The following is a 71,029-nucleotide window of genomic DNA, read 5'->3' as shown; positions in this document are numbered from 1 at the left end:
TTACATGAAATGTCCAGAATAGACAAATCCATCAAAACAGAAAGCTGATTAGTGGTTGCCAGAGACAAAGGGGAGAGAAGATTTTGGAGTGACTTCTTTTGGGGGTGATAAACTGTTCTGGAATTAGATACTGGTAATGGTTGCACAACACTGTGAATATACTAAACGCCACTGAACAGTATGCTTTAAAACGGTTAAAATGAACTTTATGTTATGTGAATCCCATATCAAGTTTTAAAAAAAGGAATATAGGATGCTTAAGTACAATCATGCATTTTGAACTTTCAGGACCAAGTCTTTCAAAGCAAGTGCCCAATAAAATCTTAAGGCACGGGCCTCCTCCAACCAGCCTCTAAGACATTCTCCTCTTGTCATTGGTCAGAGGCATTCGCGTCTGCTCTGCAACCCTCTCCTGTTGGCTAGATCCTCGATGCCGAGGCTCTGAGTAGGAACCAGGGTTCCCTAGGCCCCGCAGCAGGGCCAAGAGGAACCAGGGAATAATAGCAAACCTTCCTTTCGGGGCCTGGGTCCCCACAAGCTGGCTGAGCCTGCTCAAGTATTTCTCTCTAGTGAGAAACCTTTGACTGGTGGGAAAATGTCAGCATTTGGCCGTTAAGAGGGTCGGAATTGCAGCCCCGCCCCTAATTCTTAAGAGGTCTCAGACCAAGTGCCTTCTGGATGGCGCTTTCCTCTGAGGTAAAATGTAAGCGAGGACTCCAGGATCACAGGTATCCTGTGAGTCGATGGCCTGGTAAACATACAAGTTAGGGGCATTACTCTCAGAGGCCAGGCCGTGGCTGACCTGCCTTCCGCATGGCCAGGCTCACATCCCATCCACCACCTTCCCCAGCAGGCAGTGCTCCACCCATCAAAGGCCACCCAACCTCCCGGACTCCAAGCAGCCCCTCCCCCCACTCCTGCAGGGACAGGCTGGTGCAGGACCCATCAGAAGCTGTGGAACTTTCTGGAAAGCCCAGGGCCCCTTCCCTCCCCACAAAGCCAGGGGGGGCAGAGGGAGGAACTAGCCTCTGATTGGAGGAGGCCTGTTGGGAGGGCGGGGGTGATGGGCGGGGCCAACGGCAGGAGGTGAAGCCGTTGGCGGGCAGTTAATTTTCGCTGGTGCTTGGCTCATTTTCTCGTGTTCTCGGAGACGAAGGTTCTTAGGTGGCCTCTTAGTGGACAGAGGGGTTATGGAGAGCCCCCGCCCCAAGATCAGACCTGCCATGAAGATGCAGGAAAACCCCTGGGCCCAGGCTGCGGAGAGCGGGCCACCCTCTCCCTTATCTCAGGTCGGGGGTGCGGGCCGCGCCAGGCCTCCTCCCCGCGGGGGGCGCGCGTCCCGCCGGCCAGGGGCGGTCCTGGGCCGCTCGAGGCCCCCGCTGAGCCCTCCCCCCGTCCGGGCCTCACCCCTCGGCTACCGTCTCCAGGGCCGCCTCCAGCGGAACCGCGCCGCCCGCCGGCCACCCCACGCGCTGCCCTCCCGGGCCGGGCTCAGCGGGACATATGCTGGCCCAGTGGCTCCCCAGGGCGGGGGGCTGGCCAGGGGCCTCCTCCGGGGACCCCGTTCCACTGCCCTTAGAGCCCCCCTAGGCAGGGGGTGGGCGGCGGCAGAAGCCCCCTCGCCCTTCCTGCGCCTCACCCTCGCGTGTCTCCCCTCTTCTCCTGGAAAAAGGATTCCACCCCAGTCCCATGGAGGAGAGTGACCTGAGTGCCGCGCGGGAGCGGGGACCCCAGGCCCAGCGCTGCCGGCGGAGCCGCCCCCGGACGCCCCTCCCCGGTGGGCCTCCCTGCGGTGAGCGGCGTTTTCCCCCTCGGGTTCCTTGTCGGTGCCGTTTCCATCTGCCTCTCACTGTGATGGGTGAAGGGCTGGGGCGGACAGAAGCCCAGACCTGAGTCAGAACTCTCTCTTCTGAGTCGCGCGCGGCTCTGCCACCCAACCTCTGGGTGGTCGTGGGACATACACTGACCCTTTGTGAGCATGTCCTGTCATCTGAAAGGTGACACGATAGTAATGCCTGATACAGAATATTTGTGAGGCCGGGGCGGTGATGGGAATGTCCTCTGAAGGCAGATGGGCCTCAAATACTGTGATTTTAACTTGCTCTGCTGCTTCCGCCCACCCCTGCCTTTCTAAGTGTCAGGTTTCTTCCGATTTCCTTTTACTGCCACAGGCGTGGTCCCTGCCCATGACCATCAGTCAAGCCGTAACGAAGAGCATGGGGGCAGCCCGTTTGTCCACACCGCCATCTTCTAGGAACCAGAAAGCCATCCTTCAGGAGTCCCCACCCCAGCGGGGCCTCCCCAGACTGCTTCCTTCCCAGCCTTTGGCGAGGCATTAGCCCTCTGGAAAGGATCTGCGGGCAGGACCTGGGACTTCTGTTCTCTGCACCGTCCGCGCCCCTTCTCTCCCCTCAAGAGGTCCAGTACTCTCCCTGCAGGGAGGAGAGTTGAGCTTCAGGCGCAGGACAGCCCAGGCCTCACAGGTCAGGTTCCCTCAAAGGTTGAGGTTCACGTGGCTCCTCGGTGGGAGGGCTGGGCTGTGAGCTGGGCTCCCACTGTAGGCTCCCGGATCGCAGACAGCGTGGGTCCCTTCCCTTCATCTCTCTTCTCTTGCCTTTGTGTCCCAGCGCTCAGTTCTGACCCAAAGGCTTTTCCGTTTACCATCAACATGGAAACTTGGCTCTTTGCATGGGTATATTTTCCCTCTTTTGTGGATTATCTTGTTCCTCAAAACTGTGCTTTCATGAAGGAGGCCTGTGGGGCTCCAGGGGCCTGGTCAGTTACCCAGGCCCCAATAAAGCCTAATAAAGCTCAAGTGGAAAAGCTTAATAAAGGCTGCGTGTCCTTCTTGACTGCTGGCACTTGTGATTGGTGCACTGATTCAGGAGTAAAAACTTGGATGGCACCTTCTTTTTCCTCTGCCCACCCAAACCAGATGGTAGTGTTTGTGCCACGGGGAAATGGGCAATGAGGGGAGGGTGGGGGACTGTTACAAGAGGTGCCCCTGGCCCTCCCACCTCCCCCTTTGAATACTGCTCATCACTGTCTCAGGTGGGGACCTGACACCAGTTGGTTTATTGACATCTGGCAGAATTTTCCCTCAGCATTTACATTGTAATAGAGCAAGAACTAAAGGAACAAATTTATCCACAGGAATGGCAGGTCATTAGGGAAGGATGTGGGAGGCAGGAATGGTGATTCATATTGAGATCCTGGAATTTTATTAGTTACTATTTTTATCACTTTGTTCTTCTAGTTCTTGAATGAGGATAGAGGGAGAATTGTTAAAGAACAAATTGCTGGTGGGAGGGCGTCGTTGTCTTCCTTAGAGTGTGAATCAGAAGTACGAATTCCCGTCATTGGCCTGCGGTGTGCACCTGGGCGGTGGTGGGCAACTTTTCTGGTTTTCACAATTAGTAGTGAAAGTTCTGGCAGAACACAAAACATCCGCTTACTGGGGCCTCTGGGGTTGAGGTTGCCAGTGCCTCTGCCCCGTCCTCTTCTAGTTTTCCATGTGTGCCATGGAGCAGAGCTGATTTGGAAAGAGAACAGGCTCCTAAGACTCCCCAGCTGGGGCCCTGGCTCTGGTTTTCTACCCCAGTGGTGGCCACAGCATATCCTGGGAGTTGTCTTCTGTAGCGGCTCTGGGCTCTTCTAAGGAGCAAGAATGGTGGAGTCTGTACTCACCCGGAGCCACAAGCCCGGAGCACCAAGCTCCTTGGAGCCAGGGCATAAATTCTTCATGTGTCCTCTTCCATGGAGGACTTAGGAATGAAAAGAATGGAATCATTTGTAATGAGAATAATACCACTTGGCAGGGATATTGATGAGCAGAGGAGGGCTTATTTGGAGACCTCTGATCTTTCCCGCCCTGAGACTCTGGGCCTAACAAGCATAATCATTAATGTCCTGTAATTTATAGCAGCATTGTCATTGATCTGTGTCATTAATCATCATAAATTGGTAACTTCTTAACTCCTATGGGTTATTTGTAGCTGTCTAGAGCTCTGTAATTTACAAACAATAATCCTTGGAGGTAGATGATACCATGGCCATTTTACAGATGAAGATACCTAAACAGGGAAAAGACTCAACTCCCCTGAAGGAAGGGTGTGCAGGGCATTGGGCCTGCTGTCTTACTCCTCCCCTCCCTCTAATCGCCACACTTTAGAAAGCAAAACCAGAAAAGCAAACAGGGACCTTGGAATGATTTAGTGCTCAGTTTGTCAGCACAACGTTCAAGGACCTTAGGAGCAGTCTCTTATTTCTCACCATGAGGCACTGCGAGAGGCACAGTGAGGTCGTTATTTGCTCAGTGTATTTCTCCATGTCTTCCACGTTTTAATGTTTCATTCACTGATTGAACCCTCATTGCTCACATATTATGATTTCTCCCAGGAAATTCACTGAAATTCTAATGTCCTTTGCTGTTTCTTAGGTGACTTTGGGGCAACTCCAGTACCCAGCCCTCCTACCAACTAGTTACGTGACCTGCAGCAAGTTATTTAACCTCTCTGTGTCTCGCTTTTCTCAGTGGTAAATGGATGGTCTAACTCTGAGGTCACAGGGATGAGTGAGAATTATGAGGAATGACATATGAAGTATATGAGATGCTTACCATACTGTTTGGTAAATAACACCAGTTCGCTCCTCCCTGGTTGGTCCGTCCTTTGTATTCTGTGAAGAGCTTTCCTATGCATGGTGCCTCACAGCCAAAAGGGGAGTCCTGAGTCCCTCCTTCCCTAGCTGGTTTGAGGCCAATTCAGACTCCATAAAACTCTCTGAAAGGCTTCCACCCTGCTGTGCAAGAGCCCTCCTCCCGAAGAGACTGTATATGGCAGGTGAATGCACCCTGGAACAATGTGCAAGGCCTGGAGAGCTCATCACCTTCAACTAGTTCCCACTCATTTAGTCTGCAGCCATCCCCTCATGGAGACTTGGAAGAGACAAGTGGGTTTGATGGCGGGACTGTGCCCTGAAGCCTCCAATATTCATGGAGAAACCAGCCCTCTCTTCCTTCACTGGACCTTGAAATGCAGGGTAGACACAGCCATGATTTTCCAACATGCCTCTCTTCCTACATGGAGTCAGGGGTCTTCGCCTTCCCATAGGGAAGAACTAAAGCCTCAAAGCTTATAGGACAAACACTCGAATCCTGAAGATGACCTCAGCTCCTGGGTGGGCCCTGCTTACTCCTGGCTTCACGAGGTAGAGGGCCCACAAGGACACTCCAGGTGGAGCCATACCCCTGGTCTCTGCTCCCTTCCCCTCTTCTAGATGTGGATGGTGGGTGGGCTGAACCCACATAGCCGTGTCCTCCCAACTGCTCTTCTGATTCTGCCTTCACCCCTTCCCTGCTGGTCCTTGCCTAGACTCCTGTCACTGCCCTTGTTTTTTGCTTAGCCCACAGTGCACAATGGTCTCTGACCCCTGTCCCAGCAGGCCTGGCACTGGAGGGCTGAGAGAGCCTCATGTACCCAGAGAATTCCTGGCACAACTGCCCTTCTCAGCCGCATCTCTCAACTCTCCAGGGTCTTATACCCTTTTTCACCTCTCCCAGGCTGGACTCTCCTCCTCTTTGTGTGGATATTTTCTTTCCTACCTCTGGCTGCCTCCTCAGCCTTGCTTCTTGCCTTCTTTCCTGATGTGGCAGCCAGCCAGCACTGTAATGGCTGAGTCCTGGGGGTGTGGTGGGAAGGGAACTCCAGTTCTGGGGTCAGAAGATCTAAGGTTTAAGACACACTTCTGCTCCATAAGCTCTATAAGAACTTAGAAAAAACAAATAACTTTCATTCTCAGCTTGGAAAATCTGTAAAATGGGGAAAGCAGTAATGCATAAATTGCAGTTTTTAGGTAAGGAATGGAAGGAATGATCATCTGTGTGAAAGAATTTATTTGGAACAGCGAGATGCTGTACAATCTCCCTAAGTCTGCTGCTGACTTTGTATATCTCAAATGTCTGCAGCTAAGGTTCTTCCCTACCATTGTGTAGACAAGGCTGGATGTAGGAAAGGAACCCAAGCTGGAATGAGATATTCTTGCCTGAGCCCCCTCCATTTTGTTTCCTACCCCAAACCAAGGATGGAGGGAGCTCGGGCAAGAGTATCTTGTTTTCTCGTGCCTGGTACAGACCCCCATTTTCCATAAACGTCAGGAGGATAAAAAGCCTTTGTGCTCAAGAGAAAAGTCCCAGCCTCTTCTCCCCTAAGGTCAAGCCTGAATTAACCTCAAGCTATTTGTAGGATTCCTCAGAGGGTGGAATCTCATCAGAACTCTTCAAAGTGTGAAGGTCAAGGAAGAACTAGGCCACTTTCCTTGATCGCTGTTGTGGTCCTCCCCACCTCCTCCCAGACCTCTGGGGTGACCCACAGTCGTCTCCATTTACCTTTAATGTGAAAGCCAAGCTCTTCATGTGCATGGGTCACCCTATCCCCAGCAACATGTCCTGTCACACCCCAGCTGTGGGGGTGAAGCCACTGTGAAATGTCAGCTCTGCTCAGGAGCCTGTCCAGCCATGCCTGCTGCAGTCAACCCCCTCTCACCGCCAGATGGGGTGAAATGTTTCTGTGATATTCTCTCTTCATTCGAGCTTGGACTAACGTGGCAATTCAGAAGTTAAGACCAAACTGGGAGCCAATTTTAATCTTCCCAAATCAAGCAGGTGGATGGTGTTTGGACTTGAGGGGACCTGGATATTAAGGAGAGGTAGAGAGGGCTGCTCAATGGGCTGCCCAGGGCCGTCCCACCACCCCTTGGGAAGTTCTCACCTCCCAATTCAAGTGGAGACCCTCTGGCTCACTGTTAGCCCTCTGAACAGAGCCAGCTTCTTGCTGGGTGATTCACCTGGCACCTGGCAGAGTCTTCCTGTGAGTATTTACATCCTAGAAGGGAAAAAGTCTGTTAACCCAAAGAAATAAAGGAAAACCTGTAAGAGGTTTTTGGTGGCAGCATTTCTGTCATTTCAGAGTCCTGGTGGTGAGACTTTGGCCATTATGCCAGACCTGGAACAAGGGTGAAGGGTGAGCAGGGATTGGGGAACCAATGAGTAAGGAAACCCAGAGATGAGGTCTGGAATTTTCCAGGTCCTTCTAGCTGCTACTGGGACTGTGGATCTCAGAACATAAAGGAGCATCAGGGGCTGCAGAGGCTAACGTGTGCTTTCTCCCCCTTTCCTGCCTCCTTCCTTCTCTCAATGTCCTGGAGACCAGGGCTAATTCAGCAAGGGAGCAACACCGCCCCTCCCCCACCCCGAGATGTTCCCAGCCTGGGCCTTGGCTCTGCACCTAGTTTCCTACTGCTATTTTGGCCACAGCAGTCTCGGAGAGCTGCTTGCTATCTGGGCTCTGGGTTTCTTGTGAAGGCAGAAATGATGACTCTGCAAGGGCCCACCAGGTTACAGGGCCATAACCATCAGGCCTTGGTCTGGTTGGAGTACAGGGAGCCACTCCCCACTTGGGGTGAATTCTGAACTTCATCATGCACGATCTTGCTTGTAATAAGATTAATAACAGTTTTCATGGCTATTGAACAGGGGATCCTAACACCCGTCGAGGGAGCCTAGAGTGGATGATCTCTGATGGTTTTGCCGGCCCTGAGATTCTATGAGACTGAGATACCTAATATTATCACTTAATATGCTACAATTTATCATAATGTTTTCAATGATGCATATCATTAATGATAATGACTATTATCACTCTGCCTTTTCCAATCTGATGTGCCATCTATATAACTACATGGGCCTCCTCAGGTGTACTTACCAAAGTCAATACTTACCATCAACACTTTACTGGAAAGGGCACTGAGGCCAGGAAACAGGCTCTGAATCCAGCTCCTCCTCCTGGACGGCACCTCACCCCCAGGAGCAACATCGCCTGCCTTGGGTTGCTCAGGACCTCCCAGTTCTCTACCACTGCCCCTCCCCCAGGCCTGCTTTGTTCTCTCCATCCCACCTGCCACCCCACCTCAAAAGCTCCTGGGACAGCTAGAGTTGCCTGCTTCCATCCCTGCTAGTCCAAGTGCAGGATTCCAGTTCTGAGTGGACCCTGTTTAACCCAAAGCCAGTCACTTGGCCACTCCAGGTCCCTTTGGAACCTAAAATCTAGTGAATTCTTCCAGCCAGAGGTGCCACCTTGGCCTTGAAGCCCTGGCCAATCCATCCATTCATCTCCTCCTGGACTATCCATTATCTTGAAATGAGTGAAAACAGACTGATCTTTGTAAAACCAGAGATCTAGAACCAGCTTATGTCTTTGCCCCTCAGGGGGATGTATAAGGCCCTCAAGGGCATGCACAGTGTCCTTCACTTTTATTTTGATTTCCCTCAGTGCAGGGCACAGTGTGGGACACACAGTAGGTCAGCAAATGCATGCTGAATGCACATAGCACTGATTTTTCCACCTCTTTTGCTTTTTCTGCTGGACTTGGTCTTCTAAAATTCAAAGTTCCCATACCAGGATTCAGGCCTTTGACATGAAACCCAAAAAACTCTGTGTTTCTAATCGTCTCTGCAGCTCCGTAGGTAACTTCAGGACAATTAACTTATTGTTTACCCAACTCTGCCACTCACTAGCTGTGTGACCTTGGGCAAGTTATTTAACCTCTCTCTACCTTAGCTTCCCCATTGGGGATGATAATAGTAATACCTACTTCACTGTGTCGTTTTGATGACAAATTGAGATAATCTGTGTAAAGCTTTTAGAACAGTGCACAGCACGTAGGGAACTCTCAATGAATGTCAGCTACTATTATCAATTTAATTCTGCAGTTCAATATCCACTTGGAGAATGCCAACCTTGTGTCAACCTAATGAAGGGACAAGAACTTTCCCATGTTTAGTCTGAGTAGGTAAGGCAACCAGCCCATCTTTGGTAGACAGGCAAAATTGTATCTTTGAGAGATCCCAAGGAATGGGTAGAAAGAGTGTGACAGGGAACCCAGGAGGAGACCATTCCAGATGACTGGGTGTAACTGAGGACTTAAATCCCTTCTTCTTAGCAATAGTCCTTCTCAAATGGTAAACAAGATACTTGCTTGTTCCCAAGACATCCTGCGTTGGTGATGGAGGTGACAGTGTGGGCCCCTGAGGTGTTTCTTCATGAGAGAGTAGGAACAGTGTCAGGAAGCTGACAGAGGTATTCACAGTTTGGGGAATGGAGGACATCTTGGATATAGCATAGGGGAGTCAAGGGAAAGAAAACTCACTCTTGCAAAGTATATAAATGCTAGAGTCGCTGCCAGGTGTGCCAGGGAGTATCACTGAGCACATGTTACAGAGGAGGTAGCAAAAGAAAAGGGGGCGTGCTCATCATCACCAACCAGATGGGCAGCTGGATGGAGGGGCCCAGGGTTGTGGGAGGCTGGTCAGTGGGCTGACTGGATATGGACCACATGGGTTTTGGAATCCCATGGAGATGGGTGAAATTCCAGATTCACCCCCTCATCCATAGGGACCCAAGCGGGTAACTGCAGGATGCATTGACATCTCAGAAAGGGACTAGATAATGAGATCTTCCTTGCCGCAGCTCCAGAGAGACTCCAACACAAGATGGTGGAGGAGAATCCTGGCTCTGATTGGCCAGGAGCACATTCAGCTATTTGGCCAAAGGGACAAGAAGATCAGTTATCCCAAGAAGAACAGAAAAATAACCAGGCAAGAGCCTGCAGTCTGGGCCTGTTTCCCCAGAGTCAGTGAGCAGAAGAAATATGCCAAGCATCCCAAATGAGGACATGGGCCAACATTGCTACACCAGTCAGAGGAGGCTGAACGGCAGTGATGGGCTCCCAGGGTAGCTTGAGGGGGAGAGGCGGGCTCCCCTCTTTGGTCGGTTGGGAAGCATTTCAGTTTCCCTCTGTGAGAGGCTGCAGGGAGGGGAAACTCACAGCGTTGTTGTGAACATCGGCTGGCTGCCAGGGGGGACACTTAAACGAGATCATGGAAGCTGAGAAAGTAAGATCTTTAGTTTACAGGCTGAAAGCACAAATAGACGTTTTTAAACTGTGAGCAGGGCAATGTTCCTTTTAGATGTTGGGAGAGCAACCTGGATGGATCTGGTTCTGTCGTGCAAAGGCAGGAACCCCAGGTATTTACCTGTGAGAAGCCTTATGGTCGCAACAAATTCTTCCTGCTGGCAACTGCATCACATAGAACGTTGCTGGGTTTGGGAATCTGGGTGTGATGTTTAAAACGGTGTGTTCAGGTTTTGACTGCTCCCTGACAACAGTCTTTTTTTAAAATAAGCGTATCTATTTTACCAGCAGCAGTTTGCAGAAACTCCAACGGCTGCAAGTACAAAGGAAGCCCCATGTGGCTTGCTGAAGCTCTGAGACCTTCCCCGTAGACACTTTGAGAACAGAAGACAGCAGACAGAGGCACTCAGGCTGTACTTATGGAAAATCAATACCCACAGACTCTGGGAGAAAAGTTACTGCTCAGTTTGGAAGGCAGACATCTGAGACAGTGACTTTTCTCTTACCTGGCTGGAAATTACATCCCTTAAAAAAAAGTGTATCTAAGTTCTTTTGGACTTTCAACACTGTAATGATGGCAAAATGAAAAACATCTCCTTCGAAGGGAACCTGAGGGATGTGTCGTTATCAAGAACTTGGGAGAAGGAGGTTGAACTCTTTGCTAGTTAATAATTCAACTGGGCTCAGAGTGCATCAGCTACCTCTACTCTGCACAAGATGAGAGAGCTGAAGCCTTCTCTCCTGTGAGGAAAGAGGATCTGGGTGGGCAGAGCCTCTCCTCCTGTTTTCCAACAGGAAGCGGGGGAAGATGAGTTCACTCATTGGAGTGAGCTGGTATGAGACTTTATGTCTTAAAAAGGAAGAAGTCACAGGCTTTCAGGGCACAGGGGACCGGACGAGGCTGGAGGTGGAGGTTGTTATACAAGAGACCTCCTAGAAGGCCCCAGGCCTTGAGAAGGGGTGATCACAAGGGCAGGCTGGGCCGGACTGTCTGAAGCCTGGGGGAATCTTCCTGGCCAGGGGAGGAAATGTGTTACAAGCCAAGAAGAGCCAGAAAGGCCAGCGTGAGGTCAGAAGAACCCACTTAAACAAGGGACCCTTGCCGGCAGTCAACATTGAGAATTTGACCAGACCTTGAGGGCAAACCAAGGGCTTCCAGATGAGGCTATAAATTTGAGTACCTCAGTCAGTGTAAAATGTAATCTATAGCAGGTTGAAGAGAGGAAGAAAGGATAGGAAAAGCAGTGTGACGTTATGGAAAGGGCTAAGGCTTTGCAGACAGACTTATTGTGGGACCATGGGCAAGTTACTTAACCCCTCTGAGCCTAGTCCCTTCATCTGTAAAATCGGCATAAGAATATCCACCTTGAGAGGCTGCAGTGAGGAGTCAGTGGGGAATGCACGAGAAGCACCCATACAGTACCTGGGAACTGTAGGTGCTCAATAATTGTCAGTGCTTCCCCTGCCAAAAGCGACGCTTGCATGATCATTGTACGTCTGGAGCTGCACCATCCAATACAGTGGCCAGTACTGGCCACATATGGCTCTTAGCATTCTAAAGATGTGCTAAGATGTGAAAAATGATTGCCATGAGTGTAGAACACACACCAGATTTCCAAAACTTTGTACAAAACAATTTAAATGTCCTATTAATAACTTTATAATGATTGCCTGTTGGAATAATATTTTGGATATATTAGGTTAGATTTAAAATGACAGCAGGGCTCACACTTTATTCCTATTGAACAGTGCTGATCTAAACATCAGATGAAGATAGGGTTGGGAAGCGTGTTCCAGAAGCTCATTTGTTTCTACACTTTGGGTTTGTGCTTTGGTTTGTTGTCCTGGTTCCCCAGTAAAAGACCCTTTTGAAAAAGTGCCATTCAAGGCTCAACCAAAATGGGTGGAAGGTACATGTGCTCCCCTAGTGGCTAAGTGTGGTGGTGGCCACAGTCCAATAAAAGGAGGCGGGCTGGTGGGACATCAGGGTAACTAGGAAGGAACAATTCCTTCTTAGCTTGGAGCTTCATTCTAGATCCTCTACTGATCTTTACTCCAGGAGGACGGCCCCATTCTCTGTTTCAGAAGGCTGCCATCTTTACATGAACTTGGCAGGAAACTGGCTCCTACCAGGCAGTAGCTGACACACGTACACTGGAAAATGCAACTTCAGAGCCCCCTTCAGAAAACCATGGCGTTTCCAGAGAAATGAACAGCAGACATTCACAGACATGAGAATGTTCTTTTTTTCTCTCCCAAGAAGTGTGGTTGGTTGTTTTTAAAACTGTACATTTTACTGTACATCTTTTTTTTTTTTGCAAAGGAGAAGATTAGCATTTATATTCTGACCACAGGGATGTTGTTTTCCAAAACTCCAAGTCAGAAACATGACAAACACAAGCGCGAGTACATACCATGTCATGACAGAGCTCAGGGCCACTGACAAAAACAGACAGTTGGTTCCTCCCCTTCCGACGTCCACCACTTTCCCTCTGGGTGTCTGAACCCAAAGGCGAAAAGAAAGGTGGTATTGGGGCTCACTTCCTCAATGGCTACATTTAGAAAGGCTGAGTGAGAAAGGTGCAGAGAGACACAGAGAGGAGGGAAACGGAGGCGGAAAAGAGGAGGGTGGGAAAGACACTTCCAAGTCACCCAGTTCTGTGGGCGCCGCCATGGCTGGGGGAGGCATGTGCTCTGGCACTGGGATTAGCCTGGAAAATTAACTTGTGGTCTCAGGAAGAGACTGGCCTGGTCAGTTAATGACCTTGCCAAGACCAGAAAGGGACTGGGCAAGGCCGAGAGTCACAGGAAGTAAAAGAAGAATAAAGACAGGAGGGTGGAGGGAAGGCGAGGACAGGGAGAAGCAAGGGAGGAGGGGCGGAAGGACGAAGGCATGGGATTGGGAGGCTCCGGGGCTGGAGCCAAAAGGCAATCCTGCATAGACAGTTCCCACCCTCTCCTTGTGTGCTCTGGGTGGGGGTGGGGGCCACCAGCACAGCTCCAGGTCTGAGCCCATCAGAACTTTTCAGCCCGAAGTGGACTCACCTGTGTGCTTTGTATGCTGTGTGGTTGGCAAGTGGAAGGAGGGAGAAGAAGGAGAGAGAGAGGTTAGAGATCTATGGCAGAGGCTCGGGAGAGGGAAGAATGAGTTGGGGAGACCGAGGGAGAGGTAGTGCGTTGGCAGTTAGGAGAGACCTGCAACAGACAGAGACCAGGAGAGACAGATGCAGGGGGAAGTCGTTCAGACACTTCTAAAGCAGTTTCTTCCTCCCGCACCCCCTCTGCCCCATCTCGACACTGTCTGGGAGTGTGGGCGTTAATCCCTACGTCAAAAGGAGCCCATGTGCCCCTCCCATAGCCATCTTGTCATGTCCATGGATGGATGCTCTTCATGAATGGCATCCATGGAAGGCATGCCCCATGTCCCACCCTGAGCCACCTTCTTCAGGAACAAACAAGGGACAGACTTTGGACCCAGAAATGCCCTAGCCAGGGTGAAGACAGGGTAACAGATCCCCACTACCACGCTCAGGAGGAGGCGGCCTTCACACCTACCCTGACTTGGTCACTAACTCACCGTGTGACCATGGGCAAGTCCCTATACTCTGGGGGGAGGGGGAGAGAGGGTTAAGGATGAGATGATGGCAGACAGCTCTTCAAGCTTCAAAACTACGATGCTAATGAGATTCAGCTTTCCCCTCCAAAGCCTCTAGAATTCTCCCTCCATGTCCAGTAGGAAGGACAGGGACTGCTCTACAGCTTGTGCTCCTGAGCTGAGCTGAAACCATAACATTTAGAGTCATGAAGAGTTCATCAGTCTTTAGGACTGGGAGGAAATCAGACACCTGGTACAATCCCAGGATTTTGCAAATTAGGTGACTGAGGTCCAGAGATGGGAAGGGTCTCGCTCAGCGTGTTCAGCTGGTTATTGGGTGGTGGCTCTGGAATCCACACCCAGATCTTTGGACTCCAAGTCCAGTGCTCCTTTGGCCACCCTACTCTGCTTTCCTTAAGAGAAGCTCTCTTGACCCACCACATGCTCACGGGGACTTTCTGTGCCAGCTTCCTCAAAAAAGAGGCAAAAGTCCCAAAGCAATTCCAAAAGCTAAGATCCCTTATGCCCTTACGCCTCCTAAAGCCCTTCTCCATCGCCCACACATAAGGAGCCCTGGAAGCTACCCTTCTGGTTGAAGCTGATGTGATGGGTGTATACGGGGCGTCATGTTTGAGAAGCAGGGGAGCAGGGTCTGACGTGGGGCTCACTCATCTCTCCCAAGCGTGGGGACGGTTGGGAACAGTGAGGAGTCTGGCCAGGGGACTCCACAGCCTCCCCCAAAACAAGTGTGGAGGCAGAATAATTCCCTTCTCTTGTCAATGGACCACAGTCGCCCACTTCTAGGGCGGCTGGGAACCTGCTTCCATATGTAGAGTAAACCCTCCATTATCTGTGTGAAGGAAGAGGGGGAGTCTGGGAAGTGGAAAAAATAAATTAAGAAATAGAAACAACACAGGAACCATAAACAATCCACAGCCGCTTGCTTATCTGCGACATTTGTGATGAGAAAGGCCAAGTGCCACCTCTCCCAACACTCGGGGCTCAGCCCGACGTTTTAGCGATGGAGTCTGCTTTCCCTGAGCACACCCCACTGGGTGGTGGGGGACAGGCCTGGGAAGGTGGCATGGATGGTGGGGGTGGGGGAGGCCGTTGACAGGGAGAGGAAACGGCCCTGGATGTAAACATCGCCATGGAAACTCCACAAGGACTCCCAGTACAGATTCTTCCCCCTTCTTCTGCTCTGCCAGTGGGGAGGGAGGATGCCCACCCCCAGGCCTACACCGTGCTCTCCATTACCCACTCGGAGCTGCCAAATGTCCCCCGTGCCCCCACCAGGTCACTCTCCTCAAAGGGCAAAAGCATGCCGTTGACAGAGAGGCTGCGTTTTGTCCAGATGTTCGAGACCCTCCGAGGAGGGCTGTAGCCACCTGCGGCGACCGCTCCCGCTGCCGCAGCCGCAGCTGCGAAGTCCCCCATGTCAAAGGAGTGGCTGCGTTTGGCCTTGCCCTCCAGGGGCAAGGGGAGCAGGCTCCTGGCCCGGGCTGTGGGTGGCCCCAGCAGTGGCTCTCGGTCCGACTGGTGGCCCCTGGCAGATGTCCCAGACCCTCTCCCCCCTGGAGTCCTGGAGTCCAGCAGCTCCTCCTTTCTCTGACTCTTGAGGTCCAGGGAGGCAAAGGCCCCCATCAGGCGGTCAAGGTTGGGCTTGGGGCGGGAGGCAGGGGGAGGGAGCCTCCAGGGGCCATGTCCTAGCCCCGCAGCCTCCCCGCTGCCCAGGGAGCTGGAGGAAGAGGAGTCGCTGCCTCGGGCCAGGCTGGCACTGAACTGGACCAGCTCGTTGCGCACCACCACCTTGGGCGGTGCCTGCACTGGGGCCCCGCTGGGTGCGCTGCTCAGAGCGGGCAGCTGGGCCCCATTGGTCTGCGAGTGCATGTTGCTGACAGCAGTGGTGGCCACCATCTTGCCGGGGGCCTCCTGGTTGCAGACCTTGTAGCGCACCATCAGGATGACGATGAAGACCAGCAGCGTGGCCACGATGATGCCGCCGATGACCAGGATCATGGTGCCGCCCAGGAGCTGGCTGTGCATCGACTGGCACTGTGGATAGTCGGCCTTGGTGAAGAACTGGGCACAGCCCACGATGTTGGTGGCTGTGAGCGTCGTGGCAGTGTCGTCCCACATGGCCAGCACACACAGGTCGTAGCCAGTCCCTGACACCAGGTTGTTGACCACGAAGGCCTTGTTGGCAGCTGGGATCATCCTGGGGTGGGTGGGGGTAGATGTAGAGAAGGAGGGATGGTGAGGGAGGGAAGGGTGATGGGGGACAGGGACAGAAATAGAGAGAGAGTGACAGACAGCAGAGATGGAGAGGTGGAAGGGGAGAGAGACAGACAGACACAGGGACACAGAGAGAATGAGGCAGAGCAGAGAGAGTGACAGGTGAAGAGACAGGAAAAGGGAGAGATGGAGAGGAGGGGGGGAGAGGGAGGTGACAGGTACAGGGCAGAGGAGTCAGAGAGATGTGAGGCCAGGGACCCAGGCAAGAGAAGAGAGACAGGTCGTGTGGAAAGAGAGGTGAGAGAGACAGAGTCAGGGGTAGACGCGTTGTCAGAGAGAGACACAGAGAGAAAGAGACGGCCCGCGATTGGGCGCAGGAAGCCACCCAGAAGATGTGGAAATAAATAGTGAATGAGGACGTGGATGAAGAGGATGAGAAAGGGGACGGTTGGAAGCAGAGACAGGGGAAAGCGGTTTGGAGATGGAGGCACAGAGAAGAGAGGGGAGGGACAGGAGAGCAGACAGGTTAAAGCCTGAAGACGCAGGGATTAAAAAGGAGGACTCCCGCACCCTCCTTCTGCCATGTCTGCCCCAAATATTCCCTCAGTCCCTGGGAAGCGGGGGTGACAGTCAGGTCAGCCCTGGCCCCGCTCCAGCACCCCCCAAGCTCGGCGCACCCCTTGTTGTGTCCTCAGAGATTCGTCCACATTGACCCAGCCCCCTGTCTGGGCCTGTGCTGGACTGCCACACACAAGGGCCTGTCCTTCCTGTCCTCAGGAGCCACTGCCATCCTCTGGCTTTCTCGTGCCTGGGGGCGGAGAATGTCTGCTGGGGCACACTTGGGAGTGGCGGGGGTCTAAGCAGAGGAGAACTGGAGGTGGGGAGGGGGTGATGCTCAGAGGTGGGGGGACAGCACAGTGTTGAAAACTGGAGGGCAATTCTGCTTCCCAGAGGGAAGGGCCGATTCCTCCGTCACGGCCACAACAGGCCAGGGCACCCAGGGACCTGCGGAAAGAGTTCCTCTGGTCGGGGAGGCCTGCCGGTCCCTACACCTTAGGGGGTCTGGGCCTCTCCTGCCTGGACCTCCAGGAGGCCTAATGCAAACCCTGATCACTAAGGCCCTAGGCTGGTATCATGCCTTCTGGTGTCTCCAGAGACCGTGCCTGAGTCACCCTATAAACTCTCCTGCAGAACATTTGCCTGGGCCCGAAGGGGCTGCACCCGCTCTTCAGCCTTTCCCATCAACCCCAACTCCCAAAGAGCCCTCCATCCTCCTGTCCCCTCCCACACAAGGCCTCCATCAGCGCCCGTCAACCCCTCAAGCCCAGAGCCAGGCAGGTAATTGAGATCTCAAATATGAAATACCGGAGCCTGAAAGCGGGCGTCCAGGAGCTGCACACGGAGGATGGGCGCTGACAGGAGGTATTGATGTCCCGTCAGGGGGCAGCCCCGGAGGCTGCTGCCTCCCTGCACCCCCTCTGCCTGCTCTGCCAATGGGGAAACCACAACGGAGGAAACTCCAACCCCTGACCAAGCCCAGCCCACAGCCCCAGTGCTTGGGGCCAAAGAGGTGGGTGGAGGTGGGGGCATGGATCCAGCAAGGCCCTGCAGGCCAGCCTCTTGGGTCTCACCTGGGCATCATGGCAGTCCTGTAAGGGGAGGGAGTAGCGCTTTCATATCACACAGCAGGAATGGCTGAGACTCAGAGAGGCTGAGTGATCTGCCTGAAGTCACACAGGTGGGACTGTTAGGATGGGGCAGCCAAGACTTAACACCAGTTCCTAGGTCCACAGTCTGGGTTTGCTTCTTACTACAAACATGGGATGCTTTTCCTCATCTCAATGAGAACGCCGCCTGGCCGGTGGCAGGTCAGCCCCCCGGCCCCAATCCCTGGAGCCAGCTCAGAGCCCACTGAGGCTCACACTCCTCCACCAGCAGGATCTCTGGTCTGTGGCGAAGCCTGGGGGGCTCCGCGTGGCCATGCTCCCAGGGCCCACTTGCTGTCCCCCAGGGCTGATGATGTGCGTTGGAGGGGCAGGAGTGGTGCACACACGGAACAGTGACAACACTAGGGCAAACAACAGGTGCCAACTGTGTGCTCTAAGTGCCCTATGTCTGTCAACTCACTTAGTCCTGCAGCAACTCTCCGCTGTAGCCACTGTCAGGATCCTCCCTCTGCAGACGGGGAGACAGAAGTGCAGAGGGTCTAAGTAAGCAGACCCAGCACGCGGAGCCGGGATTCCCACCCAGGCAGGCTGGCTCCTGTCCACTCAGAACTGCCCCCACCCCCCGCGGGGCCGTGAGCAGTGTGAGGGCATCTCCAGTAAGGAGGAGATGAGCCGGCTGTCCACTGAACACCTGTCATGTGACAAGTGTTCCACCTTCAGGATTGCATTTGACCTTCCCAACAAGCCCAGGACACAGGAGATGGACCTTGAGCCCAGAGATTATCTCAGTGATGAGCCATCTTATCCTAGGAAGCAGACCCTACTCTTAGAACCACCACTAATACAGACACTACTCAGGAAGAAGAAAAGTCGCTAAGATGGAGGGCTTACTCTGTACCAGGCACTGTTCTGAGATCTTTAAGGGGATTAATACTCATAACACTTGTGGGGAGGTTGTTACTATTACTGTCATCTCCATTTTGTAGATAAGAACCTGAGGCACAGAGAGGTTAAGCTGCCTGCCTGTGAGTGCCCAGCTAGTAAGTGGCAGAGCTGGGATCTGAACCAGGCAGTCTGGCTCCACGCCTAACTGCTGTGCCACGCTGCCTCTCAGCCACTGCCCTATTTTTCTACCCCTCGGGGTGACTCTGGGGGAACTCTGCCTGGCCTCTCTCCCTCCTCCTTGCTTCCCAGGTCAGAGAAAATCACAATGCGATGAAGCCCCAGTTGGGCTGTGCTGCTAGCGGAGGAGCAGTGGGGCGAGGCTGAGCCTTGGCAGGCTTCGGGCACCAGGGAGGAGGGTCAGGCTCAGAAAAGCTTCATCCTGTAACTGGCCCATCAGAAACAAGGCTGGAGGAAAGGGCCTGATTCTCAGAGCAGGAAAGCAGCGCCTGGTTCCTCGGTTGTGGGGCTGTGTGTGTGTGTGTGTGTGTGTGTGGAAGGGACTTACAGGAGAGCTGGAGCCAGCTGGCTCCAGACAGCCTCAGCAGTCACCTTTGCCTTTGCCAATAACAATAAGAATCAGCGTTTACCCAGAACTAACCTTGTGCAGGGAAGTTTACATGCCTCATCTCATTTACCCTCCTGGCAACTTCCGGAGGAAGTTATCATTCCCATCTAGGGAAGGAGGAAGCTAAGCGTTTTCACTTCCCCTTGCGGTGGGTGGGTGGAGCTGAGACCAGATCTGGATGCGCTGGGATTCAGAGCCCAGGCTCTGAACCATAAGCAAGACTGCTCTCCGCTCCAGGCAGCTGAAAGGACAAACTACACGAGAAAATCCTGTGAAACGGGCACTATTCAAAGTCTAGTGACAGAACTACACTCATCTCCAGCCCATGTGGCCCTGTCCACCCCCTCATGGTCCCCAGGAACCAACCACTGATCCTCCAGGCTGGATCTTGGGAGCCTGGGTCCCCACTGCCTTCCTACCCACATCTCATTGGCACTCTGGCTGGTAGCTCCCACCTTCTGGACTTCTCCCTGCCTCCCATCTCCACACTCACGCTGTGGCTCAGGCCTTGCCATCTCTGGCCTCCACACAGGCCTCCCTGCCTCTGACTGTGCTCCCTTAAAGTCTGTGCTCAGCACCACCATCTCCAGAGTGTTCCACCTAAAACACAACCCTGGCCAGGCCCCTGGCCCACTGAAACGCTCCTCAGAGATGGGCCAGGACCCACACGGGACAGTCAAGCTCCTGAGCTGGGCTCCCAAGCCAGGCTTCCCATCACATTCTTGTCCTTCCACCCATCTCAGAGGGATAATTAAAGACTTTACTTACAAAGGGACTCGTTACAAAGGGGCGGATAGAGGATGGGGAACCAGAGGGGAACGTGGAATGTGCAATCGCCCGGGGTTATAGCAGGCAAGCTGTCACCCACTCTGCTCCAGGCCTGAGTATACAGGGGAGGTCACCCGCCCAGGAAGGAGAGGGCATCAAGCAGGCCGGAGCTACTCAGAGTGTGGCCCACAGCTGGGTGCTGGTCCCTGAGCTGCTCCTGGTCCGTTATCAGACAGTACAGAAATTGACAGGAAGCATTAAGAAAGTCTTACAGCAATCTGGCATTGGTTGTGACATCCAAGTGCATGGTTGTTTTTTCTAACTTATTTCTAGCATTTTCCTACAAAAGTATTGGTCTGCAACAGATTGGCAGAAAACAGTGCTAGACCTTCTCTATGAAAAGCTTGAGAAGCACTGATCGAGGGCAGGGTTCTCAGCCTCAGCACTAGCGATACCTCGGGCTGGATAATTCTTTGTTGGGGCGCTGTCCTTTGCACTGGAGGATGTTTAGCAGCATCCCTGGCCTCTACCCAAGGGATGCCAGTAGCATCTCCAGTTGTAACAACCAAAGATGTCTCCAGACATTGCGAGATGTCCTCCGGGGGCAAAATCACCCCCTGCTGAGATGCATTGGTCTAGAAAATTTGATTGAGGGACAGAGGCAGCCAGGGGCAACCTTATAGCTTGGGAACCAGCTGAGAAAGTACGCTGACCTCACTCTCTTCTCTCTGCCCAATCTCCTGCTACCTCCGTGGCTGAACCCAACCAAAAGCCAGAGTTCATGGCTGCACACTGGGCAGTCTGCCAGGGCCCACAGCAGGGTGGAGGAGGGGAGAATGGATCTGGAGAGACAAAATACCATACCTGGCACAACCATGGGGTCACAGCCCTCTTCGGGAAAGACACATCCTAAAATCCTGATGGATTTCTTTCCATCACATAAACTAGCGACATCTCTGTTAGCAGAAACCACGAATTGCTATTTTAAGTTTCTACAACGTGTTAAATTTAATTAAGCTCCAACGCTCTGAAACACAATTTAAAACTGCAACCCCAAGACCTTACCCAGGAAAAATAAAACAAGCGTAAGCGGCTGCTTCTCAGTTGTTTGTCTTTCTTTTTTTTCCCTTTTAATATTCATTTGGCATTTGTTCATTCACTTTCACACCAGCAAACATATCTACAGCTGACACCAGCAGTTTAAGAAGAAATCACAGGAGCATGCTGGTTGTTCTACTATTTTCTCTCAGATCTGTCTTCCCTTTCACCTGCCCCGCTCTGCACGCTGAGGAACTACATTTCCCAGACTCCCTTGCCTGTTCCCAGGCTCCTTTGCCCTTGGGCTTCCAGGTAGAGTTGGCCGATGGAGGCACTGGAGGAAGGCTAGAGGTTGGGAGGAGGGGAGAAGCCAGGTATTTCTTCCTCATTTTCTGCTTCAAGTGGTGTCTCTTGTCAGCTCCTGAGCCTCCTCTGTGATCCCAGCTCCCTGGGTTCTAGCTCCTGCCGGATGGATTTGGATTTTCGGCTCTGGTCATAGCTTCTCCTCCATGTTCCTCCATCCTTGGAAGCGGGCAGCCTCCCGCTGTAACTAATCTGATGCTTCACAGCCCCTGGTTGACCCCTCTGCAATTCCATCACCCATAGAACCCAACCCCTGTAGTGGACACCCTCTTAGATCTAGAGTATTCTTTTTGTTTATTCCTAATTGAATCCTGAGTGACACAAGGAGATAACCTTTACTGGACGAGAATATTCTACCTGTTGACATCATCTTTTCCTTGCACTTTGGGAAGAGCCTATCATTACTTCACATCAGCAGAACAATCTTGGCCTTACCTACTGGAACTCCAGCTTTAGGGAGCTCTTGGCCACCTTCTCTCAATTACTCATCGTTCCCCAAATAAGCCACCTTGACCCCTGTGTGTATAGCAGCCCCTCTTCCTAGAACCACCTGGCAACCTTGTCCTTTAAGGCCTGACTCCAATGTCAGTCCTGACGCCACCTGGAACGGCTCCTGCTCTCTCTCCCTCAGCCCTCCCTGCTTTCCTCTGTTTGTGCGGGTGTCTCCCTCAAGGACGCAGGCTGTGTCTTATTCATCTTTGCATCTCCACTGCCGATCATGATGTCTGGCCTAGAGTCAGGGCTGAGTAAATATTTACCCCACTTTTCAGGGGTGAATGAAAGAGTGCTTTGTTAAATGTTAAGGCCTATACAAATGTGAGCGATTCTTATTTAAATACGACACTGCCTAATGGTGACTCTCAGACTCCGGCTGGTCCCGAGAACGTGTTTCTGGAGAGGCGTTTTACTACATCCTTGAGGCTCACCGCATGGACTCCTGACCACTTTTCATGGGTGCGCACGTAGACATGTGTTTGGGGTGTGTGAATGCGGGTGTGCAGGTGAATGTATGTGTGTGAAACAATGTGTGTGGGGCATGTCTGTGTGTCTAAGTATCATTTGAGAGTTGAATGTGGGTATTTGTGAGCATGTGCGTGTGAGAGAGGATAGGGGTTCACACACATATAGTACGTAAAGGTTCTGGTCCCAGGCGACATTAGTCGCTGTTCTGCCACCCAGCTCCCAACCCCCAGAGGCTCCCACATGGCCCTTGACACTTCTGAGGTGACTCCTGTATGACCTCTCTCAGAGACTTGCAGGCCTGGCCTCTCTTTCCTACCTGCTGCCATTAACGGCATCCGGGGAATCCAGGAAAGGCCGGGGAGGGTTTCTAGGAGTCTCCCCCGGGCCCTGGGCAAAACCTGTGAGCCGACCACCAAAGGCCACTCTGCCCCTTTCCCAGGCTCGCTCCAGCCCACAGTCCCCTGTCTCCCTTGCAGTTAGGGGTGTCCAAGTGGTAAGTTCTGGCAATGAAATGTGGCCGTCACCATGTGTGCCACCTCAGGTCCAGGCCTTGAAAGAGCAGGAGAGCCTGCCCTCACTCTCCGTCCCTTCTGCTGACTGGCCCTGGGTGTGGGGACCCGCCTGGACCTGCAGACAACAACAGGGGCCAAGGGGTGGTGGGAAGCGGGAGCCTGAGCCCCCCACGAAGAAGGCGCCCTGTAACCCAGAGGCAGCCCTGGGCTCTCAGGAGACTGAGAAATCAAATTCTAGAATGGTTGGAGCCCTGATGCGTCTGGCACCTTTGCAATGGCAGCCAACGCTCCTGACTGATGGGCCCTGCAGATGGGACGAGGGAGCCCGAGGAGCTCGTGCTGTGAGGTGTGTGGCAGAGGGAGCGGGAGCAAGTGTGTGCAGGGGTGACCCAAGGGTGTGTGCGTATTTGTGTAAGAGGGAGAAATTGGCGCTGGCGTCTACACAAGCAGTATACTTCTTGCTTTTCTGGAGTCATCAGCAGACTTAGCCTCACTCATCTGTGGCCTCCAGCCCCATCAGCGCCCAGCACTATTTGGGGCCCCGCATCAACGATGGTCCACAGCTGCCTGCCAAGCCCGACACCCACTTGGGGACGCCCGGCAGGCCTGCCCTGTGCCACCTCCCTGCTCTCTGGCCGCCCAATCTCCAGGGGCAGGAAACGGCCACATCAGCCCAGGCAGGCCACCCTGGCTTCGCCCTCCCCGGCAGCACCACGGGGCCTGTTTGCCAACACTGCAAGGGAGCGGGGCATGCAGCCGGTCCTGTCTCGTATGCGGTTGTGTACTTGCCACGTGCCGGGCGCCAGTCTGCACACTGACTCCAGGAGGTAGGAATGATCACCCCCACATCACAGATGGAGAAACTGAGGCTTAGGCTCATCGGCTCCAGTTCACACAATTGGAAAGTGGCTGAGCCAGTGTGGTGAGCCAGGTCTGCCAGGCCACAGAGTGTGGCCTTCCCTGTACTGTGTCACCTTGCCCTGAATTGAGCAGAATCAGATTTTGGTAGGAAGCAAGGCTCAGAGTCAAGCTAACTGTTTAACAGCAATTAAAACAACAACAACACATGTTACTACAATGACAGCTAACGTTTGTGGAACGCTTCCTATATGTCCAACACTGTTCGGAGTACTCTACAGGTATTAACTAATTTAATCCTCAGAGCAACTCTAGGAGGGAGATGCTATTATCCCCATTTTACAGGTTAAGAAATTGAGGCTCAGAGAGGTTAAGTGACTTGCCTAAGATCTCACAGAGAACGTTTGTGCCTAGCCAAGATTCGAACCTGGTACTCTCAGATTACCTTAATTAATGCTCATGATAACCCTGGGAATTACCTTTCATAATTGTGCTCCCCATTTTAGAAATAGTGATTAACTGAATTGCCCTGAGGTCACATAGCTAATTAGAGTCAGAAATGGGATTCCAATGAGTGATGAGGGTGTCTTGCTACTTCACAATGCTCATGGGATCACCGAAGGAAGTGAGGGAGCCACCTGCATGTCCGCGTGGAGTTTCTTGGCAGAGGCAGCTGCTAGTGCAAAGGCCCTGAGGCAGGAACAGTGAGGAGGCTGGGGTGGCTGGACAGAGAGAGAGAAAGGGAGAGTGGTAGAAAATGAGGTCACCAAGGTAGTAGCCAGGAGCCAGGTTCTGGAGGGCTTGCAAATACATTTGGTCTTGTGTTCCAACTCTGAGGATTTTCTGGGTGCCAGTGTTGAGAAGGATTCTGATGCTGTGTTCAAACTCTGTGGGACAGAGTGCTATGGCTCTTGGAGAATGTCTATCTCTTATTTGTTGTTTCTGGTCTAGGAATTAGGGAGCAGTGGGAGAGAATCCCCAGGATTACCAGTACACGTTGCAGAATGCCCTCTTCTGGGGCCTGGTGCTGAAGGCTGGCCTTCCCTGATCCCACCACCCTGAGTGGTGGGTCAGAAGCCCCTTATCAGCTTCTGAGGAGGGCCGGGGCCGGGGGGCAGGCTGTCTCTCCTGCCTCTGCCCCTCCTGAGAATGTGGGGCCCCCGGGGCCCTCAGGCTCTCTGTCTTCTTGGCAGTGACTTCTCCCTGGCAGCAAGTAAAGGAGCCACAGTCCTCTCAGTGTGGTTGAGATGCTGTGGCAGGGCACCCCACCCACATGCCCACAGCCCTCCAGACAGCAGGCAGGCTTGGGGACCAAAACCCCTGTTGAATCAGTGTCTGGGTGTCCTCTCCAGCTTCTCCCCCAAGTCTCTTCTCTGTAAGCAGCCAGAGGAACGTGTTAAAGTGCAGTTCAGATCCAGTCCTTCCTCTGCTCACCCCCAGTGCGACCAGTCTCATGTAGTCAAGGTCTTCATGGGGCCCAGAGACCCCCCCATAGTCTGCCCCTCACCTCTCCAATCTCTCCTCCTACTCCCCCAGCTCACTCTGCACAGCCACCTGGCCTCCTGCTATTCCTCAAAGCCGCCAAAGGTGCTCCTGCCTCAGGGCCTTTGCACTGCTGTTGCCCTGGTCTGGAAGCTCCTCCTCCAGATGTCCACATGCTCACTGCCTTACTACCTTCAAGTCTCTGCTCCAATGTTCCCTTCTTGGGGAGACCATCCCCAACCCTGCCCTATTTAACATTGTGGGCTCCCCCATCTCTACTCTGGCCCCCCCAAGCCCCTTATTCGGCTTCATTTTCCCCTGTTTCACTTTACTTGCCTGACAGATGATGTCATTTGCCTATTTGCTATGCTTACTGTCAATCATCTATCTTTCTCTCTTTCCACTAGAATGTCAGCTCCCTGAGATGAGGGGTTTGATCTGTCTTTTTCAGTGATATTTTCCCAACTTCTAAAATAGCACTTGGCACAAAGTAGGCCCTCAAAACATTTGTTGGGTGGTAAATAAAATGAATGTTCTATATTTACACTGCCCCATACAGTAGCTGCACATGGGTATTTAAATGTAACTTCAAATGAAATAAAATTAAAGTGTCAGTTCACTGGGCACAGGTCAAGCATTCGGTAGTCACGTGTGGCCAGCCGCCAACCCACTGGACCGCACAGAGATCCACGGGACGGTGTCTTCCAGAGCGTGCTCAGCAGCCTTGTCCTGCACTCCAGCAGGGGAGGGAACACAGTCGTTTCCTGTGTGAGCCCTGACACACCAGACAGGTGGGCTGGTCCAGGGAACCCTGTCCAGCTCAGGGACAGCTCCCGCCCAGGGACGACTTGGTGATGGAGGTTTCCGTGGGGGCCTCTGCTCTCGGTCTCCCCAGGCATTCTCTCCGTGACTGGATGGTGTCATCCCTTCTTTTTGGTTCCTCCAGCTTCCCTGGGCTCCTAGGGCCTCTGGGTCCAGTGGGCTCTCTCTGGGGTTCCCCAGGGCCTGGTTCAAGGTCGCCTCCCCCTGGGCGTGCTATGACTCTTGGCCGCATGTTCAGCTGCGGTCCAGTACCTTCCCAGGAGCTGTCTCACTTTCCCCACGGTCCTCAGACAGGGCCGGCCCTGGGCCACACTGAGGCTCTGGCCCTCTCTGGTCCTTGTTCCATAATCTCGTTCCCGCTTTTCTGTTTCTCATCTATTGGTTACCCATGACGCTTCTGATGCGTGTGTCTCTATTAAGATAAACCTCTGCTCCAGCCAATCACAATGCCACACGCCCCTCTCAGGATACCCGCGTGGGAAGGAGTTGCTGCAGAGGCTGCAGGGTGCGGTGGCGATGGGCACAGACTCTGGGGTCATGTGCTGGTTCTGCCACCGACGAGCTGTAATAACTCACCTTGGGCAATTCCTTAAACTTCCTGGGCCTTAGCTTCTTAGAAATAGCCTATTTCTGTAAACTGGGGCATTCATAATCGCTGCCTGATAGGGTTGTTACGAGGTTTAACGAGCCATGATTCATAAGGCCCTAGATCAGCGTCTGGCACGTAGTAAGCTCCACTCGAGGGTTTGTTATATAAAGGAGCGGGTGATGCTGAACCAGAAGAAAGCCATCTCGGATGGTGGGAATCCAGGCCTCGGGATTTGCGGCTGGTAAACCTCCCGCAAGTGAGACACTGGCAGGCTTGGGCAGGGCAACATCACGAATTCAATACAGCAGGAGGTGGTTTGGCCCCACGTGACTCTGAAAGTCTTTTTCAGAAGACACGTGGTGAGAGTGTTAGTTAAGCCCTGGCTGAGCCATTGCAGAGATCACTGGAAATTAGGCCAAAGTGAGCTGAGTCACAGCAGGCTGCCTCTGCACTCATCTCCTCCGGAGTAAGGGCTTACCTGGTGACAGGTGAGGACACACCTGGGGAGGCCCTGCCTTTGCTCCCTGACTCGGGAAGTGGGACAGATCTGCCTGGCAAGGGTCTGAGAAAGTTGTCAGCCCCTGTGTTGGGCCGAGAGGACAATGGCTCCAAGGGAGGGACCTTCCCCCTGCTCCGTGGTGCTCCTGCATGGAGGGGAGAAAGCCAGGAGGGCAGAGTGCGAGCACAGGACCACCAGGGTTCAAAGGCCAGTGCCTTCACTTACTGGCTGTGTGACCTTGGGCAAGCCACTTAACCTCTCTGTAAAGGGAGGCAGATGATAGGGACCCCCTCACAGGATTGCTATGAGGACTAAGTGAGTCAAGGCCTGTAATTTGAACCATGCCTGCTCCACAGTAAGCACTTAGTTCATGCTAGTGATTGTGACTGAGGGAGTGATGAGGCCCCAGTGAGGACAGAGAGACGGCTCCAGCAGGTGTGAGGTTAGACATGGGCTAGTGAGGCAGGTCCACGGGTCCACAGCCCAGCTCAGGGGCCGGCAGCCTGTCTCGGTCACTGGGCTCAGCCTGCCCTCGGCCCAGGTGCTGACTCTGCAAGGCGCTGGCCGGCTCTTTCTGGTTCTCCCTCTGCCATCTCCATTCCCAGCCCACGGGAACTCCTGCTTAGAGGGGCCCTGAAAGTAACTCAGTTCACCAGTCGCTCTATACCTGGCCCCTCTGGCTGTCAGCACCCCATCACACACTCCCAGGATGTGCCAGGCAGCCCGCCCCAGCTTTGCACAATTCCATGTGGCTCAGCATCTGCTCATGTTGGTCCGTGGTCCGACAGCCAGCTGCTTCCTCCCACCGGCCCAGCTCAACCCCACCGGGCCTCCCAGAACAACGTGTTTCTTTCTCTACACGTGTCGGTGCTTCCCAAAGGGTGAAGCAGCTCTCATCCCACCTCGAGTTTTCACTCCAGAATTAGCATTTCCATGCTTCTGACCATTTCCTCAGGACACAGTTTCCAGCTTCTATCCTGGCTGCCCCCTCGATCACATACAAATTCATCTTGGCCCTTCTTTTTGGGGCTCTGAGCACAGAGAGCAGGGCCAGATCCCACATTCCCCCAACCAGACATCACATTTCTCGTAAGGCCCCCCACCCAAGAGTGGGCTGGACTTTTCTGGAAGCTGCATCCCATCGGCGGCTCACACCGAGCAGGTGCCAATGGAAAAGCCCTGTGATGTTCCCAGGGTTGCTACTAAACCACGTTGCTCCCATTCTGTTCTCCTAAAGTGGCGTTTCTGCCATTGCCGCCTGAGCCAACCCAGGCGAGCCCCCCAGCCCACAGCAGGCCTCTCTCTGTCCCTGTCTCTGTCGCTGTCTCCGTCTCTCTGTTTGTCTTTATCTCTCCCTCTGCCGCTCTTCATCCCCCTCTCTATGGACACAGGACTTTTCTCTGTATTTGGCTGTCCTTAGCTCTCAGCCTGCAAGGACTAGGTGGGCACGTCTCAGAGAAAAGAGCGTGAGCTTCGGAATCAAAGAACTGTCTTTGAATGCCAGTTCTGCCCCCGACCAACCATGGGACTCTGGGTCATGTTCTCCTCTCTCTGATCCTCAGTTTGCTCACGTGGGAGATGGGACAGCAGTACCAACGTCCTGCGGTGAGTGTGAGAAATTCGTGGAATGGGATAAACATGGCGCCCCTTCGCTCCTCCTTCCCAGGGCCATCTGGGTCCCCGAGGACGATGATGACGAGGATGAGAGATGCCATTTATCTCCTTCAGGAGCTGAGAAACGCTTGCTTAATAACAATTCATCACTTACAGAAAAAACGCAGAAGGTGTCAGACCAATTATACCTTATTGTAAACACAGGGGCGTGCAAAATGAAGATTCCCCGCCAGCCGCGTCCAAAACGCGCTAGAACAACTGGAGATGTCAAGTCGACGCCACCCAATGAGAAACCTGACCAGATAATGCTCCCCGGTTGGCGGATTCATGGGGGCAGCACCCAGGGGCAAAGTCACCTGCAGCACCAACCTCCTTAAAAAAGTGCTCTCTTTGGGGCTGGCCCCGTGGCCGAGTGGTTAAGTTCGCGCGCTCCGCTGCAGGCGGCCCAGTGTTTCGTCGGTTCGAATCCTGGGCGCGGACATGGCACTGCTCGTCAGACCACGCTGAGGCAGCGTCCCACATGCCACAACTAGAGGAACCCACAGCAAAGAATACACAACTATGTACCGGGGGGCTTTGGGGAGAAAAAGGAAAAAATAAAAATCTTTAAAAAAAAAAAAAAAAGTGCTCTCTTTGGTGGCACATGTGCTAAAATTGGAATGAAAATGAGCATTGCCCCCTGCACAAGGATGACACACAAATCTGTGATGCATGACCATATTTTTATGAAAGTCTGATACGCGTTACAACATGGATGAAACCTTGAGGACATTACGCTAAGTGAAATAAGCCAGACGCAAAAGGACAGATACTGTATGTTTCTGCTTCTCTGAGGTTCCTGGAGGAGTCAAACTCAGACAGAAAGTAGAAGGGTGGGCGCCAGGGGCTGGGGGGGCGGTTGGGATGGAGAGCTAGTGTCTCAGGGGTACAGAGTTCCATGTTGTGGAGAAGGATGGTGGTGATGGTTGCACAGTGATGTGACTCAATGCCCCTGAACTGTACCCTTAAAAAGGGTTAAAATAGGAAAGTTTATGTTATGTGTATTTTAGCACAATAAAAAAAAATGCTATCATAAAGCCAATTCTGCCAAGTGGGCAGGAGGAGGAGAGGCGGTTGGAAATTATCTGTCACTTTTCTGTCACTGCAGCATGGCTGGTGCACACTCAGTGGCAGTCACCACTGGCAGGGGCCTCTTGCTTACTGTCCACGGGCTTGGTCAGCCTGTCAGAACCGGGGTGGTAGGCAGCTTTTGGGGAGGGCTCCGGGGTGGGCAGGGTGGTCCCTGGCTATCTGCTTGCTCTTCTACAGCTATCCTGATGGTTGCAGAACGGGGCAGTTCCAGAGCAGGACGTGGCACAAGTCAAATGCATGCAGCGAAGGTGCTGAAGATGAAGGGCGGCGGCCCATAGCATCCGCCGTGGTGTCAGCTGGGCCTGGGTTCACGCCCCGCTCTGCCACCAACTATCTGTGCGACTCAAAGCAGACCGTCTAACCCTCTCTGGCTTAGTTAAATAGGAATGCTAGTACCCTAATTTGTAGGAATAGGGTCAGGATTCACTGAGATAAAGTGTTATAAATGCCTGGCGTGAGGCCTGGCAGTAATGAATGAACAGTTAGCGCTAGGTTTTGTTTCAATGACAATGGTGAAGTCAACAAGGACCCTTGACAGAAGAAATCAAGATGAAATGAAGTCCCCAGGCATTTCGTGGATGGGTTGGGGAGCCTGCCATTTCCCCCAACTATAATTCCCTCTGCCAGATCAGAAGCTCCCTGAAGGAGGGAAGTGTTCCAACCCCCAGGCTGAGTGTGTACCACGGAGAAGAAAGGCTACTGACTGTGCAACGTAGGCAAGTCACGTCCCATCTCTCAGCCTCACTCAGTTTTCCTGCCTGCAAAATGGGTCAATAACATTGATCACGCGGTATCTTTGTGAAATTTAAATATGATGCTATTTGTTCAGTGCAGTGATTAGAATGTGTTTGTGCGATAGAAAGCTGCCAGGATGAGGTGTGATTTGGTGTCTGAAGATGGGGTTCAAATCCCGGCCCACCATCCGCTAGCTGAGTCATCTTGAACAAGGAGCTATTACCCCTCTGGACCTCAGCTTCCCCCTCTGTCAAATGGGCATGATGAGACTGCTGGCTGCCCCAGAGGACCGTTGAGAAAAACACAAAGATTCGAGTCGAGACAGCATGTTGATGATGCATTCGCAGAGGTGAGGGGGGGTTTTCTAAAGGGGACACTCAGGACCTGAGTGACCAAGAAAACGACGGGCACTTCCTGGGGGGCCACTCCAAGCTGCGCGACGGGGGCTGGGCTCCATGTGGCCCGTCGGGCATCTGGCTGGCTGAGCTGCAGCATCATTCTGAGCCTCCCCCTGGGATGAGAGATGCCCTTTCCAGTAGGGGAGTCAGGAGATGCCGGCTCAGCACTTCTCCGGCTGCGTTTCTGCTGATCCTGCCCCAGTGCCTTCCGCCTCTAACAAGCAGGCTGGCCACAAAGAGATTAGTTAGGGGCGGGGAGAGAAACCACCTCTGGCGTTAGACGTGGTGGGCTGTGGGGAGGCCACCCTGTCCAGCCAAGTGGGAGGGAGGAGAAAGGAGCAGAGCTGTCCACACCCACCAAATAGCCTCAGGTCCAGGCTGGATGGAAAAGGCGCTAACCCTAGCTCTGTCGCAGACTTGCTGTGTGGCCTTGGGCAAGTCACTTCCCTTCCCTGTGCTTCAATGTCCAATTCTGACATTCTAGAATTCTACAAGAATACCATCAGAAGCGGGGTGACAGGAACAAGGGGGAGGCAGGAGAAGGGCAGGCAGGACACAGTCATCAAAGGGCTGTGGGAGTTCAGGCACCCAGGCCCCCACTCTGAGAGCACACACAGTGAGGTGGGCTCTGGGCTCACATCCAGACTCACAACTTACTGGCTGCAGAATCTCTGCCCCATTACTTAACTGCCTGGACCTTCAGTCTTCTTGTTTATAGAAGCAGTTTGCAAACCTAATTTGCAGAGTCATACGAGGTTTAGAAATAACATACGCAAAGCGCAGATGTACAATATATACTCAGTGGAGGATATATGTATACAGTAAACACCCACTTCCTTTGTCATCTGTCCATCATCTCCCCATCGCCTTTTTTACAGAGAACACTGACACTATCCAACCTGCCCATCTCCCAGCAGGACCTCTCGCAGCCGCCCAAGGTGAGCTATCTGGGGCACCGGCCGCTTGTCTTGGGGCTCGGGGTCTCTGTGCCAAGTGAGAAGACGAACCTCACTATGGGGTTTACTCATTAGCCACGAGCTCTCAGGTGAGGCCGGCCTGGTGGTGCACCGTCCTGGTTTTCAACGGGAGTAACTAAAAGTAGCAGCATTATTACCTTCCCCTCCCCAGCCCATCCCCAAGCCTGGGGACATCAGCTCCTGTGGGACCATGAGCACAGAATAGAGCCTCTAATGCACTTCAGTGTCCCTGGAGGATGGCCTGGGAGCTGTGATCTTAGCATGGCAGTAAGCATGTGAGGAAATCACAGATTGACTCGTGTGTGTACTTTGCCGGGAGTCTCTCTAGCACTTTAGTGGGGCCCGGGAACTGGCCTGCTCCCCTCCCTCTCCTGGGCTGGCCAGGAGAGGTGACGCTGGGCTGCAGATGAAGCAAGGTGGATGGGTGGCTGCCCCTGCCCCCCTCCCATACACGCAGCAGGTGGACGGTGAAGCTGGGCAGGGTAGCTGTGTTCATTGACTGATGGAGGGGTGTGTGTGTGTGTCTATTGGCCGGTGTAGAAGCCTCCTTGGTGTGTGAGCAGAGGGGGCTGTTGGCTTGAGGCTGTGAGCCTATGTGAGCGTTGAATTGAGGTGAGCATTTGAGTCAGTTGGAGCAGTTGAGAAATTGTCTCTGCAGGGGCATGCAAGGCTCCCCGTGATCCGGCCCCACCACCTCCTGCCCACCTCTGCGACTCTGCCTCTCACTCTCTCTCCTGCAGCCACCCTGGCCCCTTGTGGCTCCTTGGATGTGCTCTGGCCTTGCAGCCTCGCCCCAGCTGTTCCCTCTGCCTGGAATGCCCTTCCTGCAGACCTCTGCTTGGCTCACCTCCTTCAAGTCTCTGCCAGGTCTCGCCTTCTCAGTGCGACCTGCCAGGCCCCCTGTTTGCTATTGCCCACCACCCCCAGCCCCTTTCCCCTGCTCTGCTGTATCTCTGGTGCAGAGCAGGACTGCCTCCTGCACCATATAATTTACCCATTTATCGAGCTTGTTGCCAGTCTCCCCCACGAGGACAAGGATCTCTGCTTGTTTTGTTCACTGATGCATCCCAAGCACCCAGAATGGGAGCATTTATTTCACGGCATATTTGCCTCCGGTTTCTCGTTTGTAACATGGAGACGATAATAGAAGCTCTCCCCTTCATGGAGTTGTTGGGCAGATTAAATGAATGAGCACCGACAAGCGCTGAGACCGGTGTCCGGCACAGAGTTCAATAAACGTTAGCTATTATTATTACACTCTAGCTCCACTCGAGGAGGGACGATCAGACGAGCGATCCACCTGAAGGAACTGGTGGTCAGGCAGGTGATGACGCTCAGCGCTTCTCCCTGTGCTCCCAGCCCACCACTGGAAAATTCCCAGGAAGGAAAATTCCCCGACCTTCCCCAGTCTTGGAAACCCATATTTTTGGACCCCCTTTTAGTTAAGAAGTTAGTTATCAGTATCTTTATTACCTTTTTTTTGTAAATCAAGGGAGGAAGCAAGCAAGCCCCCAGCCTGCCCTGCCCGGGGCTGCACAGCTCCCGGGTCCCCCAGGTAGGTAACAGAAGGTGACCAGCAAACCCATCCTCTGATGGGTGTGACTGCAATTCGGACCACGCAGGACCCCAGCTCTGGCCTGGGAGTCAGGCACCCAGATTCTTCTCCCAGCTCTGCCACCCCTAACATGGCCCGGAGCAAGTCCCGCCCCTTGTCTGGGTCTCTGCTCCTCCCTGGCATGGGGAGGGGCTGGGATCAGACCATCGTTAAGGTCTTTCCAGCCTCCTCCATTCATGCAAGGAATTTTCATGGAGCACCTGTTACGTGCCAGCGCTGCCCGAGGCACTGGGGACACAGCAGTGACCACAAGACTCAAGTCCCTGCCTCGAGGAGTTGACATTCTGGGCGGGGAGAGGGCAGACAGTAAATGACAAACATGATCGGTAAATTATTTAGTATGTTAGAAAGTGGAGCGCACTATGAGAAAAAGGAAAAGCAGAGCAGGTGAAAAGAAGGTGAAAGTTTGGGGCAGGGAGGGCAGGCTCAGCTTAAGAAGGTGACCTCTGAGCTGAAGGACAGCTTACATTCTGGGCACCTAAGGATCTCAGTGATTCTGGCACTGCTGTATTCCAGAGAGAGCACTGTGTGGGGTCCCCCTGGGCCCCCATCTCTTCTTTTTCTCCATGTCTGAGCTGACTGATCCCCAGCTTGCCCAGGGGTGACGGGGCCGGAAGACAGATCAGCAAGGTTCCCGGGAGCGGCGCGTGATTTACCACTGTCTTTACTCACAGTCTGATATTTCACAGCTCCCGTGGCTCTGATGGAATAAATATGACCTTTTATTCTTCACTTTGCTTAAGACTCAAGGTCAACAGCCCCGCTGTGATCTATGGGCTGCTCCCTCCACTGGACACCCACGAGCCGGAGAGCCATGGCTGTCAGAGATTCACGGCGCCATCCTCCAGCCCTGCACGCCCGCCTGCCCCTCAGCGCTGGGCCTGGGCTTTGCCTGGCGTGGGAGGCAGTGGACACAGTGGCTCTGGGGGATGATGGCTCATTGAGGGCAGAGACAAAGCCACACATCTCTTCCCTCTCTCCTGAGCACAACCCATCACTAGGCTTGAACCCGGGACCCGGGTTTCATTTCAGTCCTGGCAGGAGGCAGCCACAGGGAGGCAGAGCCGCCACGGTTCAAATGGCAAGTTATAAATCACAACGCCCCAGGGTCCGGCCATCAGTTTTCTCAGCATGGAGAAGGGGCAAAGGGCAGACACAGCCCACCCACGTCCGATGGAGCCCTCCAGGCCCTGTTGGCAGCCGAGGCCTCCTTCTGCTTGCTGTGGCTGCGTGTCAAACCTCACCAGCGCTGCCTGGAAGTTCCCCCACTTGTCTAACTGAGATCCTCCCCTGCAGCACCCAGCTGTTTCCTCCTCCTGTGTGGTGGGCGGGACGCGTTGGTTTTCTCAGGATGGTTCTGAGCGTTGATGGGCTGACAGTGCTGGGTGTGTTAACAGATTGGGGTCCTGGGAAAGGGGCGGTCTAGAAGGAAAACGGGGTCACTGGCCTTGATTTTGAGCATACCACCTATGACCCCAAGACACCCATCTCACTCCTCCATCCTAACTCATCTCACCTGGGAGGAAGAGGAGCCTCAGCAGCTCTCTGGACCATGGTGGGCCTGGGTTTGAATTCTGGCTCTGCCACTTTCCGGCTGGGAGACCTTGCGCAGCTCACCTACCCTCCCTGATCCCGGAGTCCTGCCGGGCACCGCGGGCCTCATTGTCCCAGCCGCCGCCCAGGGCGGTTATGCGCATGCTCCGCGCACTCGCACTGTAGCTGCGCATTATCAGAGCATCCAGTGTGGACCTGGAGGTTGCCGGCGTGGGTTCGAATCCCGGGCAGGATAGGTGGGCAGGGTCTTAAACTCTTTGTGACTCAGTTTTCCCATCTGTAAAATCAAGATAAGCACAGCGCCTTCTTCTTCGGGATGCTGAAAGAGCTAAACGAGCTAATAATGAAAGCCACTTAGAACGGTGCCTGGCACGTCATAATTTCTCAGAAAGATTGGCTCTTAACGTCATCACTACTGGAGAAGAAGCCACCTGCACCCACTCGGCAGTTTTGACCTAATTTCCATCAATCGGTTTTGTGATTTATAAGCCACAGACTTCCAGCCAAAGATAGGAGGTGACTTGAAACAGAAAAACACATGTAAAATGAGACAAGGAAATGTTTAAAAATGGCTTATGGCAGATCAAAAATCAGTAAGAAGGTTGAAGTAGAGGCCCCGGACCCCACGATGGTTTGTTGTGACTTCCAACCATAAAGCCAGTTATAACGCCCACGAAGCTGCCACACTCCTGGGGCCACTTTATCTGGGGAATAGCTTAGGGAGGAGGGGCACGATGGCCTCAGAACAATGTGAGGGGAGCGGCTTCCTCAGGGGCCCCTGTCTGTGGGGACTTGGACCACAGGGTGCCAGAGCGGGCTGAGGCTGCCTTCAGACGAGGGGCACCCCCGTCCAGGAGGGGCTGCCTCAGTTCACTTGGCTCCGGCCAGGCCACATCCAGCATACTGTCCACTGGACCCCCACACATGTCAAGGGACAGCACAACCTGGCATCTGAGACAAGGGACCAAGAGACACCACAGAGGACACACCCCAGGTTCCCTCCTGCTCCAGAGACAAACATGGCATGATTTTACCTGCAGGGCCTCCCGTGTCGCTTCACTCTTTGAGCTCCTACTTGATCTTCTGGGTCACCTCCTCCAGGAAGCCTTCCCTGACTGCTCTCCACCCCCCCGCCCCCGGGGCCTGCTCTTGCATATGCTCAGACGGTACTTATCACAGCTGCAGTAACTGAATCAGAGATTACTCAAGTACTTAGTCCTTTAGTGTCTGTCTCCCTGGGAAACACGAACTTCAGGAGGCAGGAGTGTCCTGTTCATGGCCATCTTCCCTGCCAGTGGCCCAGACCTGCCATTACAAACATCAAATAAATACCTCTTGAATGACTAAAGGTAAAAGGCAAGAATGGAGGAAGGCAAGGAGGGGGATGTTGAACCTGAATGAAATAGCATTAGGTGAGCCATGAGAATATCTGCCCAAATTAAATGGACGTATTACGGAAGATGAATTTGTTTTCTTCCTGATGAGGATGAAGGCAGAATCTAAGGGGACATGGCAAAGGGTGACACATTTGGGGCTGGAATAGGGAGAATCTTTTTAGCTAAACAACAGTGGTGTGGGCTTTTGAAAAAAAAAGGAGGGGGGAGTTTCCTGTGTCTGGAAGTTGTCCCCATTGGGGCCGGTCAACATCCTGCATGGTAGGATGGGGAGACGGGTGGGAGGGGTGGTGTGCATCATCAGGCTTCACGAATAAAGGGGAGGACTGGCCTGGATGACCTGAAACTATCCCCTTCTCACTCTGGACCTTTTCCAATGGCTACGAGTAGCAAGAACTAGGCCCATTTTAAAGACAGAAGAACAGAGTCCAAGAGAGTTGTGATGAATAAATAGCTGGACTGGTCCCAAGACCTCGGCTTTCCCTCCTGCTCCCTGAACTCTCTCAAGCCCTCGGCAGTACATCCACACGGGGGTACTGGGCTTTGGGTTCCCTCACGACCCCTTCCTGATCCCCCTCTCATCCTACCGCTGAGACCTCCCCCGTGCCCTCCATCGTGTCTGTATCCTCTGCTGACCAGTCCCAGAGGAAACCACTTCAGCATCTCCCAGGTTTCTGCCCTGATAGATGCAAAGAAATGCATCTCTAATGGTGGACTTTCAGGCCCTCTTATCTTCTGTGAAGGAAGTAGTTTTGGACAGGGTCTTGTTCCTAGGCCCACAGTATGCAGGAGGAGGGAGAGTGGGGTTTGGGTCTGAACCTGGGCACTCGTGGTTCTTGGCCTGGGGCAGGCTGCCCCCCCCCCCCCCCCCCCCCCCACGTTTGCTGCAGGACACAAGCTTCCTTCCAGCTCCCTGCCAGAGGGACAGGACTGCTGAGCACCCGCCTAGCCAACCCAGCACTTTTCCGAGCCTCCCTGTTCCACTCAGAGCTTCTCTGAGCGACAATCAAAGTGTGGGGGAGGAGAGCAAGCAGCCTTGGGCGGCAGCCCCTGGCGCTGGCTCACACACGGTGGCATTTTGACGGGTGTAAAAATATCTCCCCGGAGCTCGGGGCCGGCTGCCGCTGCCGGAGCAGCTTCCAAGATCCCGTCTCCGCGCCCAGGGCCCAGCGGCTCCCCACCTGTCCACACGCGCCTGGGGGACAGAACACAGGGCCCCAAGGCCCCAACCACCAGCCACGCCCACAGCCACCACCGCCGCCTCCATCGCCGTGGCCAAGCACCGGCAAAACTCACTTAAGAGCCACTAAGAAGGCGATTTATTATCAGAAATACTGCAGCACATGCCTAATGAGCTAATTAAACAAGAAGAGAAATAATTACCCCCCATCAGAGTAAAAGGACACGGGCTCGGAGGGCGGGGGACGCTGGCTGAGGGGCTGGGATGCTGCTAGGGGGACGCTCTGCTCTGGAGAGGGAGATCTGAGATGCCTCTCCCGCACAGGCCGCGGCTCAGCGAGGGGCCGGGCCAGGCGGACGCAGGCCCAGGAGGGAATTCTGCCAGAAACATCCTGACCAAATGCTGCTTTGCTCCTGACCTGAGCACTTCCTGCTCACTCGGTGCCCACACCCTGCTCCCCTCCGGCTCCCAGAGCAAGCCCCAGGGGAAGAGATGGAACCGATCCTTTCCCGTTTTCTCAGTGTGGATGTTTAGGAGCAGGAGGGTCTCAAGACACAGCCGAGCTGCCTGCAAGCGGCCTGTAACATGCCTGCCCACTGCAGTCTATTCTCCACCCAGCAGCCAGAATCTTCCTTCTTAATCACATCATGCCACTCTCCTGTATTCAGCCTCCCAGTGGCTCCATCTCATTCCAGATAAAATCCAAGGCCTGGCCATGGCCTACAAGGACCTACATGACCCAGCCCTGTCCAGTCCTCTAACCTCCTTTACTGTCACTCTTCCTCCAGATGCACTGTTTCTCCAAGAAGACAAGCTTGTTCCTACCCCAGGGCCTTTGCACATGCTGTTTCCCCCTGCCTGGCTCTTTCCCTCACTCCATTCAGGTCTCTGTTCCAATGTCACTCCTTAGAGGGGCCATCCCTGACCATATATAAAACAGTAGTCCCCTACCCCCAGTCTCTGTCTCCTTACAGGCATGACTTTTCTTCCAGTGTACATTTCAAATGTGCTGTCCCTCTCCCCCATAAGAATGTAAGCTCCTTGAAAACAAGGACTTTGCCTATCTTTTTCTAACCCTGGGGTCTTGGTCAGCATCTACCCCAAAGCAGACACTCAATAAACATTTGTTGATTGAATAAATGAAATCTAGCTACCAAAAGTCAGTGTGTGGTTTGTGCCTAGACCATCCAGCTCTAAATGCAGAGTTTTCTCCCCCACAGGGCATTCTTCCCCTTAGAACCTGACCCTCGCCCCCCAGTGCCAATAGGAGAAAGCCAGAAGTCAGGACAGCCCTGGCCACAAGCTCCCGCTGCACCACCTCCAAGCTCGGGGGCCTTGTAAGTCACGTCACCCTTGATGGCTCAGAGTTTCCATCTGTCAAATGGCAAAATCACACCTCACAGGGTGAATGTGCCAACCAGGAGAATACACAGAACATTTTAGAACAATAACTAGATTGTAGTAAGGACTCAATAAATAGAGCTATGTTGTGTGGCATTCAAGGCCACCCACAGGCTGCCCTCTTCCATCCTCTCTGAACAAACCTCCTATTATTTCCCTAGAGCAGAGTTTTTCAAAGGGTGGTCCCCAGACCACCGGGAGAATGCATTTGAATTGCAGATTCCCACTCCAGACAGACTGAGTCAGAAGCTCGGGGGCTGGGATCCTGCCTCGTGTGCTAACAAGGCCACCAGGTGACTGAGGTGTGCTCAAGTTTCAGAACCACCACCCTAGAGCTGGCCTTTCCACCGGGTGAGCCAGGGTGGCAGCTTGGGTTGTTGGTCCCATGTCTTCACTGCCTGTAACACAGTGACCCCTCGACAGCCTTGCCGTGGCCTGATGGTGGGGGTGCAGGCCCTGCCCCTGGACCTTGGGCTTGGCCATGTAACTTGCTTTGGCCAATGGATGCAGTAGATGTGAAGCCAGCAGAGGCTTGACACCTGCTGCTTCAGTTGGGCCAGCCCTCCTGCATTTCTGCCATCACCACGAGGAGAACACACTCTGGACAGCCACTGCCCCAACCAGGGCTCCAGAACGGGATGTGTACAGAAGGGCTAAATCAGAACTGGAGCCTGGAGTCCAGCTCAGCCCAGCCCGGCCCAGCTGAACTCAACCAACCTGCAGACCCACAGGTGAAAGAATGGCACATTAGTGGCTGTAGGCCACCCAGACTTTGGGCTTGTTTGTCACGCAGCGTTACTGTGGCGGCAGCTGACTGAGAGACCAGCACCCTCCCAGGTCCCTCCTCGACCAGCCCTCACCTTTCCTGCCTCTGCCTCCTTCCTCCTCGGTACCCCCTAAAACAGCGCCCTCCCCTCTTCCTTCCAATCCCATCTACTCAGGACACAGCTTACACTCCACCTGCTCCCAGAAGCACCCCACCTTCCCCCACCGCCCCGAACACACCCCTCCTGACACAGCCACAAGGAATCACCTCGGTTAGCTCATGAGAAAGCTCAGGCAGGTAAAGTTCACCCAGCAATCCATCTACATTTTAACCTTTTCGGTGGCTAATTCCTAAACTGAAAGGCCCTTTAACTTAGTACCATCGCTAACTAACTACCCAGTTAGAAGGTGAAGTGTTTAGTAGTTCCCCGTGATGTCTAATTTCCAAACCCTTGTCTTCTTTACGATGACCTGGAAGTTAGTTCCCACATCGGGATCAGAACCCTTGCCGCAGCGTCAGCCCCACGGCCACAGAGCCGGTTGCAGCCCATTCTCGGGGCCCATCCCAGCTGGAAACAGCTCGCCTCTGTAAATAGCTAATGAGCTCGTTTGGCCATATTGTGTGTCTCCGTGGCCCTGCTCTCGCCCTGGGCTGATACATCACAGTCTGTGGTTCCGTGTGATTCTGCCGCTCACCACCCCCCCACCTCTGAGACTCTGAAGATGATGGGCATTAATTTGACTTCACATCCTGAACCCTCCTGTCACCCACAGGGTGCCCACTCCCGTCACGTACACACACTGCAGACCATAGGCCTAATTGACAGGAGCGAAGACATCCCTCTTGACTTCTCTCTGTGTCTTAGTGTCTCCAGAGATGAGAAAGCAGCCCAGATCATCTTCCTTCCCGGGCTGGCCTCAGCTACACGCTGGCAACTGTGTTTGGGATTATGTGGGCAGGTGCCGAGAAACGTTAATGACACCGATGCTTTGGCCACAGCTCTTGGCGGTGGCGCACCTCCCCAGCACCCATCCTCCTCTCCACCTTCCCAGCAGAGCCCTGGTTTGATCCGGGGAGGTAACGTGCCTGAACAACAGGCTACAGTTCTCAGCCTCCAACGCAGGCGCTGGAGGAAATGCGTGAGATAGAAGCAGAGGTCATTGGGTGGGACCTCTGGGGTGCTCTTTAAAGGGGCTGACGCGTCTGGGAGGTTGGCCCCTGTTTTAGTGTGAGTTCCCTGGAAACAGACCCTGAGACAAGGATTCGAGCACCAGTAGTTTAACTGGGAGGTGGGCCCAGGATGCTGTGGTAAGGAGGTGAGGAAGAAAGTCCCTATAGGGTGTTTCGCGAAGCAAGTTACCACTGTGGGCCACTGGGGCTCGGTCTGCCTGGGAACCACTGGGAGACGGCCTAGAGCGTGCCCCAGTGGCCCCCTTCCTGCTGCCCCCAAGAGGGAGGAAGCTGGGGTATTAATCCTCCAACTCCCTCTGCCATAGGCTGCGGCTGCTCCTGGGGAGGTCAAAAGCCCTGCACTTTAGCCTGCCCTGCCTGTGGGCTGCGCCTGCCAGGCACAGTCCCCAGGCGGAAGTGTCAGCGAGCGCTGAGCCACATGTTAAGGATCGTGCAATTGACCTGCAGAAGGAGCTACAGTCCCGGGAGCCCATGGAGCTGCCACACCAGCTCCCTCTGGAATTCTGTGATACGACAGAAACAAACCCCCAAATTTGTGAAGCCACTGTGGTCCGAGCTCTGCTCCCAGAGGCACTTCGCACTTGATGAAGATGCTCATTTCACAACCACCTGCTGAGGGGAGCAGACGGCTATGATTACCCCATTCTGCAGATGAGCAACCTGAGGCTCCGAGAAGAGAGAGGGGAGGTAACGAGAGCCCGTGTCTGAGGCCCCCATTCTGTCCTCCTTGTCTCAATCCCTCAGGCTCAGCCAGGGAGCAAGAAAATGACTCCAGCAATGGTGATGCACAAGGTGATCTGTTTCCCATGTGTTTCTCATACTGTCTCTCTTTGGAGATAACCCCGCTCGAAGGGATTTTTATTTCAATGTCACAGATAAAGCGAAGTCTCCGAGAGGTGAGACGATCAGCAGGATTGGAACCCAGGTCTCCTGGGTTCTCCTGTCACCAAAAGCTCAGAAGCCAAAGCCCTCACTGTGGGGTTTACAATGGCTCTGCCCACCAGTGCTGCCCGCTCCCGTGACCTCACTGGCAGGCGGCATGATGCTGACTGCACGTCAGAGTCCCTGGGGGGCTGTGCAAACACCGAAGCTCGGGTGCCACCCCAAGCTGACTTGGGATCTCTTGGAGGGAGGCTGCAACTCCCCAAGGGATTCCAGTGTGCAGCCAGGGCTGGGGACACTGGCTAGTGGGAAACCTCCTGCTTGGGGTCAGAAGGCCTGGGCCTCACACCTCCCCCACCCCGGCCCTTCTGGGTTGTTATGAGGCTGAGCAGAGCTGGCTGCTGTGATGCTGTGAACACGCTTGGAAATTCCGGTCATTCTGATGGCGGCCGCCACCAGCACTGACCCCATAGTCTCAGACACTCCTCCTGCCTGACCCCTTTCTTTGATTTCACACCATTCCTGGGGTGAAATAAACCATATCCCCACTCCCATCCCCAAACTAACCAAACATATATAAAACTAAAAGGGGACTGGTTCTCTGGTTCTCCCTTACTAGAGGGAAAAGTTGCATTTCAGAAGTGAGGCAGACCAGATGCACACTCTAATCCCTTTCCCCTTGCCAATTATTTCTATCTTCGAAGATGTCTCCAGCCAGAGTTTTTTGAGACTAAAGAGGGAATGACAAGTGGAGAAATCCTCTGAACAGATGCCCTGAAGGTTTTTGAATCTGAGTGGTGTCATCTTCTTGTGCAGGGCAAGAGGGACAGGATGAGAAGGTACTGATTTCAGATACCCTTGGAAGATGTCCCTGAAAAATGTCTCCCTCTGCACAAGATTGCTGTGGGTTTTGAAATTCCACCATTAGAGATTCATTCCTTTAGGTCTTTCAGAATTCCCAATTGAATTTCAAAAATTTCTGAAAGGAGTTACACCTTTTACCTTGATCCCTTAAAACCCTATCAGATCATTTTCCAAGTTTGCAACTCTCTTAGAGTAAGATTTTGAAGACTAGAGCCACAAGAGGCTGCCTGGAGATCAGGGACAAGAAGGGCCCAAGAAGGGAAAGTAGGCAGGCTCATAATAACAATAAGGCCTTACGTGTATCCAATATTTCATGGTTGACTATGAAAGATGCACTTTCAAATACTTGATCTCATTTAGGCTCTGCCACAATCCTATGAAATATGCAGAAAGAAATCTCTGTTCCATTTTATGGATGAGAAAATGGAGACTGACAGCAGTGCTGTGATTTGCTTGTGGTCCCAGGACTAGTAAACGGTGGAGCTGGGGTGCAAACTGAGGTTCTGGAAGTGCTGGCCGCCTCCCTATCTTCTCTATATTAATGGCAGTGCAGTGTGCCTAGCTTTTAAAAAGACTACATTTCCCAGCTTCCCTTGCAGACAGATGTGACCAATGAGATGTAAGTGGAAATTATTGGCTGGGGCCTCTGAGAACCCCTCCCCTTTGCCCTCTTGCCCTTCTGTATTTCATCTTTCCTGCTGTGAAGAAGGGAGATGTGATAGTTAGAGCTCCAGCAGTCATTTTGCACCATGAGGTGACCTTAAGAACAGAAACTGTATGCTGATGATGGCAGAGCAGAAGGCTAGAAGAAGCTAGAAGAAGGTAGCTAGGCTGCCCAGAAAAGCAGACCTGAACTCTCTTCCACTGGACTTCATTACGAGAGAGACATAGAAACCCCTATGAGTTAAGTCACGTTAGGTAGAGCTTTCTGTTCATCCTAAATGGTACTCTGGACTTCTGACTCCGGACTCACTTTCTCTGTGATGTCCCTGGTGACTTTGTCACTTCACAATGGCTCACCCGGTGAGGCCTAGAACCCAGAAATGCTCATCTTGCCCACCTTCTCTGCTAGCTGGCCCCAGGTGGCTATTCCTGAGCGGGACCCAAGGTTCTCACTGGCACTCCAGTTCCCCTTTGCCTCAACATTGCTAGACCTCAGAAATGGGGGTAGGAGACTAAAGCTGGAAGAGAAAATCCCAGCAGGCTCGCAGTGGGTACCCTGTCCTTCCCAGAAAGAGGCCTCACAGTCGGTGCCCCTCAGCCCAGGTCTGCAGCCGTCACTCCCTCCTGGGCATGATAAGGTGTGCCCCCAGCACAGTACCTGGCACGGACACGGGAGAACACGTCTCCGGCCTTTATCATTTGGAACTTTGGGAAATCTATTCCATTAGTTTGAGACTGAGTTCTACCAGCTCTAAAATGGGTGTGACATTCATCCTGTCCATGCCCCCTTGTGGGTGCCACGTTTCGACAGTGAAACAGTGTGAAAGAACTTTAGGAAAATGTAAAGTCCAAGGCAGGCTGATTTTGATTTGGCTCTGATCGGGGAGAAGCCTGGGGAGCTTTCCCCGCATCCACCCAACTTCCTCCTTCACAGCTCTTCCTTCCCCTGTCTGTGGGGGCTCCGTCCCTTTCTGTAGAAGCAGGGCTGTCTGCGGAAGCAGCTGACTGAGTCAGAGGACCTTCCCCCTGCAGAGGCGGCAGGTCCTGTGCGTGGCCTGCCCCCCGCTTTAGGGAACACCTGTCCCTACCAGCTTCTCCCCATCTCCACAAAATCCCGGGTTCATTAGATTTCCCTACACCGCGTGGTGGGGATGGCTGTATTTTCATGGGGAGGGAGCAGAGCTCCTCTTAAGGGCTGATTGACAGGGTCCTGATGGGGTGGGAATTGGCAGAATCTGCCCCCTTATCCTGTCCCCAGATGGGAGACAGAGCAACAGTAAAAGATGCCTCCTCCCCAACAGCCCTGCAAAACTCAGTAAGGCGGTCCAGTCTCCTGAGGGTGGGGGTATGCCTGACAATCAGAGAAGAATATGGCATGGAAAGGGGACCTAGAGACAGAGCAGAGGGATGGCTGCTGCCTTCCCCCACCTTCGGGGGCCCTCTCCTCACGTCCCTCACTTGCCCTGCATGGAGATGATGCCACAGAATAAGCAAACTGAAGGCAGGGCGGCCCCTGGCTGATTCCACACTGAGCTCTAGGAGTGTGCTTGCTGCTCCCTACCCCTCCTGGGGATCGCTCCAACATCACGCCTGGGGACAGATGTTCTGGATGACTCTTGGAGACAAGTGTTTGTGAATGTCACTTGGGCTGATAATGACATGCAGGGCACTTAACTTTCCATGTCACACCAGAATGAGGCCAAGCCGGGGTGGGCTACCGCTTTCTCCGGTGGGGAGGGGAGGCCCCCTTCCTTCTGAATCCCCTCTCGCCACCCTTCCTCTTTCCCTGGTTGACCCCCACCCCCCTCACTCTGACACTGTCCCCATTAATGCCAGCCACTTCCTGAAAGCGCAGGCCCTGGGCTGAGAGAGAGACGGGAGTCGCCCTCCCCAGTCTCAGGGGAAACAGACCAGGCCCCACTGTGGACCGTCTGTGACCTGCGTGTCCCTCGGTCGGCCCATGGGGCTCAGCCCTGTGTACTCAGGGAAGGCAGATGCCTTGGGAGGCCAGCAAGGACCACCAGATAATTAGGGAGCTAGTTATCTGACAAAAGAGCAAGACGTGATTTCACAGGCAATTCGACTCCTGAGTTAGCCATGATTTGGGATCACTCAGGCCTCTGCCCCGCATCCCGGCATGCAGGACAGAACCTGATGTTTTCAGACACTGCTCACAGCTCCCCAGAGCTCCTGTGGGCCCTTGGCGGGGGTCAGTGGTGACCTTTCAACGGCTGTGTCCACCTCTGGTTGGACAATCTCAGTCTCTGCTGAAGTCCCTGTGTGTGACCTCAGGCCCTGGGGCTTAACCCGTACAAGACAGGGCACCCTACCCCGAGGAGGTAAGATGCCACAGCGGCCCCGACTGGTGATAGCAAGTGGGTTTAGCAATGGCAACCTTGTCTTGATCATGGGAGTATAAAAGTCTTAAACAGTGTATGAAACTATCAGGGCAGGGATCATTTCGGTCAAATGTTCCCACACCTGCCCGAGGTTGGGCTGCCCATTCGCTGTCCCCGGCACGGATCAGCCAGGTTCTGCAAGAACCCTTCTGGGACAGGCAGCTGCTTCCTGCTGCTGGGCAGCTCTGATGCTCATCTCCATTCCGTTCAGTTCATCGCATGTTGACTCAGTAGCTCCCGTGGGCTAGGACTTACGAGGAGATGGGAGCACAGAGATGAGTACGCGTGAACAGCACATGCTAGCGAGGGAGAAAGACACAAAACCGAACCATCTCACAGCCAGATGGAGAGCAAGGAGGGAAGTGTGTCAAGCTGTGCTGTTGGAACTTTTTCTTGTAAAGGGCTGGTGCCTACTTTCATGTGTGAGTCTGTGTGTGTTTTTTTTTCCTCTCGTCTACTCATAAGTTCTTTGAGTAAGTTAAGGGAGCTATGACTTCTTTTCTAAGTTCTCAGCTCCAAAGTCCCCTTTGTCCATTTCACATGAGCTTCCAGAATCCCATTCTCACCAGCTGATCTCTGGATGCATGGCAGTTGGCAAAAATGACTCTTAAGACTGTGCCATCTTGTATTAAACATATTACAGCTCAGCTCTGACCAGCTTGAAGCACTCAATGATTAGACTCATAACCTCCCATGATCTGAGCACTTTACTTCTGTTAACACAACCAAAAACTAAGGGAGTCTTTCAGCAGCTCCATCACTTTGTGGCCATGATGTCCTTGAGATCAACTAAAACTCTCTGCCTATGCCCCACAAAATTCCAAGCGAGTCAGATTTTCATCACTTTGCACTCATGCCATTGAATCCTTGAACCGAAAGGAGTGTATATTTTCTGTGTCGTTGCCCAGGTCAATAAGAAAACATATCGAGAGTACAGAAATGGGGGCAGAAGCTGAGGCACGAGGCAGAGGCTGTCTTGCACGTTCACGTCCATTCATTAATCAGTCTGGTTATTTGACCAGCGACAAGCCCACCTCACCAGTTCACATTTCTCCATTTTGTCCCAAACACAGTGTGAGATTTTGTCAAATGTCCTATACCATTGTGACAGACTGTTGATGGTGGTGCGTCACAGCCGATGGGAACTCCCAGGCTGTTTCGAAGCGTACTATCCCCCCAGAGATCCTGGTCCACTTGCCCGTGGAGACGCTTGGGGCCCGGGCCTAGTAGAGAATGGCTGTCATGGAGGACTGTCGTGGAGGACTGTCGCCCTCCTGAAGGATGAACAGGCAGCTTCGAAGGTTGAGAACTGCTGGCCCACTGTCTCCTGAAGAAGCTCAGTAATTTGGCAGGACCTTGTGAAGCTATATCGGGTCCTGGCGATCAGCATTCTTTTCCAAGGGCTTACAGCCATCTGTTGAGAAATCCTTTCTAGAATTTGGCAGTGACTCCAGCCCAGCCTAGCATCCTGTGCTTTCCCGAGTCTATTCTTCGAAAAGCAGAATATCAGCCCTTTTCCGCACTTAGGCACGTCTCTGTCTGTCCACCCTGTCTCATGACCACTCCTCGGGCTTGGGACCCTCATCTGGTGTTCCTTCAGTCCTGGACGTGACCCTCGGGGAGTGGGGACCAGAACTCAGGCACCGCAGTGTGCCATGTCTCTGCTGGCCTTCGGTTCCCTCTCGTAGTGTTGGTCTCATCCTCCCCAGGTCGCCTGGGTTCAAATTCTGTCTCTGCTACGGCCCCCTGTGTAGCACGCTGGGTAAGTTTCTCACAGGGAAAGTGAAATAGCCACAGTTCTCTGCTCTTGGGGTTTGGGGAGCTAAGTGAGTTAGTACTCACTTAGGCACTCACTAAGAGCATAGAGCCCTTAGAACAGCGCCCGGCGCAAGCAAGCTCTTATGGCAGATTTGTGGGTACTGTTATTGCTGCTCTCGTCCCCCTTGCTGGGGAGGGTGGAGGCAAATTGGAAACTGTGCGCCTTTGCCTGCCAGCTCTTGTTCCGTCTCTTTGCAACCTCTTTCCCAACCAGAGACTTTTGTCATTTTTTTCTTCTTGATACGGACAAGGATTAAAAAGCCCTTTTTGGCTGCCTTTACTCTGTCTGTACTCTCTTTAATATTCATCTTTGGATATAGGCCTTTCTTCCCTTTTTTGGTGCACCTCCTTGTTAAAGTCTGAGCACGTCAGAGAGCCACTGAGCAGCCGCTGGTGTCTTTTCTCTCCAATGGGGACAATTCATTTTCTAAAAGCCTGCAGTTGCTTTCTCTGACTCTCCCCTTGCTCTCAGGACCCTGGGCAGCACGGCTGCAGTGGCTGAGTCTGGGCGCTGAAGCCGGAAGGCCTGGATTCAAATCAGCCCTGCGTGACTGTGGCAGTTGGTGAATTCTCTCGGCCTTTTTTATTTTTCGGCGTGTCCAGGAGAATTAAAGGTACTGCCTGTAAGGCTACGTGTCACACTCACAGTAAGCTGGCAGCAACGTTGGCTAGCGACTGCTGTTACTGTTAGCTGCCTGTAGACTCCTCCGACCCTTTTCTCTAAGATTTTGGAAACCTGTCTTCCTACAGACTGAATTGTGTACCCAACCTTCGTCTTCCGTCTCCTCCCCAGGACGGCGGACAAGACAATGTTCCTACTCTGACCGTTACTGTTACTACAGCTCTTACTAACAATAATAATAACTTGTACCCCTTGGTCACTATGTGAACACACTGTTGGGGGCTTTCCATGCTGTGCCTCTTCCGGTCCTCATGACACCTCAAGAGGACATCAGCATTGTTACCTGCCTTCATTTTATCCAACATTTCATGCTTTCATTTGATTTGTATTTATAAACCAAGTGTCTCCAGGTTGTCAATCACCAGTTGAAGAAGTTTCAGTGCCCATCCTGAGTGACTTCAGGAGCGCAGCCCCAGTCACTCTTGCATCCCTCCCAGGGTTTCTGAGACCCCAGGGCGGGCGTCATTTTGACAACCTCAGTGCGCCGCCGGCCGCCTTGATGCCAACGTCTCCCCCCGCCTCGTATGCTGCCTTTTCCTTCCCCCAGTGCCTGTGCCAGCCTCACAGCCCGGAGCTTTTCGCCTTCACACTTTTATCAAAGTCAAGACCATATAATAAATTCACAAGCGAAGAAATATACTTATTTTCAAAAGGTCAACCTCACAAGCCATCAAAGAAATGCAAATTAAAGCAGGTTCCATTTTTCACCTATAAAATCAGCAAAGGTAAAAGTGATTAGATATTCAATAATTGGCAAAAGTGTGGTCAAAAGGGCACTGTCACCCTCCATGGGCGAGAGGGTAAATAAATATTTATATGCAAGGTATGAAGATTATAATTTACTCCTTACACCAGTAATTCAACCCCTAGGACAATATGCTAAGGAAATCATTGAAGTTGCACAAATATATTTACATCCAAAAATATCCACAGCTGCCTTATATTAATATTGAAAGATGGGAAACAACGTAAATGTCCAACAATAGAAAATTGGTTAAATAAATTATGGTACAGCCAAAAATGAAAAATGTTTTACTATCACGGGAACTAAGCAAGCTATAACATTGAGTGGAAAGAAATAAGAAACAAAAGCATACACTAGATTGATCATGAATATTGTTTTGAATTGAAATAAAACCGAGAGGCCACATGTGTCTGGTTCACTTTGGGATTACTGGTAATTTTTATTTCCCTCTTTATCATTTCTCTATTTTCCAAATTTTCTATTACTTTTATAATTAGAAAAATGGGTATACGTATTAAATTTAAGTTTATATATCTATATCTATATCTCTCTATATAAGTATATATGCACATATTTAAGCTCAGTCCAAATGCTGCTTTCTCTACATCCTGAAAAATGAAGCCACTCTCCAGATAAGCCAAGTGTATGATGGGTAGGGAAGCTCCCTGGCTCCTCCGGCTGCGGGAGCATCACCCTCAGACTCATGGACTCCGCTAGTGAATGAACGCCTTCCTCTCATGTTCTTCTCCCCGCCCCTTCCCATCCAGAGACTCATCTACTCCGGCCGGAGCTGGAAGAAACCTCAGCGATGAATCTCGGTTCTTGACCTCTCCTGCACCACGGGCCCTTCGGCTGTCTGGTGAAGCCTGTGCAATCTCTTCTCAGAATAATCATTTTAAATGCATAAAATAAAACACAGGGTTTCAAAAGAAACCACGCATTCCTTGAGTGGTAAGGTTCTAGGCCGCGTCCCTTCGTGTTTACCACAAAGCGAGGCTGGCTGAGAAGGGAAGGCATCTGCCGTCAGACGTCCCAGCCCTCTGGCCTCTATCTACCACTTGGAGCGCCTCCCTCCCTCAGAGGGACATATGCAATTCCACTGCTGCCATTCAGTCCTAACCTCCCTTTCTACCAGCCCTGGGAAACGGCCCCTTGGTCCAGGAGCAAATTTACCAGGTCAACATCATCAGCAGCATTTCCAGATGAGGAGACTGAGGCCCAGAGAGGTCAGGACAGGTGGGCAGGATGACCCCACCTCTAATATCCAGGGGGCTCACATGACCTGCTCTGGCTCATCAGCTCATCCAGGACTTCTGTGGGGCCCATTGGGGAAGGGACAAAGGGACACTCTCCCTGATCTAGGGCTGCTCAGAAGAAAGAGGCTGCCTTGTAAAACCAAACCAGAAGAAAATGGAAGTGAGGGAAGGTAAGAAACTGAGAATACAGGATGTTTGTGGGGCCTTTGATCCACCTGAGCCTGAAGCAGTTTCCTGACTTTTCAAGTACGTGAGCCAACACATTACCTGTCCCTTTTTCTTTCTTCTTTTGTAAGCCAGTTTGAATTGGCTGCAACCGAGTGTCCAGACTAAGACAGAAATGAATTACCCCCATTTTACAGATGAGGAGAATGAGGCAGGCCAGGAGAATTAAACAACTAACAAGTGGCAGAGCCATGGTCTGAATTCTACTCTTGCTGACCTCAAAGCCTTACCCACAACTGCACAGGAGGCCAGGTGGAGGCCAGATTCACTCCTCCTTGGAGGATCAGATCTTGCAGCCCAGAGGTGGGCCAAGAACAAGAGTTCTTGCATGTCCTCCAGCTGGGGCTCAAAACAGAAAGTTCGCAGGCTCATAGCTACATGCCCGCTTACCACAGCCGTGCCCCTGGGGGGCATGGTCCTCCGACCCACACGTCTTCCGGCTGCCCATGTGGGTTCCTCTCTTCTGAAACTTGTAATTGATGTTCTTCCTGTCTCCTCCTACCTGCACATATGGCTCAGTTTGCCCCAGGCTCCCCCCAAGCACCTCTGGGGCATGGGGTGGGAACAGCTCCAAGCCCTCCCCATCACCTCCGCCTTCCCCTGCCAGCCAACTCCTGCCTTTGCCGCAGCCCCGGCTCACCTGTAAATCAGTACCTCATCGTCGGAGCAGTTGTACTGCAGCTGGTACATCTTCACCCGGGGCGCTGACTTGCTGACCGACCACTTGACCAGGGCGGAGGTGGTGGTCACATCGGACACCAACACAGCCCGTTCTGGGGGGCTTTTGGGAGGCTCCCCGCCCCCACTGCCTCCACCTCCCCTGCCGGTCTTGCTGGAGCCAGTGATGTCCGAGAGGCGGGACTTGGGGGGTGCGGTACGGCTGGTGCTGTTGCTGAGGTGCGGCAGCTGGACAATGGACAGCTCCACCATAGCTGTGGCCTCCCCAGCGGCGTTGGCGGCGATGCAGGTGAAGGCACCGCTGTCCTGAGATGTGGTGATGAGGATGTCCAGGGTGCCGTTGTCATACACGGCAGTCCTGGAGGAGTTCCCCACCAGGCGGTCATCGGGGGCCACCCAGTGGATGAGGGGGCTGGGGTCCCCGATGGCCTTGCACTTGAGTGTGGCCGCCTGGCCCTCCAGAACCAGCAGCTTGTGCGTGTGCTGGGTGATGAGAGGCGGCTCACACACAAACTCCTCCTCACGTACATGCCAGAAGTAGCGGCCCTTGAGGCCCCCCGGGGAGCCACAGGTCTCCAGGTCATCGTCCCGCTCCAGCCTCCGCAGCCAGAGAAGCTCACAGTTGCAGTGCAGTGGGTTCCCCCCAAAACTAAAGGACAAGGGTGGGGCAAAGGGTGTGGCAGTCAGAGCAGAGGCCTGGGAGCGGGCAAAGATGGGGTCTGGGGGCAGCTTCTGCAGCCGGTTGGAAGTGAGGTCCAGGCGGGCCAGTTTCTGCAGGTCGGCAAAGGTGCCCTCGGCGATGTGGTCCAGCAGGTTGTGGTCCAGGCTCAGCTGGTGGAGGTTGACCATGCGCCGCACGGAGCCCCAGGGCAGGCCCTGGAGGTTGTTGTAGGAGAGGTCCAGGTCCTCCAGTGTCAGTAGAAAGTCCTCGAAGGCCTCGTCAGCGATGCCGCCCAGCTGGTTGTTATTCACGATGAGGTGCTGCAGGTTGACCAGGCCCCGCAGGGTGTCCTCCCCAAGGCTGGGCAGCCTGTTGCTGTCAAGGTGCAGGGAGCGGAGGCTCTCGAGGTCCAGGAAGGAGAAGGGCTGGATGTGGCTGATGGTGTTCCTGGACAGCGTCAGGTCCACCAGCCCCGTCATGTTGGCGAAGTCCTGGCGGCCGATGTGGATGATGAAGTTGCCCCCCAGACGCAGCTCCACCGTCCTCCGGTCGATGTCAGGGGGCACGAAGAGCAGCCCCTTGGAGGGGCACAGGGTCCCCAGTGACTCAGACAGGTTCTGGCAGACACAGTACTTGGGGCAGGCGTTGACCACAGCAAACGCCATGCCAAACGCCAGCAGGCCACCAAGCAGGGTCTCCATGGTCTGGTCACTCAGGCCGTGGTGCCTGGAAGGGAGGGACACAAGGTCAGGGTCAGGAGGTGACTTCCTAATGCCCTCACCCAGAGCTTCCTCCCTCACACTGCCCCCCGCTTTGGGGAGCAGCAGAGTTGCATGTGCTGGTGCAGTGCGTAATCTATTCCACCAACCCCGCTAACACAGTTTTACTTTTCTTTTTTCTTTAGCTCTTATCACCTTCTAACAGACTAATTTACTTATTGAGTGTGTTATGGAATATTTCCTGTCTCCCCCACTAGACTGTCAGCTCCAGAAGGACAGGTCCTTTTGTCTGTTTTGTTCATTGCTCCGTCCCACGCATCTAGCACAGTGGCTGGAACATAGTAGGTGCCCGATAAGTGTTTGTTGGGTGGATGAATGGATAGATGGGTGGATGGATAACACCATACCGGTGGTTCATCCAATCATCATTGGATTTGCAAAGTGAGTATTTTGAAGTAGTTTTGCCTTCTTAATTGGTTGAGGCTGCAGGAAATGAAATTGGACCCACATTCCTTAAGAACAAGGACGTGGACATGGAGAGAGCTGGCCCTGAGAGACACCAAGGTGAGTGGGGAATTCTTCACCGTGGAGAATCCACACAGTGGGATGGATCTTTGGGAGTTCAGAGGAGTGAAGGAGGGGAAGTAAAGAAGGGCAGGAAGCAAAGGCAGGAACTTCTGAGAGTGTGCGGGGTCCTCTCCCTGGACCTTCAGACACACCGTCTCACCTCACGAACACCCTTCACAAGGAAGGGCTCACCTGTGTGTGCAGAGAGGGGAGTTGTCCACAACTCACAGCCTCCTTCAGATCTCTACTCAAAAGTGCCCTTTTCACCGGGCCCCACCTGTCTATGCAGAGCCCCCTTCCCTGCTTTGCATTTTCTCCTTGAAATTTATCACTATCCAACTTACTAGATATTTTACTACTTGTTTGTTGTTTATCTTCTGTACTGGCAACGAAGCCCCAAGAGGTTGGGACTTGTTTTTACTCACCACTATATACTCAAGGCCTAAAGCACCACCTGGCACACAGTAGGTGCATTTGCATGAATGAATATCTAGGGAAGAAAGGAACAGGTTGTTGGCTCAGGGCTTTGTGCTTTCTAGTCCTGCTGTTTCTACTACTCCATGTTGTACTAACAGTGGCTCTCTTTGTGCAGGGCTGCAAACATCAGTTGAGCTGGACCTTTGGAAAATCATGCACCCTGGTTGTGTAGCATCACGCAGACCAGCAGTTCTCGAATTGCCTTTTAGGAGTGCTAATTAGGGTTCTGCAAGAAAGACTTCTAAGGCCAACGAGTTAAGGAAGCGCTGCCTGCTCTTGCTTACTCTTGCGAAAGCTCTATACGCATTCGCAAGTTCAGAAGCTTGAGAGATTCTGCTGCAGTGAAGAAACTGGATTAATGTTTAATTTGGTCTTGCTCCCTTCTTTTTTTAACTTTTGAGCAACAGCTATTAATATCTTGAGGAAGGACAGCTCCATAATTCCCAGTTTGAGGAGAACACATGCAGACAAAACAACTAGCTGATAAAAAAAAGATATAAAGTGAATTTAAAAATCTATTCCAATCAGATATTACTTTAGTGTGAAGATTTCTATTTCCTTATTGAGTCTCTTTAAGGGTAAATCTCCTGCCCAAAACCCTTCGGGCCAGAGACTTCCTCTATATTTCATCTGGAGAGAGTATTGTTCTTGAGGAGCACTGTCCAACTGAAATGTGATACTAGCCATGAATGGAATTTTAAATTTTTTAACGACCATATTTTTAAAAAGTAAAAGAAACAGGTGAAATCAATTTTGGTGATATATTTCATTTAACCCACTATATGTAAAATATTATTTCAACATGTAATCAATGCAATTATTGAGATGTTTAACACTCCTTTATTTGTACTGAGTGTTCAAAATCGGTGTATACTGAACACTTAGAGCACATTTCAAGTGCTCACTAGCCAATGTGGCTATTGGCTACCGTATTGGACAGCACTGTCAGGGCAGGTGTCGCCTAACTGTAGCCCAAGGGACAAATCCAGCCAGCTACTTGTTTTTGTAAATAAAGTTTTATTAGAACATGGCCATGCTCATTTGTTTACATGGTGTCTATGGCTTTTTTCATGCCACAACGACAGAGGCGAGAAGTTGCAGCAGATATAATGTGGCCAGCAAAGCCTAAAATATTTACTGTCCTGCCCTTTGCACAAAAAGTTTGCTGACCTCTGTTCTAGAGGATTTTTTTCCTTTTCTTCTTCTTCATTATGATCACCCTCATTAAAAGTGTGTGTCAATGTGCCTAATTCCACACAGTCTGTTCTGGGCCCCCAAGAGCAACTACCCACCCGCTAGCTAGTCCCTGCTCTCCCGACCTCCTCCCTGAGGGGTACCAGCCCACCTTGGCCCAGATCCAACCAGGCACGTCCACACCTGTGGTGTCCACATGTAGAAGCTTTCCACCTGCGAACTTCTCCATGATCTAATGTGTTCTGGCCTTCTAGGTCCATGCTTAGCTGGGGCCCGATAAAACAAACAGGAATCTGCTCCATATGCATTGACCTTCTTCTTATTTTTTAAAGCTTTAAAAAATTCTTTTCATTTATTTACATGTTTTTTGGTGAGGGAGATTGGCCCTGAGCTAACATCTGTGCAAATCTTCCTCTATTTTTTGTATGTGGGACGCCGCTGCACTATGGCTTGATGAGCGGTGTGTAGGTCTGTGCCCAGGATCCAAACTGGCCAACCCTGGGCCACCAAAGTGGAGCACACTTAACTTAACCACTACACCACTGGGCCAGCCCCACTTCTTATTTTTTAGCACGAGAAAAGTCTCTGCAAGAGCTGATCCTGCCAACTACCCCACTTTCTCTCTTACCACTCTCTCTTCCTTTGCTTCTCATGTCCCAGCTACACTCAGTCTCTCTCAATTATAAATGCCTTGTTTGATCTTCTTCCATGACCTCCTACCTGCTCTGGTCTCTTCCCAGCTTCTCCGCTACCTTCACTCCTGCCTGGCCAAGCTCCTATTCTACCTCCAGGTCTTAGCTTAAACACCACCAACTCCAGGGAGCCTCTTCAAAACCTAGACCAAACTAGGCCTTCCTGCTATTTGCCCCTTAGCACCCTGCACTTGCCCTCATATTGCTCATCACACTTTAATTATAATTCCTTAGTTACTTACCTGTCTGCCTTCCTAGAAGATGAACTCCAAAAGGCAGGGAGCTTTCCTGTCTTGTCCACCTATCACTGTATCCCCAGCACCCAGCACCACATCTGACTCATAGGAAGTACGTGCCCCCAAAATATCAACTGAATGAATGAATGAAATACAGTGCTGAGCAAAGTGAGTTTCTGGCATTGGCACTGAGGTTCTGAGTTCTATATCACTACTTTCTGGGGTTCATTTAGCTAATTAGCTGAGAAATCTTCTTTATGGAGTGGCCTGGTCACAGCAGAAGATTCAGAGGCATCTTCTGCCAATCATCAGCTGTGCTTTCCGGTGCGACTCCTCATGGTCCTAGAGTCAGGGAGGCCGTATTTCTCTGGCTCCTGCATCTGCTCAAGTAGAGGTGAGTGGTACCCCCTACACCCACTGAGGACACCGGGACAGCCACACCCAAGGATGTCCCTTGCTAGCTAAGCTGGAGGTGGCTGCGTGCGTGCGTGCATGTGTGTGTGTGTGTGTGTAGAGGGGTAGTGTTCTGAAAGCCTGTGGCCCCATGAGAAAGGTGTCTTCTTTATGACCTCTCGTCAGTAAATGCTGCAGTGCTCTAGGGCTAAGCACCACTTCCCAGCATTTCCCATCACGGCACACATAGGAAATGATAACATTTGTCAGGCGCATCTGAGTCCAGGGCCAAGGCTGTTGGTGCCCTGTGTCCTGGGGGGCTGCCTGGGACGGGCTGCATCAGCGCAAGATGGATGGATGGTGTCCTCTGGGCCTGTCCATCCTCGGCTCTGTCACCTGCCCCCTGGAGGTGGCGGCAAGCAGGGAGTAGTCTGTGAGATGCACACCCTGAACAGAGCCCATTGTCTCAAACAGTTTTGTCCTTGTAAATTATGCTAAACAAACCACATTTAAAAAAAAGTTTCTTGAGGATTAACAAACGTCTAATGAATTCAAATCTGTGACATAATAGAGCTGGGTAAATATATTTTAAGTAATCAGCATGGAAGATTACTGACAGAGAAGTGACTATTGAATCTTAATTAAAATTGTATTCTAAGAACAGTCACTTAATATATTACTCTCCCAGCTAAACAAAAAGCAGCTTAAGCCCCAAATTGGGCGGCAGGCGAGGAGACTGGGTGGATGCACACACCTAATTAGTGCACACCTGGGGTGGGGGCTCTCTCTTTTGAGCAGGGATTTGAACAAATGGTGGAAGGGGCAACCGAGGTCCCTCTCAGCACCCCGGAACAGTGTAGGGGGTAGAGGCGAGCCAGGAGAGATAGAGATTAGGAGGGGAGGACTGGTATCAGGAACAAAGAAACAGATGAAAGCGGGCAGGAGGGGCCCCGGGATTATTTGCGGGCAAAGCTTAGAGAGGAGCTTGGTGATCAGAAGCGAGGCTGTGAAATGGATGCTGGTATCAAATGTCAGAATCAGCCTTCATAGGAGGAATCCATCTGCCGAGGAGCAAGAGCTTGTCTGCTCAGAATGTCTATGAGCCAGGCCTCGGGGAGGGGGTGGGGTTTGCCAGGAGATGCAGAAACAGAGGAGCCGGGAGAGGAAGAGAAATGCTCTCCTCTGGACCTGCCCTGCAGAGACTCAGCACATCTCTGGGAGTTTCCCCCGGGGTAGGAACTGCGTCTCCTCCCACCCTCAGTTTGGTTTCTCCACGTGATCTTCACAACAACTCTGCAAGGTCAGTGCTGCCGCTAGCCCACATGGTGGTTTTGTGCAAGTTGGAAGAGGTGCCCCCACTCTGGGCATTTGTAGGGCCCCTTAGTTGAACAACCTTATGCAGTGAGCAACCTGCCCTACCATCCCTCGTGGCCCTGAGTATTACTACCCTCATTTTAACTACTGGAAAGTTCAAAGACATTTGGGCCTGCCCTAACTCGCCCAGCTCCCCTGAGAAGAACCCCGATTTGAATGGAGGATTGTCTGGCTCCCGACGGTCCTTGGAGTAGACAAGGCCCCTCCGGAGGCTTCCGCGTGCCTGGTGTACACAGAGAAACCAGCTGACTCCACTACGGGATGGCTCAGTAACCTAGGATGGCCCAGCTGTTGTACTAAATTTGGGCACTCGTGTTTCCTGCTCGGGGTGGGCCTGGAAGGAACGGTAGTGTTCTGATTGGCTCAGAAAGACCCACCTGTCAGGCCCCATGGTGGTGAGTCACACACGTACATGCACACACACTTAAACATACTGGCAACAAATATAGAGTTGTGGAACTATGCTCACGGTGTGTAATCAGAATCTCCAGATGGAATTTATATTTAAAACAAAAGGAATAAAGAAAGATGAGGACAGAGAGTGGAAAACTAAGGGACGTGGAGGCAGAAAAGCAAAGTTCCTCTTCTTCCCTTGACGAGGAGACCACAGACTTTCCTCCCCCGCCCCCTCACCCAGCCCCTGGGCCCTGTCTGCCTGTCAGAACCCACCTCGAGCTGTTCCAGACAGAAGAGGCAGCATTTAGCAGATGGCTGGCGCGATATATGTGATATCCACCCTGATTTCCATTTAAAAGATACCTTAGCAACCAGCCGAGGAGCCACCCGCCCCTGGAGCCTGTAAACCAAGGGGGATGCCTGTCTCGGCTTCAGGTAGAAAGAAACGGCCCCTCCAGGGTGCTCCGGGGTGGGACAGGAGGAATTAAGAGTGGGAGGGGTTCGGGTCTACCAGGAGACGCACCCGCCTGAGCCTTCTTTCTAGACCTCCCCTCCTGGAGCACTTGCTGTTCCCATAAATCACACCACTCAAGGCCAGCCCTGGAGGGGCCAGCTCTGGAGCAAAGGGACGGGAGAGGAGACTAACTCCCAGACCCCAGCTGATGGGCTGCTTCTCCGGTCTGGGGGTTGTCAGGTGTTGGCCCTGCCCCAAGCCCCGTGTGCAGCTCCAATGTGAGGCTTCCAGCTCTGCCCTGCCCCGTCTCCAGCACCTCCACCTCCCAGACCCTCTGGAAGCAACAGTCCGGGGCTGCTTCTAAGTGTAAGAAAAACCAGTTAGCATCAGAGAGCTGATTTTCCAAACGCCCTCTCTGATGCTACCCTGTACAGTCATGCGTCGCTTAACGACAGGGATACGTTCTGAGAAATGTGTCCTTAGACAATTTTGTCATTATGTGAACATCACAGAGTGCACTTACACAAACCTAGATGGTATGGGCTACTACACACCTAGGCTCTATGGTTCTAATCTCATGGACAACTGTCCATATGTGGTCTGTCGTTGACAGAAATGTCAGTATGCGGCGCATGACTATATAGGGATCCCCTGAGAAAGGGGGGAGGGGGCAAGAGGAATGAGCATGTGCTGGAGAGAATCACCCTTGATCTCAACAAGCTCCCTTCCAGTTTGACCTCAGGGAGCTGCCGTTTTGCTATTGAAGCCATAGCTTCTATTTTGAAGAGAGAGAGAGAGACAGAGACAGCCAAATCCCCAAGGGAGACCCCTTCCCTGAGAAGGTCCTAGCTTCTTGTCTGCAGAAAGACACCCACACAGAAGGGCAAAAACATTCCCCGTGCTGTCCCCAAACAATGCCGTGGAGACAGGGGCCACATCCCAAATCCCCAAACTTCTTCACAAACTAGCCAAAAAGAGCAGTCTTAGACAGCACAGGCAACAGAAAAGGGAAGATAATGTCTAAAACATCCAAAGGGCAGAATGAGACCATTTAGGCTCTGTTTCAACTTCTATTGTGCAAGATAAGCTGTGGTTGTCGTCAGTAAGTTATTAAGCTCAGAACCGCTTCCTCTCTGTTCTCCATGACAGCATTATGTCCCCACGTGAATGTATCCATGATAGCTTTTATTGTGCTGCAACGTAATTATGTGTTTCCTTGTCTTCTACCCCAACCACCTGGGAACCCCTTCTTGGAAGAGACTGTATTTTGCTCAACTCTGAATCCCCAGAGGAAGCCTGGTACCTGGCACAGAGTCGGCACCCAGGACATGTTTGCTGGGAGAATGAGTGAATGAATGAATGAGTGAATGAATGAGTGAGTGCTCTAGCATGAGCAGTCATACCCCTTGGCACCTTTGACAGCCTGCACGTGCTGACTTGCTATAGGAGCGTGCTTGCCCCTGTCTGGGGCAGACCAGGCACGCTGGAGAAGTAATGCTCCAGAGAGCAGCTCCCAACCAATGCTAGTGAGGGGCATGGAAGACAAATACCTCAACTTCTTCCTCACTGCCGGGGCGGAACAGCTCTGAGGCACATTCCACACAGTCTCCTAGAGGTCCCCAGCAGCACTGAGCTCTGGTGACCCTTCGCTGTCACCTGCCCCTAACATACCCTGTATTGGCTGCCTTCCCTTCCTCATCTCACCTCCCACTCCTCTTCCCATGCATCCTGCCATCACCGGCCAAATAAACCATTTACACGCAAATGCTTGTTTCAGGTCCTTTCAGGTCTGTTTCTGGAGAATGCAGCCCAAGGCACACTTCTTAATTATAACCCTTATTACATAAGGTACCAAATGAGCTCCGGCCACTGTGAAAATGTCAGATACACGGAAATAAAAAATGATATAACAACCGTGCACATTCTCGTCAATGACTAAAACTAGCAACTCCATGAAGGAAGGGGACCTCAGTTCCCACGCAAATGATTGGCGTTAATAGTTGAAGGGAAAATATCCTCTACCCAGTATGTTCACCCCCAGGGCTGTGGAGCACTAGCCCTCTTTTATCTGGAGACGCGTGTGAGCCAGCGTGTGAATGAGCGTGCGTGAATGAGGGAGGCCCATGTGGGGATGGGTGTGGAGTGTGAATGTGGAGGTTGGGAGTGAATGAAGAGGTGTGTGTGTGAGGAAGCGGGCGTGTCTGCCAGAACAGCCTGGAGGCGCCTCGGTGTGAGTGAGGGGGTGTCGCCTGAATGGAGGTGATGAGAGGACGGGTGCGTGTGTGTGAATGGAGGGCTGTGTGGGTGGGTGAAGGAGGCCTGGTTTTCCGAATGTGGGCCTGGATGTGAATGAGGCTGCCTGTGAGTCGAGGCTGTGTGAGGCAGAGGGAGAAGCTTGTTTGTTCAGCTTTGATGGCAACAAATGCTGTTTAGCTGCCGTGTTGTCAACTACAAATGCATTAATCTCCATGGTTGCCTGTGATCTGTCCCTGCTGAGGGGACACAGACAGCCCACGGGGCTGGCAGCTCTCAGCGTCAGTTCAGGCCTCGGCCTTCCTCCCTGTTACCGCCTGCCAGCCTTCACTCCTGCCCTCACGTGTGAGTGTGTGATTTTTTCACACAGAGATTTCACACAGAGATTTTTGCTTTGATTCAGTCATGACTTTCAAGATTCTTTCTCAAAAATCCCCCTGTCCCCATTTCAAGCATCTGTTAGATTCCATCACCTGAAGCCTCAAGCAAGGACCCAGCTCTGGGGACCTGGGTGGGCCACTCTCTTAGCTGAGAGGGAGAATGTGGGTACAGAGGGATGGATTTCCAGTCGCCAGAGCCTTTCTGGTCCTTTTTCCCTTGCCCAAGGACTCCCCCAGCAGAATCAAATCCAAAGACCGAGTCCTCGCTGCCTTAACCCTTTCATCCTCCTCTGTTGGGAGTCTCAGAGCAGCCCCAGTTCTCTGACTTACGAGCACCCCCGCTCCAAGCGCCCCTGGCCTTTTCCTGGTCCCCACACTCAGAGGAGCAACCTCAGTGTGTGGTCCTCTCTAGGACTGGGCTAATGAAGGGAGCAGTGGGATGGATAATTCAAAGCGGCAGATAATCCAAAACTCATTTCCATTTGGCCGGGGAACGTTCACTCTATGATTTACTCTCCTCATTATGTTTGGCTCAAGCTAAAATTAAAATTGGCTTTTCTTCTTCAAGCCACCCAGGCTACAGGGTAGGCAATGGCTGGATAGCATTAAAGGTCACTCCAGCTGCAGGACATAATTATGGGTCGCCATCTTACTAGGATGTCAGACTTGAAGGTCACTAGAGGTAGGGGTTGGATCTCGCTCAGCAGACTGGGGCTCCCTGAGACAGGGCCATGTCTCCCCTCAGACCCAGGCTCCCTGAGGGCAGGGCCGTGTCTCCCCTCAGACTGGGGTTCCCCGAGGACAGGGCCTCGTCTCCCCTCAGACCGGGGCTCCCTGAGGACAGGGCTGAGTCTAGTCTCTATATGCCCAGCATCTGCCCACAGTTCTGCCTCTGGGATCCCAGGCTGATATTAGCAGTGGCCTCCTGCTCCCCTCACAGCCCCTTTTCCTTACCCCACTCTTGGGGGCCCAGGTGGGGACCAGGCCTCCCGGAAGCAGCCCTTCCCCATGAGTGAGTCCCCAGCTGGGCCTCCCAGGGGCAGCTCGCCCCCCCCCCCCAACCCCCCCTCCTGTGGCTCTGAGCAAGAGGAGCACTCATCGCACAGACATGCGTCATCACCCTGCCCTGTTGTTATGCATTTGGAATGACGGCAAACACGGCATATTTAATCTTGTTCTCCTAATAACCCCTCTGATTACTAAAACAAAAAGAATTTAGACAATCAAATTGGCTTCTTGATGGGAGTTTCTGTGCTTGTTTCCTCTCGCAGGTTCATGGGTGGGGAGGGGCTGCTGCAACGGGAGCACAGCCACAGACAAGCCCTCACTGCCCTCCAGGTCTGGTCTTTCCTTGGCCTTGGAACAGAGTCCTCACCTGTCAGACAACCTAGTCTTACAAGGCGACACACGAACGCAAAAGGACTTCTCCATCGGGGCTACTTTTGCTGTCATACAGCCCCCACGGATTCTCTCAGCACACAGAGGACATGGGAAAAGGCCATGTGCCTACTGTGGGGTCTCACGAGAGGCCGGCCCATCTCTCATGTCCCTGCCCAGCAGCTGCTAAAGGGCGAGATGGGAAGTGGGGCAGGACGGCCCGTCCATTTAGGGGCAGGAGGTGCTGGGCCGGTATGCCATCTCTGTCCCCACACACATAAGACGCCGCCCCATAGACCAGGCTGAGCTTCAGCCCTGCGGCTTCCCCGACTTTCTACAAAGCTAATGGAAAGAATCCCCCTGCCTGCTCTTCGTTATGTTGCTCTCCTGTATCCCCCCAGTTCTGGGGAGAAGGGGCAGAGACACATTATCAGTCAGGGTGCTGGGACGAAACAGATGACAGAATCGAAGGGGTACCTGGAGGTAGTTTAATGAAGGGACAGAGACGTCCACCAGGTCAGGGGAACCTAGGCAGGTGATGCAGCTCCCAGGGGCTGGCAACAGAGGGGAGATTTGATTCTTTCACCCCTGGGCCTGAGGGGCAAAGACAGAGGGCAGTTTCAGGACACAGGCAGGTGACAGCCACAGAGAGGAGCTACCTGATGGAGCTGTGGTCCTTGGTGGATGGATGGATATGACCCACAGACGAACTATGGCCTGGGAGGGAGCCGGCCAGGGGGATAGGCACCCCTCTCTCACCCGTCCCTCCCACCTCCTGCTGGGGCCTCCCAGTACCCAAACCCAGGAAGCCAGAGGGCAAGGGAGCCTGCAGGGAGCTGTCCATGCAGCGGGCTCCCGGGCATGGGGCAGGGCAGAAGCAGTGGAGAGTTTACTTGGAGGAGAGAGTGGAAAATAATCCGCACACCAGTAGAGCGCCCTTCTCTCTTGTCAACTTTCCAAATCAATTGTTGGGTAATAAAGCCACTTGGAAGTGTAAGAAAAAGAAGGAAGAAGAGGAGGGGGAGAAGGAAAAAGGCGGAAGAGAAGAAAGAGAGAGAGTAATCCACTAGAAACAATAAACCCTGGAGACTCAAGGGCAGTAAATATGAATTCAATTGGGTTTTGCCATTTACAGAACCCAGACTTCTTAAGCACTGACAGGCTGATCAGATAAAAGCTGCTATTGCCACCAGGACGGCACATTTAAATTTTTATTGCAAACACCAGGCTCCATTACCCTGGGATTTGCTCTCTGCATTCCTAATATTGTCTTTCTTCATGTCGGAATGTGCGCATCCTGACTCCCACCCACAGCCTGATACAGCAAGAAAAGGATGGTCTAGGGGTTCTGTGACCTGGGTCCCCATCCTAGCCCTGCCCTGGACCGCAGCAAACCATTTCTCCTCTTTGTGCCTCAGTTTCCCCACCTGGGCAATTAGGGATGTGGGTGGGTAGGGTGGGGTGGGGGGATGGTTTCATCTGTTCAAGTCCATTTCTAGCCTCAGTTTGATGAGATTTGGGTGGGGAACAAATGAAGACTCAGACCACTCAGCACCCTAGTCCACCCCACCCCAGTACTCAAGTGCGGGAAATGGAAGACCTTGGCTGTCTCCCTTTCTGTCCTCAAGTTTGGAAACCTCATAGGGCTTCTCTATTTTCTTTTTTCCAGTTTGCAGACTCATTTCTCCCTTCCCTTTATCTCCTTCTTTTTCCCCCGTTCCCCTTTCTCTGCATAACCTTCCATCCTTCCCCATTTCCCCTACCTCAGCCTGTCTTTTTCATCCTCTCCTTCTTTTCCCCTTTGGCATCCTCCCTGGAGACTGTCTGGAGTCCAGATCTGGAACACTGTAGACAATCCCTTCCTCCTAGGACCCTCCACCCCATTCCCCTGGCACAGGGACGTGCTTGACTCAGCAGCAGGAACTCAATCATTCAGTCAGGCTTCTGCTGAGCACCTGCTCCCCACGGACATGCAGGACATGGGGGTGAGAGTGGACAGAGCCAGAGGGGACAACTCCCCTCTTCTCAGGAGGAACTTACAAACACCTCCCCGGATAACTGAAATCCAGGAGATGAGGGGAGTGTCTGCAGAGTGTCAAGCACTTTACACATGGGACCTCATTTAAATCACCTGATAATGCAATACGACTTGCCCATTTTACAGGTGGAGAAATTGAGGCTCAGGAAGCTTATGTAACTTGCTCAATGACTTAAGACAAAAGACAGAGCTGGAATCCCAGCTCAGAGATGCCCTACCCCACCATGGATGGCACTATTCTCAAGCTGGAGAGAAAAGAAAGTGGTAAAATGATATGGGAATTCTTCAGAAGACATCCCTTCTAACTAGGGCAATGGAACACTTCTTGAAGGAGGTGGCGCTAACTGTGGCCTTGAATGATAGGTGGTAGGATTTCAGCAGCCAGGGCTGATTGTCTTAAGGAGAATATTCTAGAAGAACAAAGATTCAAAGTGTTGTGGTATACAGGGAAGGATCTAACAAAGCTGAGTAATTACAGAAACCTTTTAAAGGAAGACTCTTCCAAGACTCTTCCAGTTTGAGAAGCACCGTCTTAAGAAGCTTGATTGGAGGCACGGTGGCTAGTGGTAAGGACATGGACTCTGGTGTCCAGCCACCTTGTGGCGAAGGGTTCACCTGCACTTGAATCCTGGCGCTACCACTTACTAGCTACATGGTCTTGGGCAAGTTGCTTGACCTCCCAGTACCTGGGCGTCCTCATCTGTAAGGCTGGATAACCTCATAGGGTTGTTGTGAAGATTAACTGGGTCACTCCACATAAAACACTTAAGCAGGGCTGGGTACATCGTGAATCTCAAAACAGGGTTGCTCATTATAATTCTTATTCTCAGAAGACATAGAGAATCTGAATAGACCAATCACAAGTAAAGAGATTGAAACAGTTATCAAAAACCTTCCCCCAAAGAAAAGTCTAGGACCAGATGGCTTCTCAGGAGAATTCTACCAACCATTCAAAGAAGATTTATTACCTATTCTTCTCAAACTATTCCAAAAAATTGAGGAAGACGGAAATTTTCCTAACACATTCTACGAGGCCAACATCACTCTGATACCAAAGCCAGATAAGGACAAGATAAAGAACGAAAATTATAGGCCAATATCACTGATGAACATAGATGCAAAAATCCTGAACAAAATATTGGCAAACCGAACATAGCAATACATTAAAAAGATCATACACCATGATCAAGTGGGATTTATACCAGGGACACAAGGATGGTTAAACATGTGCAAATCAATCAACGTGATATACCACATTAACAAAATGAGGGAAAAAAACCCACATGATAATCTCAATAGACACAGAGAAAGCATTTGACAAGATCCAACATCCATTCATGAAAAAAACTCTCAATAAAATGGGTGTAAAAGGAAAGTACCTCAACATAATAAAGGCCATATACGACAAGCCCACAGCTGACATCATACTCAATAGGGAAAAACTGAAAGCCATCCCTCTGAGAACAGGAACAAGAGAAGGGTGCCCATGCTCACCACTCTTATTCAACATAGTTGAAAGGTTTTGGCCAGAGAAATTAGGCAAGAAAAAAGAATAAAAGGAATCCAAATAGGGAGAGAAGAAGTGAAACTCTTGCTGTTTGCAAATGACATAATTTTATATACAGAAAACCCTAAAGAATCCATCAGAAAACTATTAGAAATAATCAACAACTATGGCAAAGTTGCAGGGTATAAAGTCAACTTACAAAAATCAGTAGCATTTCTATACTCTAATAACGAACTAAGAACAAGAACTCAAGAACACAATCCCATTTACAATCCCAACAAAAAGAATAAGATATCTAGCAATAAATTCAACCAAGGATGTAAAAGACCTATACAAGGAAAACTATAAGACATTACTGAAAGAAATCGATAATGACATTAAGAAATGGAAAGAGATTCCATGCACATGGATTGAAAGAATAAACATAGTTAAAATGTCCATACTACCCAAAGCAAGCTACAGATTCAATGCAATCCCAGCAGAATCCCAATGACATTCTTCACAGAAATAGAATAAAGAATGTTAAAATTCATATGGGGCAACAAAAGACCCCAAATAGCCAAAGCAATCCTGGGAAACAAGAACAAAGTTGGTGGCATCACAATCCCTGACTTCAAAACATATTACAAAGCTACAGTAATCAAAACAACATGGTTCTCGTACAAGAACAGACACATAGGTCAATGGAACAGAACTGAAAGCCCAGAAATAAAACCACACATCTACAGACAGCTAATCTTTGACAAAGGTGCCAAGAACATCGGATGGAGAAAGGAAAGCCTCTTCAATAAATGGTGCTGAGAAAACTGGACAGCCACATGCAAAAGAATGAAAATAGACCATTATCTTTTCCCATGCACAAAAGTAGACTCAAAATGAACCAAAGACTTGAAGGTAAGGTCTGAAACCATAAAACTTCTGGAAAAGAATATAGGCAGTACACTCTGACATCAGACTTAAAAGGATCTTTTCCAACACCACGTCTACTCAGACAAGGGAAACAAAAGAAAAAATAAACAAGTGGGACTTTATCAGACTAAAGAGCTTCTGGAAGGCAAAGGAAACCAAGATCTAGATGAAAAAACAACCCACCAACTGGGAGAAAATATTTTTAAATCATACATCCAATAAGGGGTTGATCTCCATAATATATAAAGAACTCACACAAATTAACTACAAAAAAAAAAAAAAACAACCTGATAAAAACAACCCAATCAGAAGAAATGAACAGACATTTTTCCAAAGAAGATATACAGATGGCCAATAGGCACATGAAAAGATGTTCAACATCACTAATCATCAGGGAGATGCAAATCAAAACCACACTAAGATATCATATTATGCCCATTAGAATGGCTATAATCACCAAGACAAAAAACAACAAATGTTGGAGAGGTTGTGGAGAAAAGGGAACCCTCATCCACTGCTGGTGGGAATGCAAACTGATGCAGCCACTGTGGAAAACAGTCTGGAGATTTCTCAAAAAATTAAAAATAGAAATACCATACAACCCAGCTATCCCACTACTGGGTATCTATCCAAAGAACTTGAAATCAACAATTCAAAGAGACTTATGCACCCCTATGTTCTTTGCAGCATTATTCACAATAGCCAAGGAGTGGAAGGAACCCAAGTGCCCACTGATTGGTGACTGGATAAAGAAGATGTGGTGTATATATACAATGGAATACTACTCAGCCATAAAAAAGATGAAATTGTCCATTTGCAACCACATGGATGGACCTTGAGGGCATCACGTTAAGTGAAATAAGCCAGACAAAGACAAACACCATATGATTTCACTCATATGTGGAATATAAACAAACTTGCGGACAAAGAGAACAAATTAGTGGTTACTGGGGGAAGGCGGGTGGAGGGTGGGCACAAGGGGTGAAGGAGCATACTTATATGGTGTATGACAACTAACAATGTACAACTGAAATCTCACTATGTTATAAGCTATTATGACCACAATAAAAAAAACCTAAAAAAAAATAGTTCTTATTCTGTGATTGTCTTCAAGTCACAACTGGCTGTTCTCAAAGAGAAGCTTTGTAAAGAATGGACTATAGATTGTCACTGAAATAAAAACCTAAAATTCAAAACTTATTCCTAGAACTCAGCACCTCTGGGGACCTCGGCCACTAATTTAGGAATTCTGTTGTTGCAGGTGACATGGGTAGGAATTAATGCAAGAAAAGCTGGGATTGTGGAGCAATCAGCAAACCCTCCTCCAACCTGGCTGCTCCCCATTCCAGGGTTAGGCCTGGGGTAGTTTGGGGGTAAGCTGCCTCCAGCCCAGGGGAGAGGTGGCCAGTGGCGGTGAGAGAATTTTTTTTCAGTGAAGGAAGGAGCCTTTGAAGGCAAAAGTGCCTTGAGTCTGTGAGAGTCATAATGAAGCCCAGCTCAGGGTACTTTCTGCAAAGACACTATGGGGACCACAGAGGAGAAAGGGTCTCCCACTCGTCCTCTCTGATCACTTCAGGCTGCTTAGTAACTCCCTCCCCAGTCTGTTCCTTACCAGCAATGGCCCTGCCAGCGCAGCTGCTATGTGCTCCGTTCCTTAGGCTTCTGTCGCATAGATTATGTGTGTATTTATTGCGCTAAATCATTAGCAGCCATAAATATTTATTGAGCGTCTGCTATGCTGGGCTCCATACAGACTCTGAATGAATGGCTCCTTTCTGTCCTCTGGGAGACTGCAATCTACTGAAGGCAAGACAGAGAGCGCAGTACAGAGGGAAGGGGGAGAGGCATGCAGGGCAGGGGACAGATGACAGAGCAAAATCTGCCCTGCCTCCCCCCAGAACTGGGACTCACAGAGAAGCAGGGCCGCGTCTCCCCTCAGACCGGGGCTCCCCGAGGGCGGGGCCGCGTCCCCCTCAAAGTCAGGCTCCCTGGTAGCAAAGTCATATATTTCTTCATCATGATAGTAGTTCTTCATGAACACTATATTTATGCTTCCTTTGTGCAATGGTTAAATACTTCACTGACCTCATTAACCTCAGACTAATCACGACCCCACTGTGTGCCTCAGTTTCCTCTATGTAAATGTGGGAATTAATTAGCTCTAAAGTTGCTGTGCTGTTACAATGTTAACCACAGACTCATGAGTGAACACTCACTTCAGTCTCTTCTTTCCTCAAATCTGGTTACCATTTAGCATCACTGTAGGCACGGCTGTCCCTATCTGGTAATATCTTTTTCCCCCTAACTAACTCAAGACCTGGGACTAGAGAATCTTTAAAAAGTTTGTCCCCAAACCTATATTTTTCTATGGACTTCTCAGAAGGCAAAATACTTGAATTTGGCTTAAATAATTCTCACTCTTCATTATTTCAAATGTGGATATCATTGAAGCCGGGCACCTGAGGGTTACTGTAAATATTCAATAAGAACATGATTACCCTTTAACCTTGTTCCCAACACAGACACAGATGAAAAGAAGTTAATCTTATTAATTTGCTGTTCTCTTCTTTAACCCAAGAATTGACTCAAGGGTCACGAGGATTTAAGAACTTCTTAGGCAGAAGGAAAAGAATGCCATTACGTAGGTTATGACCACCAGATAACCAGCCCCCAGCTGCTGCTGACGCCCAGAAGTCTGGTTGCCCAAGAGCTTATCTGGAGAGAAAAAAACACAGTCTTCCCCTTTGTTTCTCCAAAACTCTACCTCCCACGCCCCTTAGCTCTATAAAGACCCCCTGCTTTCTTCTTTTGGTAAGGCAGGTTTGAGAGAACCTACCCTCCCACCTTCTTGTTTTAGCCAATTCAAATAAACCTTTCTCCATCTCCAAGCCCTGGTGCCTCGTGATTGGCTTATTGTGCATGGACACAAGACCTTGAGATTAAGAGATTCAGTATCAATGACATTGACATCATCATCATCATCTAATTCTAACACTTGCTGAGCATTAACTACACTCTAATCATTTTATGCTTTAACCCTTTCATCCTCCCATCCACCCTACGCAGGATGTGAGTTAATTGTCTCTATTTTACAGGTAAAGCAAATGAGGCTCAGAGGTGTTTAGGTGACTTGCCCAGAGTCCCCATCCTAGTAAGTGACCACTCATCCATCCACGCTCTCAGAGAGCTTTGTAGATACCGTGAGAGTCTTGGGACCCTGGGGCTCACCTATGTTCTCCCGGAAAGCCAATCAAAAAAACATATGGAAGGCTCTAGCCAAACAGTAGTTAGAGTCACTTTATTATCAAGTGCTTAACGGAGAGAGAAAGGGAACTCACCTCAGAGTTTCAGGGTGGGGAATCCCCACCCTGGCATGTCAAAGGTCAGAGTGCTCCCAGTGTTAGAGCACTGGCAGGTGAGAGATCAGGAGTCTGGGTGCTCCTGGGCAGTGTCCTTTACACTCGTCCCCATGGGGAGGGAGTGAGAATGCCTGCTGACGTCCACTTCACTTGGCCTCAGGACTCAGGGTCTTGCTGGTTGCAGAAGGGGCTCACGGCTTCTCGCTGTGAATGGGAGAAGCGGGATTGGTGCTTGTTTGAGGCAGTGAGGTTTGTGTTTCTTCTGCAACCCTCAGGGTTTAATGCCCAGCGAGTAAGTACTTCTCTCCAGACTCCACCTCGACCAGCCTCAGGTAGGGTGAAAAAATAATTTTCAGATAATCAGGAGATCGGAGGGAGCTTGAAGCCAAAAGAGAACCTCCCTGCCACAGTATGACCACAGCCATCCACGTCACTCCTACTACCTTCAGTTGCCTCAAATGTACAAGGGGAGGGTGTTTGGGGGCAGTGAGATCTCCGAACCCTCTTCCAGCCCTATCCTTGCAGGGTCCTTATCTGACTGCAATACTCAAGAAGATCAAAGAAATCAGTGGTTAAAATATTAATGGCTGATTAGGCTAAATGAGAATTCTGCATTGCCTTAAACAAGGGACCGAGTCCCTAATGACATTGTAGGCACTATGCCCTGGCTTGTGGGGGTGGTATCTGGAGAGATCGCAAGGCTGGGGAGAGTCTAATCATTTCTCCTAATTCACATCACATAAGCGCCTCCTGTTCTCTGACGTAAAGCAGATCCAGGGAAGATGAAAGCCGCTAGCTTAAGTTCCCATATGGAGCCCAGGGGATTGGATGGAGGCTTCTAGACCAGGGAAAGAGGACTGAGTCTATTTTGCTAAAGGAAGGAAACAAGGGCAACTTCCTGCCATAGTTGGGAGGGGTAATGGGGAAGTTGGGCTGGAGAGCTGGGAGGCAATCAAATCAACCAGCTCTTCCTTGTGCCCCAGTGGTGTGCTCTTCCTCCAGGGG

The 71,029-nt window shown here is 51.9% G+C and overlaps 1 protein-coding gene and 1 pseudogene across 1 annotated transcript; one reads left to right on the top strand and one right to left on the bottom strand.

Moving 5' to 3' along the window:
- Positions 1 to 14,800: 14,800 nt before the first annotated feature.
- On the bottom strand, positions 14,801 to 52,400 carry LRFN2 (leucine rich repeat and fibronectin type III domain containing 2). The gene is made up of 2 exons (XM_046638840.1): positions 51,001 to 52,400; positions 14,801 to 15,782 (listed from the first exon to the last, which is right to left on the bottom strand). The coding sequence occupies exons 1-2, from the start codon at positions 52,398 to 52,400 to the stop codon at positions 14,801 to 14,803; spliced, it is 2,382 nt and encodes a 793-aa protein (XP_046494796.1).
- On the top strand, positions 29,109 to 29,208 carry LOC124227494 (uncharacterized; annotated as a pseudogene).
- Positions 52,401 to 71,029: the final 18,629 nt, after the last annotated feature.

The sequence above is a fragment of the Equus quagga genome, chromosome 15, assembly GCF_021613505.1.
Source record: "Equus quagga isolate Etosha38 chromosome 15, UCLA_HA_Equagga_1.0, whole genome shotgun sequence".
Lineage (NCBI taxonomy): Eukaryota > Metazoa > Chordata > Mammalia > Perissodactyla > Equidae > Equus > Equus quagga.
Note: the sequence above shows the minus strand (reverse complement) of the source record. Positions and strands in the feature narration are given on the sequence as shown.

Bases quoted from the DNA above. Each gene is read 5' to 3' on its own strand.
- LRFN2 (XM_046638840.1), bottom strand. From the start codon at position 52,400: ATGGAGACCCTGCTTGGTGGCCTGCTGGCGTTTGGCATGGCGTTTGCT. The intron at 15,783-51,000 runs GTGAGCCGGGGC...CACCCACCCCAG, and splicing joins GATGAGGTACTGATTTACAG to GATGATCCCAGCTGCCAACA.